This window comes from Salmo salar, unplaced genomic scaffold (assembly GCF_965601325.2).
Source record: "Salmo salar unplaced genomic scaffold, fSalSal1 ptg000613l, whole genome shotgun sequence".
Taxonomy (NCBI): Eukaryota; Metazoa; Chordata; class Actinopteri; order Salmoniformes; family Salmonidae; genus Salmo; species Salmo salar.
In genome coordinates, this window is record NW_027675440.1 from 181,202 (window position 1) to 253,290 (window position 72,089).

Genomic DNA, 72,089 nt, shown 5'->3' on the forward strand with positions numbered 1-72,089 from the left:
GATCAACCTCCTCCTTCACATCTGACTCCTGATGATCAACCTCCTCCTTCACATCTGACTCCTGATGATCAACCTCCTCCTTCACATCTGACTCCTGATGATCAACCTCCTCCTTCACATCTGACTCCTGATGATCAACCTCCTCCTTCACATCTGACTCCTGATGATCAACCTCCTCCTTCACATCTGACTCCTGATGATCAACCTCCTCCTTCACATCTGACTCCTGATGATCAACCTCCTCCTTCACATCTGACTCCTGATGATCAACCTCCTCCTTCACATCTGTCTCCTGATGATCAACCTCCTCCTTCACATCTGACTCCTGATGATCAACCTCCTCCTTCACATCTGACTCCTGATGATCAACCTCCTCCTTCACATCAGACTCCTGATGATCAACCTCCTCCTTCACATCTGACTCCTGATGATCAACCTCCTCCTTCACATCTGACTCCTGATGATCAACCTCCTCCTTCACATCTGACTCCTGATGATCAACCTCCTCCTTCACATCTGACTCCTGATGATCAACCTCCTCCTTCACATCTGACTCCTGATGATCAACCTCCTCCTTCACATCTGACTCCTGATGATCAACCTCCTCCTTCACATCTGACTCCTGATGATCAACCTCCTCCTTCACATCTGACTCCTGATGATCAACCTCCTCCTTCACATCAGACTCCTGATGATCAACCTCCTCCTTCACATCAGACCAGCTATCTATTTATCACTGTAAAAAAACAAACTCCAAATGTAGAACAGCCATGGAGGAGGGTGAAAGGATAGCAGCCCCAACTGTCAGTGAGAGAGGAGGCTATTCTGGATAGGGCAGGTACTTTTGTGTAGTTCCTGTCCCTAGAAGTGAGGATGGAGATAATAGTAACATAATATTCAGTGTGGTGTAATTTGACTATAATGAAGTCTGTTTCTTGTGAGGTTTTCTGTCCTCAGATAAAGAGCTCTATGAAAGCCAGTCTACATATGAAGAGGTCTCAATGAAGAGCAGTGGTTCTCAGTCCTGGGGACTCAAAGAGGGGCATATTTTTGTTTTTGCCTTCACACTGCAAAGCTGATTCAAATGATCAACTCATCATCAAGCTTCAAGTGGTATTTATGTATTCATTTGTGATGCCATCCTTGATATGATTCTGTCATTGTCACATGCTACACATGTACATATGTGTGCCCATGCATCTATCAATCCAATGTTATCATGATTTGTTATCAGGGACATTATACTTTAGTAATCCACAATGACCTGGTGATGTAACAGTCTAATAATTACATTGTCTTCCATATTCCTACAGATACCTTGTAACTGGAGATTCCTTCATAACGGTTGCCTACAGTTACCGTGTAGGGCACTGCAAGGTTGGGTGACCAGGGCCATCTGGGACTGCCTCCTGGAGGAATTCAGGTGTGTGAAGGCTACCTGTGTCCTGCGTAACTTCATGAGGATGGACACGAGGACCAGGAGGGGATCTGCAGCTCGCCGCCGTGTGCCAGAGGAGGAGTCTGCTGCTCTGCAGGATGTTTCAAGGATGGGGTCCAACAACGCAGCAAGAGAGGCAATCCGTGTGCAGGAGATCTTCACCTCCTACTTCATCAAAGAGGGTGCTGTTCCCTGGCAACACCATAGACGTCACTATGCACAACCAAAGGCTCTTTTAAGAGCCATTCACATTGCAATAAGAGTATTCTTCCATTTACTGAGCTATGTCAACTGCAGTTATTCAATTCACAGTTTCTCTCCCTTTGATTTCTACTTCTCAGGTGAGGGTGCTGTTTAGGTAAGGGTGTGATGTCTGTACAAAAACAAAACAGGCTATTTTAAATCACCCATATTGAAAAAATGTAGAACAATTAGACACCCTATAACCCACACCTACACACACATGTATCAATCTGATTGATGGATTGTGTTGTGCAGTAAACAGGTTCAGGTGTATAACTGTGGCTCCTTCCACCTTCAAAGAATAGGCAAGAGGGCCAACCATGGAGAATAGTAAGACACTTCATTATTTCTATAACTACACTATATTGTTTATCCTTGTGTGTCCATTCATGTTTTTCAGCATAAAGTACTCTGCAGCCACTTAGTGTGGTGTGGACACCAGGTGAGGCCACACACAGATTCCTGTTGAACACTGTCGCTTTAACGACGTTATTTTCTCAATAACAGTCTCTCTCCTTCACTTCATCCCTCTCTCCTCTTCTCCCTAAATCCTCTACGTTATATCAGCTGTGTCGGTGAACCCCTCCTGCATCTGAACTGGCTACATAGAGGGCACAGCATGATCAGAGGTGAGAGGTCACTTGGTCAGGTCAACAGGAAGTATTATTAAAGAGATGCTTTACATTGAAATACAGATAGAGATGCAGTAGTGCCAGAGTTAATGATCCAAGGTCAGTTTATATTAAACAGGAAGTATTATTAAAGATGCTTTACATTGAAATACAGACAGAGATGCAGTAGTCCCAGAGTTAATGATCCAAGGTCAGTTTTACATTTCACCTCCTGATTGATGACTAACAATGTTAGAATAAAAAATAAAAACACAAGGTTTAAACATGCTCTCTCTCTCTCCATCTGTCTCTCGTCTGCAGGTATGTTTTGATGTGAGAGAATGCCAACCCCCAGTCCCATCATCACCACCTCACCTGCTTTTAAGAACCTTTGGGTCGACGAGAGACACTATTATGTAATTGTGATGAACTGAGAGAATATTTATGTAGCACTGTGATTCATTAATCATGTGCTGCCTTCCCTGCTCCTATGTGCTTACCTCTTTCCCTTTCTGTCTTTTACATCTCTCAACTGTACATGTTTCTGCATGATTCGTTATGACGTTATAATCCCTTACATTTGCTTCCATCCTAGTATTTCTGTCCGCCATCTTTGATCCAGTTCAGTTCTGTGTAGGGGTACCCCTCTCTCCTAGTATTTCTGTCCTCCATCTTTGATCCAGTTCAGTTCTGTGTAGGGGTACCCCTCTCTCCTAGTGTTTCTGTCCTCCATCTTTGATCCAGTTCAGTTCTGTGTAGGGGTACCCCTCTCTCCTAGTATTTCTGTCCACCATCTTTGACCCAGTTCAGTTCTGTGTAGGGGTACCCCTCTCTCCTAGTATTTCTGTCCGCCATCTTTGATCCAGATCAGTTCTGTGTAGGGGTACCCCTCTCTCCTAGTATTTCTGTCCACCATCTTTGATCCAGTTCAGTTCTGTGTAGGGGTACCCCTCTCTCCTAGTATTTCTGTCTGCCATCTTTGATCCAGTTCAGTTCTGTGTAGGGGTACCACTCTCTCCTAGTATTTCTGAAGAAAGTCTAACAGTCACTAGTGCAGCAGCAGCCTCCCCTGGTCCTTGTGCGGCCCAGTAAGAAGTTTAAGATGCGATGGAACAAAATATAAATCACAGAAAAAATATATTGACTGATATTGATTTATTTAAGGGGGGCTAATGAATATTTAGGCTAATGAATATTTTAGGACCAGCGATGTCCCTTATTCCTACCCTTTAACTTTTTGTCTGACAAAATAAACATTTTACTCAACTGCGTTACCCACTCCAGTCAGCAGATGGCGGTCTGGGAATTTAACGCAATGCTGTTGGTGTGACGTATAATCTCGTGGACGGAACTCTTCTTTCAACAGCAGCAACAGTTAGTCGGACACCACGGTAGCTTGCTAGACAAAATAGCCGAACCAATAAAGCTCTTTAGACGCGTTAGTGTATATTAGCCACTGTGTTTTAAACCCACTTCTGTCGTCTAGTTAGTTATCCGATTTAATTTCATATTTACGGTGTTGTTGTTATTATTCAGCTAGCGGGCTGGTTAAGTTAGCATTAGCCTAGCTAGCTAACATCCCCGACCATGCGTTCACTGAGCTACTCTCCTGCTAATGAAGAGGAGGACATCACAGTAAAACAAGAAGTAGAGGGTGAGGCCGTTACTGTGAAAGAAGAAAAATACGCGTTCAGAGTGAAAGAGGAGGAGGATGTTACAGTAAAAGAAGAGGAGGATGCAGTTTATGGAGTGAAAGAGGAAGCGGGGGAGATGACTGTTACATCGATAGAGGAGGAAACTGGACATCTGGGCCCGGTTTCCCAAACGCATCTTAAGGCGTCCAATGGTTCTAACGGTGAACTTAGCCATAAGATGGTTTTGAGAAACCGTTCCCTGATTAACACTAGTAAGTACTGTCTTAAAAACAGAGGCACAAACTCTGCAGTTGTTGAACTGATGTGTGGTGTTAAAGCGGAATTAAGCAATAGCTACATCCATATTGTGACTTTTAAATTATTAATTTATAGCCATTGATTGTTGAAGAATATAACACATGCCTCATGAGCTTAGTTCACCAGTTTACCCAATCAGATCCCCAAATAAGCTTTTTTTACTCCAATGTCTAGAAACAATGTAAATCAACACTGTATAGCCTCAACATAGTTAAAACTATAATGTTTATCATGGATGGTCAGTCCTTGCATCCATAGGTCTGTCTATGAATTTGAAAGTAGTTACATTTCTCCAACCCCATAATCATCTTATAACCAAAACAGTGGTGGAATTACAGTTTTGTTGTTGTATGAACGGCAGATTGCTGGGTTGTGTGGGTTTTTTAAACAGAAACAAAATGGCTGCCCAGAGGCTTGGTTTGGTAAACAGCTGAGGGATGGGGGAAGGAGGAGTGTAACCACTCAAATTTATTCATCCAGGATGTCATAATTATAGTTTAACCAGGTTTCTAGGATATATAGTATATTCTAGAATTCATCCATGATGTCATAATGATAGTTTAACCAGGTTTCTAGGCTATATAGTATATTCTAGAATTCATCCATGATGTCATAATGATAGTTTAACCAGGTTTCTAGGCTATATAGTATATTCTAGAATTCATCCATGATGTCATAATGATAGTTTAACCAGGTTTCTGGGCTATATAGTATATTCTAGAATTGCCAGTGTAGATTTCCTGTGGAGGCAAATTATTAGAGCTGTTGATAAGTCATTGTATAGTATTCAGCCAATTGTTTTTCATGCCATTACATTAAAGGCAAGACATACCTAGATTAAATTACATTCATGAATTGGTTTGAAACCTTTGTTTTAAACCCGTCTCAAAATTGGTGCCTTGCCGGATTTGTAAAAAATGGTTTGTCATGAAACTCTATTTTTTAAATGTATTTAAATGTAACCTTTATTTAACTAGGCAAGTCAGTTAAGAACAAATTCTTATTTACAATGCCTGCCTACCCCGGACAACGCTGGGCCAATTGTGCGCCGCCCTATGGGACTCCAAATCACGGCCGGTTGTGATACAGCCTGGATTTGAACCAGGGTGTCTGTAGTGAAGCCTCAAGCACTGAGATGCAGTGTCCGCTGTGCCACTCGGGAGCCCCAAAATCATGTTCTAGTGCTGTCCCCAACTAAAATACATCTTGGTCAACCAAGAGTCATCTGTTCTTTCTACCAATCACCCCATGTGTTTTTATAAAATCTGTATGTACTGAACTTGTCTGATGCTTTAAGCACGCTGTTTGATTAAATAAATAAGACACACAAATGACGAGGGAGCCAGTCGTCAACATGACCTGACTGGAGGGAGCCAGTCGTCAACATGACCTGACTGGAGGGAGCCAGTCGTCAACATGACCTGACTGGAGGGAGCCAGTCGTCAACATGACCTGACTGGAGGGAGCCAGTCGTCAACATGACCTGACTGGAGGGAGCCAGTCTTCAACATGACCTGACTGGAGGGAGCCAGTCTTCAACATGACCTGACTGGAGGGAGCCGACCAGTTCTGAAAGCCTTTTGCCGTACCCTCATCCTACTCCTCTGGTGATGTAGACGTTATCCCAGGCGCTCTCATTTGTTGACTTCTGTAACCGTAAAAGCCTTGGTTTCATGCATGTTAACATCAGAAGCCTCCTCCCTAAGTTTGTTTTACTCACTGCTTTAGCACACTCCGCCAACCTTGATGTCCTTGCCGTGTCTGAATCCTGGCTTTGGAAGGCCATCAAAAATTCAGAAATTTCCATACCCAACTACAATATTTTCCGTCAAGATAGAACTGCCAAAGGGGGAGGAGTTGCAATCTACTGCAGAGATAGCTTGCAAAGTTCTGTCATACTTTCCAGGTCTATGCCCAAACAGTTCGAGCTTCTAATTAAAAAAATGAATCTCTCCAGAAATAAGTCTCTCACTGTTGCCGCCTGTTACAGACCCCCCTCAGCTCCCAGCTGTGCCCTGGACACCATATGTGAATTGATTGGCCCCCATCTATCTTCAGAGTTTGTTCTGTTAGGTGACCTAAACTGGGATATGCTTAACCTCTCTAGGGGGTGTGGGACGCTACCGTCCCACATGGCCAACATCCAGTGAAATTGCAGAGCACCAAATTCAAAAACAGAAATACTCATTATAAGAATTCATAAAACATTCAAGTGTTATACATCGGTTTAAAGATTAACTTCTTGTTAATCAAACCACGGTGTCAGATTTCAAAAAGGCTTTACCGTGAAAGCATACCATGCGATTATCTGAGAACAGCGCCCAGCAGACAAATCATTAGTAACAGTTACCAGCCAAGTAGAGGAGTTACACAAGTCAGAAATAGCGATAAAATGAATCACTTACTTTTGATGATCTTCATATCGTTGCAACTCACAAGACTCCCATTTACTCAATAAATGTTTGTTTTGTTCGATAAAGTCTCTCTTTATATCCAAAAACCTCCGTTTTGTTCATGCGTTTTGTTCAGTAATCCACAGGCTCAAAGGCAGTCACTACAGCCAGACGAAAAATCCGAAAAGTATCAGTAAAGTTCGTAGAAACATGTCAAACGATGTTTATAATCAATCCTCAGGTTGTTTTTAGCCTAAATAATATATAACATTTCAACCGGACAATAACGTCGTCAATATAAAAGGTAAACAAGAAAGGTGCGCTCTCGGTCTCGCGCATGAAAAATCTCTGAGATACTGAATGGTCCACTCATTCAGAGTGGTCTTACACTCTCATTTTTCAGGATGCAAGCCTGAAACTATTTCTAAAGACTGTTGACATCTAGTGGAAGCCCTAGGAAGTGCAATTTGAGACCTAAGTCAATGGAATCTGTATAGGCAGTCAATGGAAAACTACAACAACAACAAATCCCACTTCCTGGATGTATTTTTCTCAGGTTTTCGCCTGTCATATCAGTTCTGTTATACTCACAGACATTGTTTTGGAAACTTTAGAGTGTTTTCTATCCAAATCTACCAAGTTTACTTTGGCACGCTTTTCATCCGGAGGTGAAAACAGTGCCCCCTACCCTAGTGAGGTTAACACCCCGGCCGTCCTACAATTCAAGCTAGATGCCCTCAATCTCACACAAATTATCAAGGAACCCACCAGGTACAACCCCTAAATCTGTAAACATGGGCACCCTCATAGATATTATCCTGACCAACTTGCCCTCCAAATACACCTCTGCTGTTTTCAATCAGGATCTCAGCGATCACTGCCTCATCGCCTGCATCCGTTATGGGTTTGCGGTCAAACGGCCACCCCTCATCACTGTCACATGCTCCCTAGAACACTTCTGCGAGCAGGCCTTTCTAATCGACCTGGTATACATATTCGTCGCCAAACCCACTGGCTCCAGGTCATCTATAAGTCTTTGCTAGGCCGACTTCACTCAGCTCACTGGTCACCATAGCAACACCCACCCATAGCACGCGCTCCAGGAGGTATATCTCACTGGTCATCCCCAAAGCCAACACCTCCTTTGGCCGCCTTTCCTTCCAGTTCTCTGCTGCCAATGACTGCAACGAATTGCAAAAATCGCTGAAGTTGGAGACATATATCTCCCTCACTAACTTTAAGCATCAGCTATCTGAGCAGCTTACCGATCGCTGCAGCTGTACACAGCCCATCTGTAAATAGCCCATCCAACTGCCTACCTCATCCCCATGTTTTTATTTACGTTTTTTTGCTCTTTTGCACACCAGTATTTCTACTTGAACATCTATCACTCCAGTGTTAAATTGTAATTACTTCACTACTATGGCCTATTTATTGCCTTACCTCCGTACTCCATTTGCACACACTATATATAGATTTTTCTATTGTGTTATTGACTGTTCGTTTGTTTATCCAACGTGTAACTCTGTTGTTTTTGTCGCACTGCTTTGCTTTATCTTGGCCAGGTTGCAGTTGTAAATGAGAACTTGTTCTCAACTAGCCTACCTGGTTAAATAAAGGTGAAATACATTTTTTTTTTTTTTTAATCTTAGCTTTATTGACAACACTCAAATGGATACTGTCATTAACGCAGTTCTTCAATAATTACACATAATACTTAATACTGTAGATGTTTAGTTACAGTCACATGATCAACTATCAGAAGATCCAGGAAATACTTTTCTGAATGCCAGTCACATGACAAACATCACGACATGCAACAACAACCAAAGTGCTTCTTCATTCATTACTCTGGTAAAGACAGTTATGCCGTGCTCCACGTTGGATCCAACATCCCTAACAAATTGATGTTTATAATGTGTTATTGTCTGCTTGATTTACTGTAGGGTCTCGTTAGTCCGTTTGGAAACGGAGATACTTAGCTCATAATGTGTAGAGAACTGTTCCTTGATGGATAGGCTATTGTTCAACACACAGAGCTATTTTCCTATATTTGTTGTTAGGTGTAGTTATGGGTCCTACAGTAGGTCTATGTTATTGTTAGGTGAAGTTATGGGTCCTACAGTAGGTCTATGTTGTTGTTAGGTGAAGTTATGGGCCAATTTGGCAAACAGTGTACAAACCCTCATTGTCAGGCTGATGGAAAAGCCAAAGAGCATTTTACTGGTTGAAGTGTTTTTTAAGTACAAAGCGGTTGATTTGCGATGACGACACAAACATTATATTAAGCAGGAGATTCAAGCGAGCCTGACAATTATAATCCAAAGTAGTGTGAAATGAACTCATTAGCAACCTGGTAATGGAGGTTACTCCCCTGAGCAAACATCTTTTCTCACCAGCAAACATAGAAAAGGGCCTCCAATCTTAGATGTTACTACTAATGTGAAAACAAGACAAAATATGACTATTGTTGCTCATTTTAAGACAAATGTCAAGTAATCATTACATTCATTACAGATGTCAATTGTTGTTCAACATCATGGCTACGCTGTTGGCATGACCTTTTACAGTGGATTTCTGCTGTTGTGGGCCTTTAACCATCTGTATGACTTTGTCATTCACACAGGAGAGAGACGGGACTATCGTGGATCCTCTGGGGAGCCTCAACAACCTCATGATGCTGATGAGGCAGAGAAGAGTCTCTCCAGATCAGAACTCCTCAAGAAACACCAGCAGAGATCCACAGGGAAGATAACTCACTGCTGCTCTGACTGTGGGAAGAGATTCACCTCATCAGGCATTAAAATTCATCGGAGAAGCCACACAGTAGAGAAAGCTTATTGCTGTACTCAATGTGGGAAGAGTTTTGATACATCTAGCCATCTTATTGTACACCAAAGAACACGCACAGGAGAGAAAACTTATAGCTGTGATGAATGTGGGAAGAGTTTTACTCATCGAAGCAGCCTGATATCACACCAGAGAATACACACAGGAGAGAAACTTTCTAGCTGTGATGAATGTGGGAAGAGTTTTACTCGTTCAACCAGCCTGAAATTACACCAGAGAACACACACAGGAGAGAAATCTTTTAGCTGTGATCAATGTGGGAAGAGTTTTACTCAACTAGGCAACCTGATAACACACCAGAGAACACACACAGGAGAGAAACCATATAGCTGTGATGAATGTGGGAAGAGTTTTACTCAATCAACCAGCCTGAAATTCCACCAGAGAAAACACACAGGAGAGAAACCTTTTAGCTGTGATCAATGTGGGAAGAGTTTTACTCATCGAAGCAGCCTGATATCACACCAGAGAATACACACAGGAGAGAAACTTTCTAGCTGTGATGAATGTGGGAAGAGTTTTACTCGTTCAACCAGCCTGAAATTACACCAGAGAACACACACAGGAGAGAAACCTTTTAGCTGTGATCAATGTGGGAAGAGTTTTACTCAGCTAATCAACCTGATAACACACCAGAGAACACACACAGGAGAGAAACCATACAGCTGTGATGAATGTGGGAAGAGTTTTACTCATTCAACCAGCCTGAAATTACACCAGAGAACACGCACAGGAGAGAAACCTTTTAGCTGTGATCAATGTGGGAAGTGTTTTACTCATCGAAGCAGCCTGATATCACACCAGAGAATACACACAGGAGAGAAACCGTATATCTGTGATGAGTGTGGGAAGAGTTTTACTTGCTTGCGCAATCTGACTCTTCACCAGAGAACACACACAGGAGAGAAACCCTATAGCTGTACTCGATGTGGGAAGTTTTTTTTAAAATCTAACCATCTGACGATACACCAAAGAAGACACACAGGAGAGAAACCCTATAGCTGTACTCAATGTGGGAAGAGTTTTGTTCAATCTGGAGAACTGAAGATGCACCAGAGAAGACACACAGGAGAGAAACCCTATAGCTGTACTCGATGTGGCAAGAGTTTTGTTCAATCTGGCAAACTGAAGATACACCAAAGAACACACACGGGAGAAAAACCTTATAGCTGTGGTCAATGTGGGAAGAGGTTTGCTGCATCTAGCACTCTGACTCAACACCAGAGAACACACACAGGAGAGAAACCTTATAGCTGTGATCAATGTGGGAAGAGTTTTACTACATCTAGCACTCTGACTCTACACCAGAGAACACACACAGGAGAGAAACCTTATAGCTGTGATCAATGTGGGAAGAGATACTCTGATAAAAGACATCTGATCAAACATCAGAAAATACATGAAGGAGTTGTTTCATGATATCAATGATATGTCACAATGTAGAATGTTTAAACATTGTAGTAGGAGTATTTTAATGATGTCACAATGTAGAACCCTAAACGTTTGTCCCCTGTTCTATTGATTTCAACATGATATGGATATTAGCCTCAGGGGGAAAATCCAGGCTCTGAAATGGAAGAGTTACTATTTATGTGATTTAACAAAAAGTGACTAACAAAAAAAGAGTTGGTGACCATGTTGGTGACCCACTGGAATCAAAATGCAACACTTCAAAATGTAGCTATCTGTTTTCTACAAATTGTCCTCTAACCAGGGATGTACACATTACTCCCATATTCCATGTGGATTTTGAGCTGTTAGTTTAACAGGACGTGCAACCTCATCTCCCTCCTCTCACACAATTGATTTCAACATGATATCGATGAGTGATGACATAAATGTTGTGTTCCTTTGTTTAGCGACCCCTACATTTAAATGTTTCACTCCAAAATGTAGCTGACTGTCTTCTGCTGGTTGTCCTCTAATCAGTGAGGTAAAATATATCTCCCATTTCCATGTGTTTTTTTAGTTGTGCTAGTTTCAACATCACGTACAACCTGATTTCACCCTTAATCGATATCAGTGATTTATTGCTACTTGTCAAAACAACAGTGTTTCTGGTGCTTGTGCAGTTTATAAGGAGCTTGTTTTTAAAAAGTAATATGATTATTGTGGCAGATGTTTGTGTATGTAGCACATGTTATGTTTAGGTTTTCAATTTATCACAAACTGTTTCTGCATATTGGTTATTGATTTGTACATGTTAAAACTGTGTTTTGACATTGGGGATATCCCACCTAGAAAAATGTCATTGAAAATACCTTGAAAAAAGGACTATGCAACCAAATATTTATTTATGCAACCAACTGACAATTTTTGGTACAATTATATTGACATTGTTGCCCTGCTATTAGAATATCAGGGTTCATTCTCAGATGTGCCAACCCAAATGTACTAGAGCATGACATTGGGGACTGGGCCCCGATCCAACAACATGCCTATTTAGTGAACCCTGAGAAGAGAGAGAAGCTCGAAATGAGACATGTCCCTGGTAAGGACAACTTGGTTGCTGATTGTGGGCAGTTAATAAGTTTTGCGTTAGCCAGTGCCATTGATTACAATTTATTTTGACTGGTTTTTTGGCGATGAGTTTTATCTCTTATTCTTTTCCGTATTTTTCGTTCCAAGGGGACCAGAGTTCTAGAAGCTAGTGGGGAAAAAAAATATAAAAAATGTGTTCCAGAAGCGTTTTAGGGTTTTTTTCTTGTTGTTTTTAATAGTTGACAGCCAGTAGACACCATGTTTATATTGGTGAAGGTGAAGCATTGTAGTTGATTATAATGTGAAATGGAAGTTGTTTTCTGTTGGTGGTAAGCATTCTATTAAGGTGTTAGTCTTTGGTTTTTCCATTTTGTTTTGAGGTTGGACTTTAGCACGTCTAGCTCGTTAGCACGTCTAGCTCGTTAGCACGTCTAGCTCGTTAGCACGTCTAGCTCGTTAGCCCGTCTAGCTCGTTAGCATGTATAGCTCGTTAGCCCGTCTAGCTCGTTAGCATGTATAGCTCGTTAGCACGTCTAGCTCGTTAGCCCGTCTAGCTCGTTAGCACGTCTAGCTCGTTAGCACGTCTAGCTCGTTAGCACGTAGGACGCACTGATTGGTGTCACCTCGTTAGTCAGTATGTGTTACACCTGTGCTGGCTTGTCCATCTCGTTAGTGGGAAGGTGTTTCACCTGAGCTGGTCCAGGTTCTATTTAAGAGTGTCTGGCCCAGTGCTCCAGTTGTCTTGATACATGTGGAGAGTCAACACCTTTAGTTGCTCCACCTTTTTGGTTTACTTCCTGTCTTTAAGTTTGGTGTGGGTTTTTCTTTTGTTTTCCTCTTCTTGGGCAGATTTAGTGGGTCTCATGGTGGGTGTCTTTTAGGTCCCAGTTGTTGTTACTAGTCAACTTTCAGTGGACACTGAGAGAGCAAAACTGCAACTTTGTTATAATACTTTTATTGCATCAAATGGTTGTTTTATGCAACTGAATAGAGGGTTCTTAGAACTATTGTGTCTGTGTGTTCTACTGAGGATGGGCCTCTGGGAGAAACACTGACAGGAGATTTACAATGTCTTTTGGGTGATAAAACCTAAAGAGACTGCATTCCAGAACATGAGTTAATGTTTCTGTTCTATATGGTACCAGGGAGAGATGACCTCAGGGCCAGACCCTGGTCTCTACACAAAGAGTAGTGTTTTTACAGCAGATACTGTCTGCTGAGAATTATAAGTATCTTTCATACAAATCTTAACCTTGTGACCCGTTCTATACATCTGTTGTTGGTCATGTAGGTTGAAAGGGGTGTATCTTGGCAGTAAAAGACCTTTGTACTTTTGTCTCGGGGCTCTCAACGAATCATCTGGGGGTGATTCATCTCTCAACGAATCATCTGGGGGTGATTCATCTCTCAACGAATCATCTGGGGGTGATTCATCTCTCAACGAATCATCTGGGGGTGATTTGTCGACCAGCCATCATTTTCGTAGAACACTCAATTGATTCACTTTATATGTGTCTGTTGTATTGACCTGCTCCTGTATTAATATGTGAATAAAGATTTAGTTTCAGAATAACTCTGACTTGTGTGACAAGTTTGTCTCTTCATTTGATATGAAAGAAATTAACCACATTTGGGGATGTTAAAACCGCTCCTGATGACCTGGGTAAATGGTGCACCAGGGATCCCTCTAACTTGGGATCTCAGGGAGACCACACTGCGGGAACAGAGCAGATGGACCCACCTTTGATCTGAGAGGCAGCGAGCCGAGTGGATACCATCAGTACAGTATATATAGTGGATACCATCAGTATAGTATATATAGTGGATACCATCAGTATAGTATATATAGTGGATACCATCAGTATAGTATATATAGTGGATACCATCAGTATAGTGTATATATAGTGGATACCATCAGTATAGTATATATAGTGGATACCATCAGTATAGTATATATAGTGGATACCATCAGTATAGTATATATAGTGGATACCATCAGTATAGTATATATAGTGGATACCATCAGTATAGTATATATAGTGGATACCATCAGTATAGTATATATAGTGGATACCATCAGTATAGTATATATAGTGGATACCATCAGTATAGTATATATAGTGGATACCATCAGTATAGTATATATAGTGGATACCATCAGTATAGTGTATATAGTGGATACCATCAGTATAGTATATATAGTGGATACCATCAGTATAGTATATATAGTGGATACCACATCTCAAACCTAGTTAAAAAAAAAAAGAGGTGAGTGAAACACGCAAAGTGGAGTTTTTAGAAAAGCCTCGTAGGCTCTGAGTGTGTATTGCTGTGTGGAGGTGTAAACAGGGCCCAGTCAGTAGGCTCTGAGTGTGTATTCCTGTGTGGAGGTGTAAACAGGGCCCAGTCAGTAGGCTCTGAGTGTGTTCCTGTGTGGAGGTGTAAACAGGGCCCAGTCAGGAGGCTCTGAGTGTGTATTCCTGTGTGGAGGTGTAAACAGGGCCCAGTCAGGAGGCTCTGAGTGTGTATTCCTGTGTGGAGGTGTAAACAGGGCCCAGTCAGGAGGCTCTGAGTGTGTATTCCTGTGTGGAGTTGTAAACAGGGCCCAGTCAGGAGGCTCTGAGTGTGTATTCCTGTGTGGAGGTGTAAACAGGGCCCAGTCAGGAGGCTCTGAGTGTGTATTCCTGTGTGGAGGTGTAAACAGGGCCCAGTCAGAAGGCTCTGAGGCTGAGTCAGCTATCTGTGTGAACTGGATGAAAACTAGAATCTGTGTTTACTAGTTAAGACCATTTGTGATATAGTATACGATGGTACGGTGCACCTGGAATTATTTTAAACCTGTACCCCATTTTAGAAGTATTGAAAGATGTAAATGTATGAGTTTCATTATCCTAGGAACTAACCATTAGATAAATGTGAAAATGTTCCTGCAGGTTAAAATATTGTTGAAAAACAACTAATTGATTAGGTATGTTTGGGAATAGCATTGTGTGAATGTGGTATGAGAGTTGTGACTGTGATATGAGAGTTGTGTGACTGTGATATGCGAGTTGTGTGACTGTGATATGAGAGTTGTGTGACTGTGATATGAGTCTTAATCTGTCGTCTGGATAGTAACATATAGAAATATGCTTAATCAGATGATTGAAATGTGGATAATAAGCGGGATGATATTTTAGAAAGCAGCAGAAGGTCTATAGTTCCTGGGAGGCTTGATTTTGCCGTGGTCTCTGGGAGGTTAGAGAACTGTTGAGGATCGCATGGTCATTGTCTGGGAAACTAAAGTTAATTTTTTGTTCTGCTGGGAGGATGTTTGGAGAGATGCTTCGTTGCTATGGAGAGTCCCTGAAAAAGCAAATGGAATGGTTGTCGTGACTACCTGAGAATTTCTTACGTTTTATATGGATTCTGTGAATATATGAAAATATGATGAATTATATGTGTGTATAATGATTACTAGAGATTTGATGAAGTAATACTGGGAATATAATTAGATACAATTTAAACAACCCATATGTAGACGAACGTAGGTTTTGAGTTGGTATCTTTAATGGATCATTTGATAAAGATGAGGTTTAAGCATTATTAAACTGTCTACAAAGTCTGGCCAGTTGTCTCAGAAACTGATGGGAGTGTGTCCACTTTAGGGTAAGTTACCCTAACAATGTAACTATAAAACGCTTATTGGATTTTCTCCGTCCGGGTACTACATTTCAAATACATGTAAATCTACATTTGAAATGGGGGGGGGTTCTTCCTGGTATGAGAGGAGTTGGGGGGGAGTTTAGTTAGTTAGTTAGTTAACGAAGCTAACGTTAGCTAGTTCATTATCACAAAAGTGAGAACTGCTCTAGATTGGAAACTTACGTTAATGAGTGTAAAGCCATGTTGGCTTTATGGAAACGATATACAATATATGGGAAAGAATATAGTTGAGGAAATAATCCAAACCTAGTTGTGCCTAGTTAGGACATAACGTTAGCTAGCTAGCTAACGGTACTGTACTGTAGCTCATACAACGCCGACGGTCAAACCCGGCTTTCTAATATTTACGTTCATTAACTATAGTAACGTTATGGAAGATATTCACAGAAAACCATCATTGTCATTCATTATTAGTATGTTATATTATTATAATAAATGATTTCGAGACATATTCAGAGCCAAACATCAACACAACTTAACCTTTTTAACTGTTGTCGCATCCAAACTTGTCACCATCGTTTTCAGTTGTAATTGCGAAGTTCCCGGAAGAAGTCCAGCAACAACGGAGGTTCCTCGATGAACCCACCTTCTAACAAGTTCTTTGAAGAACCTTTTGGGGCTGTTTTTCATTGACCAAGAACCCTACGGTTCTTAGGGGATCTGAGAACAACTCCAGTTGAACCCTTCATTTTTAGAGTTGTAGTCGGCTCTATTTACTCTCAGATTCAAACATGATGATTAGCATCAACGATCAAGTCAGCTGCTGCTGCTCCAATACAGTATGAGGTGAGGCGGTGAACTGATGTTGAACTGGGCAGTCAGCTGCTGCTGCTCCAATACAGTATGAGGTGAGACAGTGAACTGATGTTGAACCGGGCAGTCAGCTTCTGCTGCTCCAATACAGTATGAGGTGAGACGGTGAACTGATGTTGAACCGGGCAGTCAGCTGCTGCTGCTCCAATACAGTATGAGGTGAGACGGTGAACTGATGTTGAACCGGGCAGTCAGCTGCTGCTGCTCCAATACAGTATGAGGTGAGACGGTGAACTGATGTTGAACCGGGCAGTCAGCTGCTGCTGCTCCAATACAGTATGAGGTGAGACGGTGAACTGATGTTGAACCGGGCAGTCAGCTGCTGCTGCTCCAATACAGTATGAGGTGAGACGGTGAACTGATGTTGAACCGGGCAGTCAGCTGCTGCTGCTCCAATACAGTATGAGGTGAGGCGGTGAACTGATGTTGAACTGGGCAGTCAGCTGCTGCTGCTCCAGTACAGTATGAGGTGAGATGGTGAACTGATGTTGAATCATAATGATTAAGTTAATTAAAATGAATTAGTGAAACTATTAAAAAATAGTATTTGTCATATTAAATATATTACTCTATTGTTATCAGATAGAAACATGATGGAATATTGTACATCATATTAGCATCAACATACATTATTGTTTCATACAATTTCACATAATAAGGATATTTAATATTTTCAAGTTCAGAACTCATCACCTGCTATGTAAAAGAGACAGAATAATGCACAATGGTCAATGCTATCTGGGATCCTTGGGACATCCCTACCCTAAACCCTAACCTTAACCCCTACCTTAACCATTTTAAATGTCAACTTCAACGGGCTAGGACGTCCCAAGGATGTATCTATACCTGAAAATACATGGTCTAAGTGATTGATAGTTGGTATTCAGCAGTCATAAAGCCTTATTTACTTTAATGAACTACTAAAATAGTGATTTTGTCAGACAGCATAGACAGCAGCTCTACACTTTATTGAGTGACTGATCCATTCATCCTTCCATCCCTCCTCAGCCTTCCTCTCCTCTGAAGACCCAGTGAGGGTGGAGCTCAGTCAGAGAGCTGTTGAGGGACTGGTTAGGAAGAACACTTCTACAGCCAGAGAGGTGAGAGGTCACACATGGTTTAGATGGTAAATATTTATGTCCCCTTAGTGGTTCATCACGTCAGCAAAAGGGAATATGTTCCATCATCTATGTTTATTTACATTAATGCAAATTGTCCACTGATATTGGTGTAATTTCTCACCCCTTTTGGCTGTATGAAAGTTCATTTCCCCTCAGACACACACATTTGTTCTTTGTTATTACCCGAGCCACTGCCTGTTCAGCCTGCTATCATCCAGAAGGCGAGGTCAGTACAGGTGCATCAAAGCTGGGACTGAAAGACTGAAAAACAGCTTCTATCTCAAGGCCATCAGACTGTTAAACAGCTTCTATCTCCAGGCCATCAGAGTGTTAAACAGCTTCTATCTACAGGCCATCAGACTGTTAAACAGCTTCTATCTCCAGACCATCAGACTGTTAAACAGCTTCTATCTCCAGGCCATCAGACTGTTAAACAGCTTCTATCTCCAGACCATCAGACTGTTAAACAGCTTCTATCTCCAGGCCATCAGACTGTTAAACAGCTTCTATCTCCAGACCATCAGACTGATAAACAGCTTCTATCTCCAGGCCATCAGACTGATAAACAGCTTCTATCTCCAGACCATCAGACTGATAAACAGCTTCTATCTCCAGACCATCAGACTGTTAAACAGCTTCTATCTCCAGGCCATCAGACTGTTAAACAGCTTCTATCTCCAGGCCATCAGACTGTTAAACAGCTTCTATCTCCAGGCCGTCAGACTGTTAAACAGCTTCTATCTCCAGGCCATCAGACTGTTAAACAGCTTCTATCTCCAGACCATCAGACTGTTAAACAGCTTCTATCTCCAGGCCATCAGACTGTTAAACAGCTTCTATCTCCAGGCCATCAGACTGTTAAACAGCTTCTATCTCCAGGCCATCAGACTGTTAAACAGCTTCTCTCTCCAGACCATCAGACTGATAAACAGCTTCTATCTCCAGGCCATCAGACTGTTAAACAGCTTCTATCTCCAGACCATCAGACTGTTAAACAGCCTCTATCTCCAGACCATCAGACTGATAAACAGCTTCTATCTCCAGGCCGTCAGACTGTTAAACAGCTTCTATCTCCAGGCCATCAGACTGATAAACAGCTTCTATCTCCAGGCCATCAGACTGATAAACAGCTTCTATCTCCAGGCCATCAGACTGTTAAACAGCTTCTATCTCCAGACCATCAGACTGTTAAACAGCTTCTATCTCCAGACCATCAGACTGTTAAACAGCTTCTATCTCCAGACCATCAGACTGATAAACAGCTTCTATCTCCAGGACATCAGACTGGTAAACAGCTTCTATCTCAAGGCCATCAGACTGTTAAACAGCTTCTATCTCCAGGCCATCAGACTGTTAAACAGCTTCTATCTCCAGACCATCAGACTGTTAAACAGCTTCTATCTCCAGGCCATCAGACTGTTAAACAGCTTCTATCTCCAGGCCATCAGACTGTTAAACAGCTTCTATCTCCAGGCCATCAGACTGTTAAACAGCTTCTCTCTCCAGACCATCAGACTGATAAACAGCTTCTATCTCCAGGCCATCAGACTGTTAAACAGCTTCTATCTCCAGACCATCAGACTGTTAAACAGCCTCTATCTCCAGACCATCAGACTGATAAACAGCTTCTATCTCCAGGCCGTCAGACTGTTAAACAGCTTCTATCTCCAGGCCATCAGACTGATAAACAGCTTCTATCTCCAGGCCATCAGACTGATAAACAGCTTCTATCTCCAGGCCATCAGACTGTTAAACAGCTTCTATCTCCAGACCATCAGACTGTTAAACAGCTTCTATCTCCAGACCATCAGACTGTTAAACAGCTTCTATCTCCAGACCATCAGACTGATAAACAGCTTCTATCTCCAGGACATCAGACTGTTAAACAGCTTCTATCTCCAGGCCATCAGACTGTTAAACAGCTTCTATCTCCAGACCATCAGACTGTTAAACAGGCATCATGAAATCATTGGCCCTTTAATAATGTTTGCATATCATTTCTCATCTCATATGTATAAACTGTATCTCAGTCTATGCTGCTCTGACATTGTTTATCCATATATTTATATATTCCTAAATCCATTCCTTTACTTAGATTTGTGTGTATTAGGTATTTGTTGTGAAATTGTTAGATATTACTTGTTAGATATTACTGCACTGTGGGAACTAGAAGGACAAGCATTTCACTACACCTGCAATAACATCTGCTGAACACCTGTATGTGACCAACAACATTTGATTTATTACGAAGGTAATTTGTGTCAAATGTACTTTTCCCCTCATTCACCCCACCTCTTTACATTGCTTATGCATATTCAGTGGCCTGACTGTGTCCAGACTATGTCAAAGGCCCATCCTGGTAGATCTGAACCTAATGCAGCTTGGAGTGATCAGATGACAGAAGTCACATTTAGGTGCCAGGTGTAACTGAGGCCATAGATGCTCCATATCCATTACTTTGAGTGTTTTATATAATATGACTAAATGCATTTCTTTCTGTGTTACAGGGGCAGTCAATAAATGGAACAGCAAGGCCACAGAACATGACATAAGCAGAGCTGTGGGAGACCACCTCAAGCCCCTGGTAGAGCCGGGGGTGGTGTTTACCACTCCACCACACCTTCAGCAGGCTGGAAAAGTGGGATTGATCTGGTTGATCCATTTGTTTGTGTCTGTTTCCAGTAGTTGAATCCTTTGACGTATTGTTGAATTAAACATTTATCTTCAACAAATGCACTGGGTTGGTTGAAAAGTGATACTAAACGTACATACCAGCACTATTTTGACATAGTGGGAGATATACTGAATTTATACTGTTTTTCATACTAAGATGGATAAAGATGCGTATTGGTTTTGCAAGAGTCTGTTGATTGTCAGTCATTGGGTTCATTAGTTTTGCAATATGTTCAAATCAAATCAAGCTTTATTTATACAGCACATTTCAGACATGGATGCTTCACAGGAAAAAAATAAAACAATGAAAATAAACAGAAATATTTACCACAACAAACATAAGATTAACAACTGAAAGACGAATTAGCATTCTAAGGAAAATCCATTGATTAAAATATTAATTGGATGCAACATCCAACCCAAAATATAAGCATGTTTTTAGGAGGGGCTCTGAAAGACACTATGGGGGTGTCCACTGGAAGTTGACTAGTAACAACAACTGGGACCTAAAAGACACCCACCATGAGACCCACTAAATCTGCCCAAGAAGAGGCAAACAAAATAAAAACCCACATCGAACTTAAAGACAGGAAGTAAACCAAAAAGGTGGAGCAACTAAAGGTGTTGACTCTCCACATGTATCAAGACAACTGGAGCACTGGGCCAGACACTCTTAAATAGAACCTGGACCAGCTCAGGTGAAACACCTTCCCATATATTCCTTCCCTATATACACAAACATCTCCCACAATAATCATATTACTTGTAATTTTTTTAACAAGCTCCTTAAACTGCACAAGCAGCAATAAATCACTGATATCGATTAGGGGGAAATCAGGTTGTTCGTGCTGTTGAAACTAACACAACTAAAAAAACACATGGAAATGGAGATATATTTTACCTCACTGATTAGAGGACAACCTGCAGAAGACAGTCAGCTACATTTTGGAGTGATGCATTTAAATGTAGGGGTCACTAAACAAAGGAACACAACATTTATGTCATCACTCATCGATATCATGTTGAAATCAATTGTGTGAGAGGAGGGAGATGAGATTGCACGTCCTGTTAAAACTAACAGCTCAAAAACCACACGGAATCTGGGAGTAATGTGTACATCCCTGGTTAGAGGACAATTTGTAGAAAACAGCTCGCTACATTTTGAAGTGTTACATTTTGATTCAAGTGCGTCACCAACATGGTAAGTGTAACACAACTCTTTTTTTGTTAGTCACTTTTTATTAAATCTCATAAATAGTACTCTTCCATTTCAGAGCCTGGATTTTCCCCCTGAGGCTAATATCCATATCATGTTGAAATCAATAGAACAGGGGACAAACGTTTAGGGTTCTACATTGTGACATCATTAAAATACTCCTACTACAATGTTAAAACATTCTACATTGTGACATTATTTCATTGATATCATGAAACAACTCCTTAATGTATTTTCTGATGTTTGATCAGAGATCTTTTATCAGAGTATCTCGTCACATTGACCACAGCTATAAGGTTTCTCTCCTGTGTGTGTTCTCTTGTGTTGAGTCAGATCTCCAGATTGACCAAAACTCTTCCAACATTTACCACAGCTATAAGGTTTCTCTACTGTGTGTATTCTCTGGTGTACTGTCAGATTATCAGATGTAGTAAAACTCTTCCCACATTGATCACAGCTAAAAGTTTCTCTCCTGTGTGTATTCTCTGGTGTAAAGTCAGTTCTCCAGATTGACCAAAACTCTTCCCACATTGACCACAGCTATAAGGTTTCTCTCCTGTGTGTCTTCTCTGGTGTACAGTCAGAATGCTTGATGTAGTGAAACTCTTCCCACATTGATCACAGCTATAAGATTTCTCTCCTGTGTGTATTCTCTGGTGTACTGTCAGATGATCAGATGTAGTAAAACTCTTCCCACATTGATCACAGCTAAAAGGTTTCTCTCCAGTGTGTATTCTCTGGTGTAAAGTCAGTTCTCCAGATTGACCAAAACTCTTCCCACATTGACCACATATATAAGGTTTCTCTCCTGTGTGTCTTCTCTGGTGTACAGTCAGAATGCAGAGGTCTCGAGGTCAACTATTTTTGATGTGTTTTCGCGTATCATTTTCTCCAGACCGTCGGCTCTTTCGTTTATCTTTGCATAGACAGCATCGATTATGTTGACCTGTAATTCGCGCAAAGACAATTCTTTCTGTGTCTTTTTGGGTGCAGGACTATTGACTGCATTTTCAGAATCAACCGAATGTCCAGAATCCTCCATTTCTTCTCCTGAGGAGTCAGGTGGCGGTTTTTCTCCAACGTATGAGTGCTCAGCTAGCAACTGCCTTCTCCTCCCTTTGCTCTTTCGCACATTTTTTCCTTCCATTTCTCAAAGTTATGAATCAAATTATCGGTCAACTAAGTGTTGTTCTCTATTGTGTTTACTATAAGCCAAGTTCCGTTACATTTAAGTAAGTTTGAGAGGGATAAAAGTTAAGGTTACTCGGAGCAAGCTGAAATCTCGTCTACACTCGCCGCCATCTTCCAGCGCCAGGAGAGAGGGGTACCCCTACACAGAACTGAACTGGATCAAAGATGGCGGACAGAAATACTAGGAGAGAGGGGTACCCCTACACAGAACTGATCTGGATCAAAGATGGAGGACAGAAATACTAGGAGAGAGGGGTACCCCTACACAGAACTGAACTGGATCAAAGATGGCGGACAGAAATACTAGGAGAGAGGGGTACCCCTACACAGAACTGAACTGGATCAAAGATGGCGGACAGAAACACTAGGAGAGAGGGATACCCCTACACAGAACTGAACTGGATCAAAGATGGCGGACAGAAATACTAGGAGAGAGGGGTACCCCTACACAGAACTGAACTGGATCAAAGATGGAGGACAGAAATACTAGGATGGAAGCAAATGTAAGGGATTATAACGTCATAACGAATCATGCAGAAACATGTACAGTTGACAGGAATGTTAGTTAATGTAGAGACAAACGATTACGCTTTTTTTATCGTAAAGTTCATTTACGAAAATCGAGATTTAGCCAGCTAGCTGACTAGCTAACATTAGCCAGCTAGCTGACTAGCTAACATTAGCCAGCTAGCTGACTAGCTAACATTAGCCAGCTAGCTGACTAGCTAACATTAGCCAGCTAGCTGACTAGCTAACATTAGCCAACTAGCTGACTAGCTAACATTAGCCAGCTAGCTGACTAGCTAACATTAGCCAGCTATCTAACTAGCTAACATTAGCCAGCTAGCTGACTAGCTAACATTAGCCAGCTAGCTGACTAGCTAACAATAACCAGCTAGCTGACTAGCTAACATTAGCCAGCTAGCTGACTAGCTAACAATAACCAGCTAGCTGACTAGCTAACATTAACCAGCTAGCTGACTAGCTAACATTAGCCAGCTAGCTGACTAGCTTTATGGCTGTTGTGACATGAGTATGTAATTGTAATACTGGTTGTTTTAGGGACTCCTGAAATAACCAGCAAACCAGGCGGTCGTTTTGTGAAACAGTGGATGTATAGAATCTAGCTAGCTGAAGAATTTACTCCAAATTGAATGTACAATTGTGTAAGCTTGCCTTGCTGATATTTGCCATGCAGATAGATGAAATAACGTAGCTAGCTATGTTCTTGCTTATTGTGCAGTGGATGATTAAAATACCTGTATGCCTATGGATGTGTAGCTAGCTATCTAGCCGATCTGTGTATGGACCCAAACGTTTGGTATACATATTAGTTCAGAACCTACCTATGAACCTCAGCTATCATAGCCAGTTGTATCAACTTCAAAACAGCCTGAATGACATTAATGAAGCCTATGGATTGAGTAGAATATAATATCATGTTGTGCCAAGGATGCAAGTCGTATATACATGTAGTTATTACCATGCATAAGATCCCCACATTGTAGCCTGTACATTTAATATATTCACTGATCATGTACTCTACCTTGGCAAATAAAGGTGCAGTTTAGGTATGAATGTCTTCGAGATTATTTTTCAGTCATATCCAATACCAGGAGTATCAAATTCCAGTCTTTGAATGACGCTGTGTCTGCATGTATGTATTACAATTATACACTTCAACAGTGTTTACCAATCTTGGTCCTGGGACATCAATGGTTACACATTGTAACTAATAGACTAGAAACAGGATTTAACTAGTTAATTCATATATACAGAAATATAATGTTAAAAAACAGTACACTACACTTCCTATGCATCATGTAAATACTCTAACACTGGTTCATCTCAACATCTAATGCCCTTCATCTGCATTGATCTGATAAACACAGGATAGGTGGAGTATTTCATCACATTACACTTCATTTCAACCAGTAGAGAATGTGAAATGCTTTATTGAAAAGCTCATTATCCAAGTGTTATAAATACAAGTTTAATCTGTACTTCAATGCACATCTGTTGCGCATTATAAAAACAGAGGAAGAAAGAGGAGGTGGTGAGAGAGGTGTAAAAGACAGAAAGGGAAAGAGGTAAGCACATAGGAGCAGGGAAGGCAGCACATGATTAATGAATCACAGTGCTACATAAATATTCTCTCAGTTCATCACAATTACATAATAGTGTCTCTAGTCGGCCCAAAGGTTCTTAAAAGCAGGTGAGGTGGCGATGATGGGACTGGGGGTTGGCATCCTCTCACATCAAAACATATCTGCAGACGAGAGACAGATGGAGAGAGAGAGAGCATGTTTAAACCTTGTGTTTTTATTTTTTATTCTAACATTGTTAGTCATCAATCAGGAGGTGAAATAAAAAACTGACCTGGGATCATTAATTCTGGGACGACTGCATCTCTATCTGTATTTCAATGTAAAGCATCTCTTTAATAATACTTCCTGTATAATATAAACTGACCTGGGATCATTAACTCTGGGACTACTGCATCTCTATCTGTAATTCAATGTAAAGCATCTCTTTAATAATACTTCCTGTTGACCTGACCAAGTGACCTCTCACCTCTGATCATGCTGTGCCCTCTATGTAGCCAGTTCAGATGCAGGAGGGGTTCACCGACACAGCTGATATAACCTAGAGGATTTAGGGAGAAGAGGAGAGAGGGATGAAGTGAAGGAGAGAGACTGTTATTGAGAAAATAAGGTAGTTAAAGCGACAGTGTTCAACAGGAATCTGTGTGTGGCCTCACCTGGTGTCCACACCAAACTAAGTGACTGCAGAGTACTTTATGCTGAAAAACATGAACGGACACACGAGGACAAACAATACAGCGTAGTTATAGAAATAATTAAGTGTCTTACTATTCTCCATGGTTGGCCCTCTTGCCTATTCTTTGAAGGTGGAAGGAGCCACAGTTATATACGCCTGAACCTGCTTACTGCACAACACAATCCATCAATCCGATTGATACATGAGTGTGTAGGTGTGGGTTATAGGGTGTCTAATTGTTCTACATTTTTTCAATATGGGTGATTTAAAATAGCCTGTTTTGTTTTTGCACAGACATCACACCCTTACCTAAACAGCACCCTCACCTGAGAAGTAGAAATCAAAGGGAGAGAAACTGTGAATTGAATAACTGCAGTTGACATAGCTCAGTAAATGGAAGAATACTCTTATTGCAATGTGAATGGCTCTTAAAAGAGCTTTTGGTTGTGCATAGTGTAGTCTATGGTGTTGCCAGGGAACAGCACCCTCTTTGAAGAAGTAGGAGGTGAAGATCTCCTGCACACGGATTGCCTCTCTTGCTGCGTTGTTGGACCCCATCCTTGAAACATCCTGCAGAGCAGCAGACTCCTCCTCTGGCACACGGCGGCGAGCTGCAGATCCCCTCCTGGTCCTCGTGTCCATCCTCATGAAGTTACGCAGGACACAGGTAGCCTTCACACACCTGAATTCCTCCAGGAGGCAGTCCCAGATGACCCTGGTCACCCAACCTTGCAGTGCCCTACACGGTAACTGTAGGCAATCGTTTTGAAGGGATCTCCAGTTACAAGGTATCTGTAGGAATATGGAAGACAATGTAATTATTAGACTGTTACATCACCAGGTCATTGTGGATTACTAAAGTATAATATCCCTGATAACAAATCATGATAACATTGGATTGATAGATGCATGGGCACACATATGTACATGTGTAGCATGTGACAATAACAGGATCATATCAAGGATGGCATCACAAATGAAAACATAAATACCACTTGAAGCTTGATGATGAGTTTGAATCATTTGAATCAGCTGTGCAGTGTGAAGGCAAAAACAAAAATGTGCCCCTCTGAGTCCCCAGGACTGAGAACCACTGCTCTTCATTGGGACCTCTTCATATGTAGACTGGCTTTCATAGAGCTCTTTATCTGAGGACAGAAAACCTCACAAGAAACAGACTTCATTATAGTCAAATTACACCACACTGAATATTATGTTACTATTATCTCCGTCCTCACTTCTAGGGACAGGAACTACACAAAAGTACCTGCCCTATCCAGAATAGCCTCCTCTCTCACTGACAGTTGGGGCTGCTATCCTTTCACCCTCCTCCATGGCTGTTAGCTAGCTACCTACAAATGCATTTGGAGTTTGTTTTTTACAGTGATAAATACATCAAGATAGCTAGCTAATATGTAGTTAGGTAGATGGTGATATTTCATTCACTTAGCTATCTATCTATACAGTATGTGTAGTTGTCTAGATAGATAGCTAGCTCATTTAGCAGCTCATCTGAGTTAGCCTGCACTGTAGCTAGTTAGCTAATAATACATTGTTGTTTTTTTTACATTTTCATAATCTATTTACTTACTTACTTGAATAGGTTCTCCCAGCCATGTGGACAATTGGAAACAGGGCAGCAAAGTTTGTTTGTCATCAGATAGTTTTAGAGGATATTACTATTGAACTACAGAAAAACAACTGTCTTTTGTGGCTCTCTCCAGGTAACCAGGACAATAAATCAGAGGAGTGACTGGGGGAGAGGTCTCCACACTCACACAATCCCCCACAGGTCTACTGTGAAACCTCACACCTTCACAATAGTGTTTGAGTCTATTACTCCAGAAAGTACACATGATTGGTCGCCCCCAGGTCCAGACAGTACCACCTGGAAAACTATCCATGTCCAATTTGAATACATGTGAGGCAGCTCCCAATGGGACCAATCAGATTATACTCAGTCCTATAGCGTGTATCCACCTATAACCTACACTGATAAACTACAATTGCATAGCTGTTACTGTGTAACTGCAATGTTGTTTTGACAGCTAAGCTAAAGTTATGTAATAACATAGTAACAAATGTACACTAAATGTAAAATGTTAACATTATGACTTTATATTCTCAAAATAAATATATTACATTTTGTAAAAGGAGGAATGTAATCGTAAAGCCACATAGCACTATTGGAGTGTACTCCACCTCCTGTTTTATAGATGTCATGCTGGCCTGACGAGGTACACATTGTGACACCTGATTGAAGGAGGAAAAATATTAGGACTGATTGAGCTATAGTTTTCAGAAGTGTTTCAATAGTTCTCAATAGCAAATTGCCAACTATTAAAACAAACACAAAAACATTTGCATATTTTTTTCACAAGAAGTATCAGAATAGAATAGCCAGTTTCATTTAGATAAGAGGACGTTAGATTTATAATTACCCATTTGTCTATGTCAGCCCTGGCCAATAAAATCTTTTTGAGATTGCATCTCTAGTTTTTTGCTTGCATGGAACACAACAAAGATGTTGTTGGCCTCCTCAGCAGCACAGACGACCTTTGTCCAGAAGGCACGGGAGGTGTCTTTGTACCTGCTGTACTATAGCTGTAACGGGTCCTATGTGTAGCTGGTGTAGAGAGTCAGGCGCAGGACAGCAGATATGAGTAATCAATGTACTTTTACTCAAAATGTCAAAAATACAAAGTAAAAAATACACGCACACCATGACAGACCGAAAATACAATAAACAATCACTCACAAAAACCCCATGGGGAAACAGAGGGTTAAATAATGAACCAGTAATTGTGGGAGAGAAATCAGGTGTGTAAAACAAAGACAAAACAAATGGAAAATGAAAAGTGGATCGACGGTGGCTAGACGGCCGGTGACGTCTGTATATATTTTGATAAAGGTTAGATTCTATGAAACTATGACATTTAGATAAATCTCTCAGCCGTTTGGATTTGATAGTCAGCTATTTAGTCATATGCACAGGTGAGCGTAAACGATGCGTTATTAATCCCAATGTTAAATTAAATGATGTTTTAGGTTGAACACTAGTAGATCTGACGTCACAAAAACGTTTTGCCAACTACAAATTAACACAACAACATCGAATTGACACGAGATTTGCTATTAAAAGGCTGATCTCTGAGGAAGATTGGGTGTAAACGACTCAACTCGGCCTTGTGTCATAACAGTTTCAAATTGCTATAAGACGATATAATAAATATTATAGTCATGGCGGTAGATAAGACAACGGGTTGATAGTTTTAGACCAATTAATAATGGAACAATCCACAGATAAAGTGGACTTGTAAATCTCGCCTTCAACAACAAAATCAATGGCCTTTTTCAGAAAAAAATGTTTTTTTCCCCTCCTTGGTCAAGCCCACGGGACAGCCACCATTGCTTTTGTAATTGACAAAGTTACTATCGGTTGCAGGATCCATTCTTCTGAAAACATCCGTTTTCCAAATGAAATCAATCAACTGTGTTGTAATAATCTGCAACGTTGTGACATTTCTGCCAGTTGTGTAATTTGGATAACCTTGCCTAATGTCAGTCATCAATGAAGCTTCTTGTTGTTGCTTTACTGAAAGGTCAAATGAGAAGTATGGCGTAGTGTAGGTAGGCCTGACGTCTTCCATGATATGTTGTGACACTTCAAAAAATAAAAATACTCTACAGTATAAACGCCATTAACAGTAAAACGAAGCACTCTTTCACAAAAAAGAGGCTTCAGCAACCCACAGAAAGACGCCCACGTTTATATATTGTTTTGGAAAACACATGGTGACGTGTAAATACAAACTTATCATTACAATCTTTATCATCTGTGATGCTGATAATATACAGTGTGTTTTCCATAGCAGTGGAGCCATATCACCTTATAGTCAGAAGAACAATGAGTGTGTCTGGATGTGGAATACGTTGGATCTTGGACTAGCCACAGTGATGGAAAATAAATCACTTCATTCTGTCTTTATTGTATATCATGATATCTGTGAGGCAAGACAATACCATATGTTATGATTAAAAAGACAAACCAAACCTGTTGTGTCATTTGAGGTTAACTAAATGTAGAAATAAGGACAGGGGAGAATAAAGAGGATCAGGGGAGAATAAAGAGGATCAGGGGAGAATAAAGAGGATCAGGGGAGAATAAAGAGGATCAGGGGAGAATAAAGAGGATCAGGGGAGAATAAAGAGGACAGGGGAGAATAAAGAGGACAGGGGAGAATAAAGAGGACAGGGGAGAATAAAGAGGATCAGGGGAGAATAAAGAGGATCAGGGGAGAATAAAGAGGATCAGGGGAGAATAAAGAGGATCAGGGGAGAATAAAGAGGATCAGGGGAGAATAAAGAGGATCAGGGGAGAATAAAGAGGATCAGGGGAGAATAAAGAGGATCAGGGGAGAATAAAGAGGACCAGGGGAGAATAAAGAGGACCAGGGGAGAATAAAGAGGATCAGGGGAGAATAAAGAGGATCAGGGGAGAATAAAGAGGATCAGGGGAGAATAAAGAGGATCAGGGGAGAATAGAGGATCAGGGGAGAATAAAGAGGACAGGGGAGAATAAAGAGGGTCAGGGGAGAATAAAGAGGACAGGGGAGAATAAAGAGGATCAGGGGAGAATAAAGAGGATCAGGGGAGAATAAAGAGGATCAGGGGAGAATAAAGAGGATCAGGGGAGAATAAAGAGGACAGTGATTATGGATATGCACTCATGTTGACTTATATATTTGAACGTTCTTTTTCGCCCAGAGTACACATTTTAGATGTATTATTGTTATTATTATTGTTATTATTACTACTGTACCTACATTCTTAAAAACTAAGACAGAAAAAGTGTACTTTTTGTTGTCGTAGGAAGAGCCATAAGAGGGAAAAGCAGGATGGGATGGGGGTTTGGGGGATGGGTAGAGAGAACAATAGAGGGCTCTGAAACTATTATTTCTGAAATAACCACTTCCTAATGTGACTAGAGTCTAATACTTCCTGTGGCACATCAGAGGGCATGATAGCTCACCAAAAATGATTCTGAAGTGTGCCAGGCCTTGCAGTCCCAAGATAGAATTCCAACAGGCCCTTCCCTGTGGCTCAGTTGGTAGAGCATGGTGTTTGCTACGCCAGCATGGTGTGTGCAACGCCAGGGTTGTGGGTTCGATTCCCACGGGGGGCCAGTACGAAAAAAATAAAATTACAATTTTTTTTGGAAATGTATGCATTCACTACTGTAAGTCGCTCTGGATAAGAGTGTCTGCTAAATGACTAAAATGTAAAATAGCCTTGCTGAAATCCTCCCCCCCCCCCCCCCCTTTTAATTTTGTGGCTAGAGTCAAATACTTTCTATAGCACAAACTTCACATCAGGATAGGCAACCGAAATGAATCATTAATAGACTAATACACTTGAAACACATAGCCAAACCGAAAACTGCAGACATTACTAGTGCCTCCCCACGATCAAACCGTCATGAAAAATAAAATGAAACGCAGCCTGATGTGATCAGAAACTTCAACTAGCAAGTCGCAGCAATGAAGAATTCGGCACAACACCGAAGCCAAAATAAAAAATACATTTTACTCAACTGCGTTACCCACTCCAGTCAGCAGATGGCGGAAGAAGAATTGAGTGCGTGCGCGTTCACGCGAAGGGGGGCCAAAAAGGCTTCTCAACAGCTTTTACCCCCAAGCCATAAGTCTCCCGAACAGGTAATCAAATAGCTACCCGGAGTATTTGCATTGTGCCGCCCCCCCCCCCCCCCAACCCCTCTTTTACGCTGCTGCTACTCTCTGTTTATCATATATGTATGTCACTTTAACTACACATTCATGTATATACTACCTCAATTAGCCCGACTAACCGGTGCCTGTATATAGCCTCCCTACTGTTATAGCCTCGCTACTGTTATAGCCTCTCTACTGTTTATAGCCTCTCTACTGTTATAGCCTCTCTACTGTATATAGCCTCTCTACTGTTATAGCCTCTCTACTGTTTATAGCCTCTCTACTGTTTATAGCCTCTCTACTGTTATAGCCTCTCTACTGTTATAGCCTCTCTACTGTTATAGTCTCTCTACTGTATACAGCCTCTCTACTGTATACAACCTCTCTACTGTTATAGCCTCTCTACTGTATATAGCCTCTCTACTGTATATAGCCTCTCTACTGTATATAGCCTCTCTACTGTTTATAGCCTCTCTACTGTATACAACCTCTCTACTGTATACAGCCTCTCTACTGTATATAGCCTCTCTACTGTTTATAGCCTCGCTACTGTATATAGCCTCTCTACTGTATATAGCCTCTTTACTGTTATAGCCTCTCTACTGTTATAGCCTCTCTACTGTTATAGTCTCTCGACTGTATATAGCCTCTCTACTGTATATAGCCTCTCTACTGTTATTTTTCACTGTCTTTTTACTGTTGTTTTTATTTCTTTACTTATCTATTGTTCACCTAATAGCTATTTTTTACTTAAAAAATTGCACTGTTGGTTAGAGCCTGTAAGTAAGCATTTCACTGTAAGGTCTACACCTGTTGTATTCGGCTCACGTGACAAATAAACTTTGATTTGATTGTATTAGACAATGTAAACACACTAATAGACCAGGAGGAATAATACCCATTTTATGCAGGAATTTAACAACATAATTACATCGGCATAAAAACTCGGTAGTACAGAGTAGATACTTCATATAACTTGCGAAATATTGCATTGTGGGTAGTTTAGGAGGTATCCCAAAATAAATGAATAAATTGTTAATAACACAAAAACATAACTGTTTGTACTTATAGGTAACCAGATCGTGAATACGACTAGCTTACTAAGTCTTTAACGACACTTTATTGTTACACTGGTGAGTAAAAACTCATGCTTCCTAGACTTTAACTTGTCTGACAATAAAATATACATTTTACTCAACTGCGTTACCCACTCCAGTCAGCAGATGGCGGTCTGGGAATTTAAGGCGATGCTGTTGGTGTGACGTATAATGTAGTGGACGGAACGCTTCTTTCAACAGTAGCAACAGTTAGTCAGACACCACGGTAGTTTGCTAGACAAAATAGCCGAACAATAAAGCTCTTTAGACGCTTTAGTGTGTATTAGGCACTGTGTTTTAAACCCTCTTCTGTGGTCTAGTTAGTTATCCGATTTAATTTCATATTTACGGTGTTGTTGTTATTATTCAGCTAGCGGGCTGGTTAAGTTAGCATTAGCCTAGCTAGCTAACATCTCCGACCATGCGGTCACTGAGCTACTCTCCTGCTAATGAAGAGGACATCACAGTAAAACAAGAAGTAGAGGGTGAGGCCGTTACTGTGAAAGAAGAAAAAGACGCGTTCAGAGTGAAAGAGGAGGAGGATGTTACAGTAAAAGAAGAGGAGGATGCAGTTTATGGAGTGAAAGAGGAAGAGGGGGAGATGACTGTTACGATAGAGGAGGAAACTGGACATCTGGGCCCGGTTTCCCAAACGCATCTTAAGGCGTCCAATGGTTCTAACGGTGAACTTAGCCATAAGATGGTTTTGAGAAACCGTTCCCTGATTAACACTAGTAAGTACTGTCTTAAAAACAGAGGCACAAACTCTGCAGTTGTTGAACTGATGTGTGGTGTTAAAGCGGAATTAAGCAATAGCTACATCCATATTGTGACTTTTAAATTATTAATTTATAGCCATTGATTGTTGAAGAATATAACACATGCCTCATGAGCTTAGTTCACCAGTTTACCCAATCAGATCCCCAAATAAGCTTTTTTTACTCCAATGTCTAGAAACAATGTAAATCAACACTGTATAGCCTCAACATAGTTTAAACTATAATGTTGATATCATGGATGGTCAGTCCTTGCATCCATAGGTCTGTCTATGAATTTGAAAGTAGTTACATTTCTCCAACCCCCTAATCATCTTATTACCAAAACTGGTGGAATGACAGCTTTGTTATTGTATGAACTGCAGATTGCTGGGTTGTGTGAGTTTTTTCAACAGTAACAAAATGGCTGCCCAGAGGCTTGGTTTGGTAAACAGCTGAGGGATGGGGGAAGGAGGAGTGTAACCACTCAAATTTATTCATCCAGGATGTCATAATGATAGTTTAACCAGGTTTCTAGGCTATATAGTATATTCTAGAATTCATCCATGATGTCATAATGATAGTTTAACCAGGTTTCTAGGCTATATAGTATATTCTAGAATTCATCCATGATGTCATAATGATAGTTTAACCAGGTTTCTAGGCTATATAGTATATTCTAGAATCCATCCATGATGTCATAATGATAGTTTAACCAGGTTTCTAGGCTATATAGTATATTCTAGAATTCATCCATGATGTCATAATGATAGTTTAACCAGGTTTCTAGGATATATAGTATATTCTAGAATTCATCCATGATGTCATAATGATAGTTTAACCAGGTTTCTAGGCTATATAGTATATTCTAGAATTCATCCATGATGTCATAATGATAGTTTAACCAGGTTTCTAGGCTATATAGTATATTCTAGAATTCATCCAGGATGTCATAATGATAGTTTAACCAGGTTTCTGGGCTATATAGTATATTCTAGAATTGCCAGTGTAGATTTCCTGTGGAGGCAAATTATTAGAGCTGTTGATAAGTCATTGTATAATATTCAGCCAATTGTTTTTCATGCCATTACATTAAAGGCAAGACATACCTAGATTCAATTACATTCATGAATTGGTTTGAAACCTTTGTTTTAAACCCTTCTCAAAATTGGTGCCTTGCCGGATTTGTAAAAAATGGTTTGTCATGAAACTCTATTTTTTAAATGTATTTAAATGTAACCTTTATTTAACTAGACAAGTCAGTTAAGAACAAATTCTTATTTACAATGACTTCCTACCCCGGACAACGCTGGGCCAATTGTGCGCCGCCCTATGGAACTCCCAATCACGGCCGGTTGTGATACAGCCTGGATTTGAACCAGGGTGTCTGTAGTGAAGCCTCAAGCACTGAGATGCAGTGTCTTAGACCGCTGTGCCACTCGGGAGCCCCAACATCATGTTCTAGTGCTGTCCCCAACTAAAATACATCTTGGTCAACCAAGAGTCATCTGTTCTTTCTACCAATCACCCCATGTGTTTTTATAAAATCAACTATATGTACTGAACTTGTCTGATGCTTTAAGCACGCTGTTTGATTAAATAATTTAAACACAAATGACTGGAGGGAGCCAGTCATCACTATAACCTGACTAGAGGGAGGGAGCCAGTCATCACTATAACCTGACTAGAGGGAGGGAGCCAGTCATCAATATAACCTGACTAGAGGGAGGGAGCCAGTCATCACTATAACCTGACTAGAGGGAGGGAGCCAGTCATCACTATAACCTGACTAGAGGGAGGGAGCCAGTCATCACTATAACCTGACCAGAGGGAGCCAGTCATCACTATAACCTGACTAGAGGGAGGGAGCCAGTCATCACTATAACCTGACTAGAGGGAGGGAGCCAGTCATCACTATAACCTGACTAGAGGGAGGGAGCCAGTCATCACTATAACCTGACTAGAGGGAGGGCTTTTTTTTTTTTAATAGTATCTCAAAATCATTGTCTGTGATTAACCTATATTCTATCTAAATGAAAGTTATACAAATCTACAAGTAACTATTATTGTCAACTATGTAAAAATAGCCTACATAAAGCCAACAAATAAAAACATTGCATTCTGCAGGCAGAAAATATCCTGATAAAAATAAATATCCTAGAAATCACTTTGGCTGCACATGGCCTGTCTACAACAAAATGGAAACATTATATCAACTATCAACTGGGTCAGTGAAACTCGGATAGCAAGCTTGCAACATTGTATAAAATATTCTACACCCTCAGTTTCCTGCTCCAGTGAGTTCTGGACAGACACAGCTGTAGGCTATTTGTGCAAAGGCTAAGAAGTAATCGGGTATTTTATGACATTTCCACAGGATCAGAGAATTACATTTTTCCCTTTTTATGCTGAGTGGTTATCGAAAGGGTGAGAGCTGGAAATATTTTACGAAAATACTTTGAGGAACTATTGTCATTCGCAAATGATTTTGATTAGACTTTGTGTTGTTTGGAAATGAAGAAAAAATTACTTTGAGAAGCTCCAACTCATTAGTGGTGGTGCGTTAAGACAATCAGAAATACTATCTGACATCACCAAATGGGCACATTTATAGACCTACATTTGCACACAGGCCAGGTAGACTAGTCCTACTTCTATATGTGTAACCAGGTAGACTAGTCCTACTTCTATATGGGTAACCAGGTAGACTAGTCCTACTTCTATATGTGTAACCAGGTAGACTAGTCCTACTTCTATATGTGTAACCAGGTAGACTAGTCCTACTTCTATATGTGTAACCAGGTAGACTAGTCCTACTTCTATATGTGTAACCAGGTAGACTAGTCCTACTTCTATATGTGTAACCAGGTAGACTAGTCCTACTTCTATATGTGTAACCAGGTAGACTAGTCCTACTTCTATATGGGTAACCAGGTAGACTAGTCCTACTTCTATATGGGTAACCAGGTAGACTAGTCCTACTTCTATATGTGTAACCAGGTAGACTAGTCCTACTTCTATATGGGTAACCAGGTAGACTAGTCCTACTTCTATATGGGTAACCAGGTAGACTAGTCCTACTTCTATATGGGTAACCAGGTAGACTAGTCCTACTTCTATATGGGTAACCAGGTAGACTAGTCCTACTTCTATATGTGTAACCAGGTAGACTAGTCCTACTTCTATATGGGTAACCAGGTAGACTAGTCCTACTTCTATATGGGTAACCAGGTAGACTAATCCTACTTCTATATGTGTAACCAGGTAGACTAGTCCTACTTCTATATGGGTATTCAGGTGTGTGTCCTTACTCAACATTGACAGGAGTGTTTCAAACAAAAGACAATTAATAAATTGACAACTGACGCATCTTGCAGGGTCAGGTCTGGGTGGTCTGCCAGGGGCCCTTTCATTTAGTATCCGTTTGGGTCAGTTGGGGAATGATTGTATTTCCCCATAGTATGTTGTACCGAAGTTGACCGACTGAAAGGGAGTGTAACTTTGATTATAATTACACTTCCCTGAAGGAGGGAAACGAGGTACAACACCTGTTTGGTCCCGCCCTTTCCTGGGTCGGTGAAGAGCGGTATTAAATTTAAGGAATAAATCCAAGCCTCACTCTCATCACCTGTGGAAGGCGGGGCTTCCAGCGAGGCGTGGAATTGATTGTATGTTGTACCTAGTTTCCCTCCTTCAGGGAACAGTAGTTATAGTCATAACGTGTGGATTTAATAGTATGTTGTACCTAGTTTCCCTCCTTCAGGGAACAGTAGTTATAGTTATAACGTTACCCTTGTCATGTGATGAACTTCAACTTAAATACGGGATCTTGCTGTTGGCCAGTTTTTTTGTATTCTGAAATGCAGTCGAACTATGTATCATTTAGTGGCTCCTTATGTTACACTGGGGAAACAGTTTTCGTTGTCACAGATATACTAAATAATTTCAGAGTTTGCTAAATCCTATGGTTTTTAACTGAGAGTCATCTTGTTATCCAAGATGGCGTAGCAGTAAGACGTGTTTATTGAAAATGTTATGTTTTTTTTGTATATATTGCAATATATTTCAATCTTTTTTTCAATTTTTCAATTAAATATACCTTCCGGCAACATACCTCACCCAATGTAATACGGATCTGCTATTTTTTTAGACCTTATAGCTAGAACCCTCCATCAGAAGCTAGCCATCAGAAGCTAACCAGCTAATTAGCTACTAGCTATTTAGTCATTGTTAGCCACTGCTAGCGGTCTTTATGTTTTTAGCTCAGACACCAGCCGCTTTTAGCCTGGATAATACCTGCCAGTCTGCACAGCACGATATCAACCCTGAGCATATTGGACTGTTTTTCTCCACTACATCACCATATTCCTGCCATAAGCTCTGGACCATTACACCGGATAATCGCAGCTAGCTAGCTGCCACCGAGTGGCCCAGCCCCGAAGCTAGCCTTGAGCCAGGCGCATCTCCCGGCCTGCTCAGTGGACCCTATGATCACTCAGCTACACAGCTGATGCCTCCCAGATTCTTCACTAAGACGACTAGAAGCCACTACATCACCGGATTCCTGCCGTAAGCTCTGGACCTTTGCACCGGAGTGGCTATAGTGGCTAATGCCCTTGTCCCGAAGCTAGCACCAGTTAGCCTCAAGCCAGGCGCATCTCCCGGCTAGCGTAGTAACGACTTCCTAATGGTTTCCCTGTTTCATATATTGCTGTTCACTGAACCCTATGATCACTTGGCTACATAGCTGATGCCTGCTGGACTGTTCATTAATCACGGTACTCCATTTTGTTTGTTTTGTTTATCTGTCGGCCACAGCCTCGAACTCAGGCCCCGTATGTAGTTAACTGACCCTCTCTGCCCATTCATCGACATTTTACCAGTTATTATCTTAGCTGATTAACTGTTGTCTTACCCGTTGTTGTCTTAGCTAGCTCTCCCAATCAACACCTGTGATTGCTTTATGCCTCGCTTTATGTCTCTCTAATGTCAATATGCCTTGTATACTGTTGTTTAGGGTAGTTATCCTTGTTTTATTTTACTGCAGAGCCCCTAGTCCTACTCAACATGGCTCAGAGAGCTCTTTTGTCCCAACTCCCACACATGCGGTGACCTCACCTAGCATAACTGGTGCCTCCAGAGGAGAAACCTCTCTTATCGTCACTCAACACCTAGGTTTACCTCCACTGTACCCGCACCCTACCATACCCCTGTCTGTACATTATGCCTTGAATCTATCCTACCACACCCAGAAATCTGCTCCTTTTATTCTCTGTTCCCAACACACTATTCGACCAATTCTGATAGCCTTTAGCCGTACCCTCATCCTACTCCTCTGTTCCTCGGGTGATGTAGAGGTTAACCCAGGCCCTGTGTGATGTCCTGGCCGTGTCTGAATCCTGGCTTAGGAAGGCAACCAACAATTCTGAAATTTCCATCCCCAACCACAACATTTTCAGTCAAGATAGAATTGTCAAAAAGAGAGGAGTTGCAATCTACTGCAGAGATGTCCTGCAAAGTTCTGTCATACTTCCCAAGTCCATACCCAAACAGTTCGAGCTTCTAATTTTAAAAATGAATCTCTCCAGAAATAAGTCTCTCACTGTTGCCGCCTGTTATAGACCCCCCCTCAGCTCCCAGCTGTGCCCTGGAAACCATGTGTGAATTGATTGCCCCCTATCTATCTTCAGATTTGGTTATATTAGGTGACCTAACCTGGGATATGCTTAACACCCCGGCCGTCCTACAATCCAAGCTAGATGCCCTCAATCTCACACAAATTATCAAGGAAACCACCAGGTACAACCCTAAATCCCTAAACATGGGCACCCTCATAGATATTATCCTGACCAACTTGCCCTCTAAATACACCTCTGCTGTTTTCAATCAGGATCTCAGCGATCGTTGCCTGCATCCGCTATGGGTCCGCGGTCAAACGACCACCCCTCATCACTGTCAAACGCTCCCTAAAACACTTCTGCAAGCAGGCCTTTCTAATCGACCTGGCCCGGGTATCCTGGAAGGATTTTTACCTCATCCAGTCAGTAGAGGATGCCTGGTTGTTCTTTAAAAGTAATTTCCTCACCACCTTAAATAAGCATGCCCCTTTCAAAAAATGTAGAACTAAGGACAGATATAGCCCTTGGTTCACTCCAGACCTGACTGCCCTTGACCAGCACAAAAACATCCTATGGCGTACTGCACTAGCATCGAATAGTCCCCGCGATATGCAACTTTTCAGAGAAGTCAGGAACCAATACACACAGTCAGTTAGGAAAGCAAAGGCTAGCTTTTTCAAACAGAAATTTGCATCCCGTAGCTCTAACTCCAAAAAGTTTTGGGACACTGTAAAGTCCATGGAGACTAAGAGCACCTCATCCCAGCTGCCCACTGCACTGAGGCTAGGAAACACTGTCACCACCGATAACTCCACGATAATCGAGAATTTCAATTAGCATTTCTCTACGGCTGGCCATGCTTTCCTCCTGGCTACCCCAACCCCGGCCAACAGCTCCCCACAGCTACTTCCCTAAGCCTCCCCATCTTCTCCTTCAACCAAATCCAGATAGCTGATGTTCTGAAAGAGTTGCAAAACCTGGACCCGTACAAATCAGCTGGTCTTGACAATCTGGACCCTCTCTTTCTATAATTATCCGCCGCCATTGTGGCAACCCCTATTACTAGTCTGTTCAACCTCTTTCATATCGTCTGAGATTCCTAAAGATTGGAACGCTTCCGTGGTCATCCCCCTCTTCAAAGGAGGTGACACTCTAGACCCAAACTGTTACAGACCTATATCCATCCTGCCCTGCCATTCTAAAGTCTTCGAAAGTCAAGTTAACAAACAGATCACTGATCATTTTGAATCCCACCGTACCTTCTCCGCTGTGCAATCCGGTTTCCGAGCTGGTCACAGGTGCACCTCAGCCACGCTCAAGGTACTAAACGATATCATAACCGCCATCGATAAGAGACAGTACTGTGCAGCCGTCTTCATCGACCTGGCCAAGGCTTTCGACTCTGTCAATCACCGTATTCTTATTGGCAGACTCAAGAACAACCGATCAATCAACAACCGATCGCTGCCTACACCCGCCCGACTAGCATCACTACTCTGGATGGTTCTGACTTAGAATATGTGGACAGCTACAATACCTAGGTGTCTGGTTAGACTATAAACTCTCCTTCCAGACTAATATTAAAATATTAAGCATCTCCAATCCAAAATTAAATCTAGAACCGGCTTCCTATTTCACAAAACAAAGCCTCCTTCACTCACGCTGCCAAACATACCCTCGTAAAACTGACTATCCTACCGATCCTTAACTTCGGCGATGTCATTTACAAAATAGCCTCCAACACTCTACTCAGCAAACTGGATGCAGTCTATCACAGTGCCATCCGTTTTGTCACCAAAGCCCCATATACCACCCACCACTGCGACCTGTATGCTCTTGTCGGCTGGCCCTCGCTACATATTCGTCGCCAAACCCACTGGCTCCAGGTCATCTATAAGTCTTTGCTTGGTAAAGCTCTGCCTTAACTCAGCTCACTAGTCACCATAGCAACACCCACCCATAGCACGCGCTCCAGGAGGTATATCTCACTGGTCATCCCCAAAGCCAACACCCCCTTTGGCCGCCTTTCCCTCCAGTTGTCTGCTGCCAATGACTGGAACGAATTGCAAAAATTGCTGAAGTTGGAGACATATATCTCCCTCACTAACTTTAAGCATCAGCTATCTGATCAGCTTACCGATCGCTGCAGCTGTACACAGCCCATCTGTACACAGCCCATCTGTAAATAGCCCATCCAACTGCCTACCTCATCCCCATGTTTTTATTTACTTTTTCTGCTCTTTTGCACACCAGTATTTCTACTTGAACATCTATCACTCCAGTGTTAAATTGTAATTACTTCACTACTATGGCCTATTTATTGCCTTACCTCCGTACTCCATTTGCACACACTATATATAGATTTTTCTATTGTGTTATTGACTGTTCGTTTGTTTATCCAACGTGTAACTCTGTTGTTTTTGTCGCACTGCTTTGCTTTATCTTGGCCAGGTTGCAGTTGTAAATGAGAACTTGTTCTCAACTAGCCTACCTGGTTAAATAAAGGTGAAATACATTTTTTTTTTTTTAATCTTAGCTTTATTGACAACACTCAAATGGATACTGTCATTAACGCAGTTCTTCAATAATTACACATAATACTTAATACTGTAGATGTTTAGTTACAGTCACATGATCAACTATCAGAAGATCCAGGAAATACTTTTCTGAATGACAGTCACATGACAAACATCACGACATGCAACAACAACCAAAGTGCTTCTTCATTCATTACTCTGGTAAAGACAATTATGCCGTGCTCCACGTTGGATCCAACATCCCTAACAAATTGATGTTTATAATGTGTTATTGTCTGCTTGATTTACTGTAGGGTCTCGTTAGTCCGTTTGGAAACGGAGATACTTAGCTCATAATGTGTAGAGAACTGTTCCTTGATGGATAGGCTATTGTTCAACACACAGAGCTATTTTCCTATATTTGTTGTTAGGTGTAGTTATGGGTCCTACAGTAGGTCTATGTTATTGTTAGGTGAAGTTATGGGTCCTACAGTAGGTCTATGTTATTGTTAGGTGAAGTTATGGGTCCTACAGTAGGTCTATGTTGTTGTTAGGTGAAGTTATGGATCCTACAGTAGGTCTATGTTATTGTTAGGTGAAGTTATGGGTCCTACAGTAGGTCTATGTTATTGTTAGGTGAAGTTATGGGTCCTACAGTAGGTCTATGTTGTTGTTAGGTGAAGTTATGGGCCAATTTGGCAAACAGTGTACAAACCCTCATTGTCAGGCTGATGGAAAAGCCAAAGAGCATTTTACTGGTTGAAGTGTTTTTTAAGTACAAAGCGGTTGATTTGCGATGACGACACAAACATTATATTAAGCAGGAGATTCAAGCGAGCCTGACAATTATAATCCAAAGTAGTGTGAAATGAACTCATAAGCAACCTGGTAATGGAGGTTACTCCCCTGAGCAAACATCTTTTCTCACCAGCAAACATAGAAAAGGGCCTCCAATCTTAGATGTTACTACTAATGTGAAAACAAGACAAAATATGACTATTGTTGCTCATTTTAAGACAAATGTCAAGTAATCATTACATTCATTACAGATGTCAATTGTTGTTCAACATCATGGCTACGCTGTTGGCATGACCTTTTACAGTGGATTTCTGCTGTTGTGGGCCTTTAACCATCTGTATGACTTTGTCATTCACACAGGAGAGAGACGGGACTATCGTGGATCCTCTGGGGAGCCTCAACAACCTCATGATGCTGATGAGGCAGAGAAGAGTCTCTCCAGATCAGAACTCCTCAAGAAACACCAGCAGAGACCCACAGGGAAGATAATTAACCTCTCTGACTGTGGGAAGAGATTCACCTCATCAGGCATTAAAATTCATCGGAGAAGCCACACAGTAGAGAAAGCTTATTGCTGTACTCAATGTGGGAAGAGTTTTGATACATCTAGCCATCTTATTGTACACCAAAGAACACGCACAGGAGAGAAATCTTATAGCTGTGATGAATGTGGGAAGAGTTTTACTCATCGAAGCAGCCTGATATCACACCAGAGAATACACACAGGAGAGAAACTTTCTAGCTGTGATGAATGTGGGAAGAGTTTTACTCGTTCAACCAGCCTGAAATTACACCAGAGAACACACACAGGAGAGAAACCATATAGCTGTGATCAATGTGGGAAGAGTTTTACTCATCGAAGCAGCCTGATATCACACCAGAGAATACACACAGGAGAGAAACCGTATATCTGTGATGAGTGTGGGAAGAGTTTTACTTGCTTGCGCAATCTGACTCTTCACCAGAGAACACACACAGGAGAGAAACCCTATAGCTGTACTCGATGTGGGAAGTTTTTTTTAAAATCTAACCATCTGACGATACACCAAAGAAGACACACAGGAGAGAAACCCTATAGCTGTACTCAATGTGGGAAGAGTTTTGTTCAATCTGGAGAACTGAAGATGCACCAGAGAAGACACACAGGAGAGAAACCCTATAGCTGTACTCGATGTGGCAAGAGTTTTGTTCAATCTGGCAAACTGAAGATACACCAAAGAACACACACGGGAGAAAAACCTTATAGCTGTGGTCAATGTGGGAAGAGGTTTGCTGCATCTAGCACTCTGACTCAACACCAGAGAACACACACAGGAGAGAAATCTTATAGCTGTGATCAATGTGGGAAGAGTTTTACTACATCTAGCACTCTGACTCTACACCAGAGAACACACACAGGAGAGAAACCTTATAGCTGTGATCAATGTAACAAGAGATACTCTGATAAAAGACATCTGATCAAACATCAGAAAATACATGAAGGAGTTGTTTCATGATATCAATGATATGTCACAATGTAGAATGTTTTAACATTGTAGAAGGAGTATTTTAATGATGTCACAATGTAGAACCCTAAACGTTTGTCCCCTGTTCTATTGATTTCAACATGATATGGATATTAGCCTCAGGGGGGAAATCCAGGCTCTGAAATGGAAGAGTTACTATTTATGAGATTTAACAAAAAGTGACAAACACAAAAATAGTTTTACATTTACCATGTTGGTGACCCACTGGAATCAAAATGCAACACTTCAAAATGTAGCTAGCTGTTTTCTACAAATTGTCCTCTAACCAGGGATGTACACATTACTCCCAGATTCCATGTGGATTTTGAGCTGTTAGTTTAACAGGACGTGCAACCTCATCTCCCTCCTCTCACAAAATTGATTTCAACATGATATCGATGAGTGATGACATAAATGTTGTGTTCCTTTGTTTAGCGACCCCTAAATTTAAATGTATCACTCCAAAATGTAGCTGACTGTCTTCTGCAGGTTGTCCTCTAATCTGTGAGGTAAAATATATCTCCCATTTCCATGTGTTTTGTTTAGTTGTTAGTTTCAACATCACGTACAACCTGATTTCCCCCCTAATCGATATCAGTGATTTATTGCTACTTGTCAAAACAACAGCATTTTTGGTGCTTGTACAGTTTTATAAGGAGCTTGTTTAAAAAATACAAGTAATATGATTATTGTGGCAGATGTTTGTGTATATAGCACATTTTATGTTTAGGTTTTCAATTTATCACAAACTGTTTCTGCATATTGGTTATTGATTTGGACACGTTAAAACTGTGTTTTGACATTGGGGATATCCCATCTAGCAACATGTCATTGAAAAGACGTTGAAAATATGACTATGCAACCAAATATTTCATATTTACATTTCATGATCAGATTTAGTAATCGATTTATTGATGATATTTATTCATGCAACCAACTGACAATTTTTGGTACAATTATATTCACATTGTTGCCCTGCTTTTAAAATATCAGGGTTCATTCTCAGATGTGCCAACCCAAATGTACTAGAGCATGACATTGGGGACTGGGCCCCGATCCAACAACATGCCTATCTAGTGAACCCTGAAAAGAGAGAGAAGCTCTGCAGTGAGGTGGAAAGTTACTATGGATATTGCAGTAGTTTCCTCTTGAAATCAGACATGTCAGTGGTGAGGACAACTTGGTTTCTGATTGTCTCAAGGGTGGGCAGTTAAAAAGTTTTGTGTTTAGACAGTGCGTTGCCATGGATCACAATGTATTTTGACTGCACGTTTTTCTGTATTGGAGATGAGTTTTGTTTGGGCTCATTCCAAGGGGACGAGTGTTCTAGAAGCTAGTGAGTTTTAGGAAGAAGTGAGTTCTAGAAGCCAGTGAGTTTTAGGAAGACGAGAGTTCTAGAAGCTAGTGGGTTTTAGGAAGACGAGTGTTCTAGAAGCTAGTGAGTTTTAGGAAGAGGAGAGTTCTAGAATCTAGTGAGTTTTAGGAAGAGGAGAGTTCTAGAAGCTAGTGAGTTTAGGATTCTATAGAAAGAAAAAGGAGAAACAAATAATCCTATTGTATATTATTATTTAGAAATACGTGTTTTTTTCTTGTTTTTAATTGTTGACAGCCAGTAGACATCATGTTTATATTGGTGAAGGTGAAGCATTTTAGTTGATTATAATGTGAAATGGAAGTTGTTTTCTGTTGGTGGTGAGCAAACTATAGGATATATTTGTTGTCTTAAAGGGGAAGTTGTTACAGGCTTTGGTTTTGAGGTTTTTCCATTTATGTTTTGAGGTTGGACGTTAGCACGTCTAGCTCGTTAGCACGTCTAGCTCGTTAGCACGTCTAGCTCGTTAGCACGTCAAGCTCGTTAGCACGTCAAGCTCGTTAGCACGTCTAGCTCGTTAGCACGTCAAGCTCGTTAGCACGTCAAGCTCGTTAGCACGTCAAGCTCGTTAGCCCGTCTAGCTCGTTAGCCCGTCTAGCTCGTTAGCACGTCTAGCTCGTTAGCACGTCTAGCTCGTTAGCACGTCAAGCTCGTTAGCACGTCTAGCTCGTTAGCACGTCAAGCTCGTTAGCACGTCAAGCTCGTTAGCCCGTATAGCCCGTTAGCTCGTCTAGCCCGTCTAGCTCGTTAGCACGTAGGACGCACTGATTGGTGTCACCTCGTTAGTCAGTATGTGTTACACCTGTGCTGGCTTGTCCATCTCGTTAGTGGGAAGGTGTTTCACCTGAGCTGGTCCAGGTTCTATTTAAGAGTGTCTGGCCCAGTGCTCCAGTTGTCTTGATACATGTGGAGAGTCAACACCTTTAGTTGCTCCACCTTTTTGGTTTGCTTCCTGTCTTTAAGTTTGGTGTGGGTTTTTCTTTTGTTTTCCTCTTCTTGGGCAGATTTAGTGGGTCTCATGGTGGGTGTCTTTTAGGTCCCAGTTGTTGTTACTAGTCAACTTCCAGTGGACACCCCCATAGTGTCTTTCAGAGCCCCTCCTAAAAAACAAGTTATATTTTGGGTTGGATGTTGCATCATATTGTTGATATTTTAATCAATGGCGTTTCCTTACAATGCTCATTAGTCTTTCAGTTGTTATTATTGTTTTTTATCCTCATATTTGTGTACTAAATATTTCTGATTATTTTCATAGTTTTTTCCTGTGAAGCCATTGTGTTGCATCCATGTCTGACATGTGCTGTATAAATAAAGCTTGATTTGATTTGAACATATTGTAAAACAAATGAACCCAATGACTGACCAATCAACAGACTCTTGGTCCACCTTAGTATGAAAAACAGTATCAATCCCACTTTTCCAGCCTGCTGAAGGCGTGGTGGAGTGGTAAACACCACCCCCGGCTCTACCAGGGGCTTGAGGTGGTCTCCCACAGCTCTGCTTATGTCATGTTCTGTGGCCTTGCTGTTCCATTTATTGACTGTCCCTGCAACACAGAAATAAACACATTTAGTCATATTATATAAAACACTCAAAGTAATGGATATGGAGCATCTAGGGCCTCAGTTACACCTGGCACCTAAATGTGACTTCTGATCACTCCAAGCTGCATTAGGTTCAGATCTACCAGGATGGGCTTTTGACATAGTCTGGATGCAGTCCGGCCATTGAATATGCATAAGCAATGTAAAGATATGCTGGGAAAAGTACATTTTACACAAATGACCTTCATAAATCAAATGTTGTTGGTCACATACAGGTGTTCAGCAGATGTTATTGCGGGTGTAGCGAAATGCTTGTCCACAACAAATACCTAATACACACAAATCTAAGTAAAGGAATGGAATTAGGAATATATAAATATATGGATAAACAATGTCAGAGCAGCATAGACTGAGATACAGTTTATACATAGAGATGAGAAATGGAAGATATGTAAACATTATTAAAGGGACATAATTAAAGTGACTAGTGTTCCATTTATTAAAGTGGCCAATGATGTCAAGTCTATATGTAGGCTGCAGCCTCTCTGTGCTGTTTAACAGTCTGATGGCCTTGAGATAGAAGCTGTTTTTCAGTCTTTCGGTCCCAGCTTTGATGCACCTGTACTGATATCGCTTTCTGAATGATAGCGGGTGAACAGGCAGTGGCTCAGGTGGCTCGGGTAATAACAAGAAACATGTATGTATGCCTAAGGGGAAATTCACTTTCATACAGCTTAAAGGGGTGAGAAATTACACCGATATCAGTGGACAATTTGCACTAATGTAAATAAATATAGATGATGGAACATATTCCCTTTTGCTGACGTGATGAACCGCTAAGGGGACATAAATATTGACCATCTAAACCATGTGTGACCTCTCACCTCTCTGGCTGTAGAAGTGTTCTTCCTAACCAGTCCCTCAACAGCTCTCTGACTGAGCTCCACCCTCACTGGGTCTTCAGAGGAGAGGAAGGCTGAGGAGGGATGGAAGGATGAATGGATCAGTCAGTCAATAAAGTGTAGAGCTGCTGTCTGACAAAATCACTATTTTAGTAGTTCATTAAAGTAAATAAGGCTTTATGACTGCTGAATACCAACTATCAATCACTTAGATCATGTATTTTCAGGTAGAGATACATCCTTGGGATGTCCCTAGCCCGTTGAAGTTGACATTTAAAAGGGTTAAGGTTAGGGTTAAGGTTAGGGTTTAGGGTAGGGATGTCCCAAGGATCCCAGATAGCATTGACCATCGTGCATTATTCTGTCTCTTTTACATAGCAGGTGTAAAATAAACACAGACAAGACAAGTAGGCACGCAGTGCATTATGGTCATTGTAGTTTAAAAAATAGCATCTAATTATGTAGGGTGACCATACGTCCTCTTTTTCCCGGACATGTCCTCTTTTTGGACCCAAAAAAATGCGTCCGGCCGGGATTTCTAAATCGCCTAAAATGTCCGGGATTCGGCTTTTGCTTCCTACAGTCGCCATTCATTGTGTGCGTTTTGGGGGTTTTGCATTGCTTTGACCGCTTTCAAGCGCTCGTACTAAGACCGAAGCAATTGTTAACGCTGTGATAGCACCACATTCTGTCGACATAGCTCAGAAAGCACTAGAAGACATACCTTACTGTGGTGTTTCTACTGATGGGAGCAATCACGGTGCTGTGGAAATATTCCCTCTGCTTATTCAGTATTTTGATTGGAAGAATGGTGGCGTGCAAAGTAAATTAGTCGAAGTTAAAAACACTCCAAATGAGACAGCTGATACGATCGCGCAATACATCAAAGAAACACTGGAAAATAATGGGATTTTTTCCAAATATATTGCATTTACAGTAGGGTGACCATACGTCCTCTTTTTCCCGGACATGTCCTCTTTTTGGAAAACTAAAATTTGGTCACCCTAAATTATGCCAATCTGTATGTGGGGTTGTTAGAGAAGAATGTGATTGTCAGCCCTAACAATCCATTCTAGCAGCTCATCAGGCTCTGAAAAAGTCTTCATTGATGACGTGTTCCATCTATTCCAGGGGACAGCAGAGAAACTTCATCGATTCCACTCCTTCATCAATACAAGCAGTGAACATCTGAAATTCACCCTCACCTTTGATACGCATGAAACAAGCGCACCCGATGGTTGGACAATACTTTTCTCGTTAATCATCTTAAATACTTAAACTGGAAATCAACCAATCCTCTATTGTTAACGCAGTGGAAAGGTCAAATGCTTTATTATCTACACATGTAAAGTGAGTGAGACGGAGAGAAATAAAATGGTTAGGTTATGGTAAAGTTTATAAAAGATCAAATTAAATATTTTTCCCAAAAATTGTTTTAAGTCCCAATGCAAAGTTACACCTCACTGTTCTATTTTTGGAGTTATTACATAAAACCAATAAGAATTCAGAAGAATGATAAAGGCAGGTGTGATGTAATATGGAAGACCGGTCTATTCCCTGTGATGTAAACAACAACAGAAAGAACTTCAAATTAAACCAATCGTTTAAACCAACGTTTTGGAAATACATAACGCTATCTAACCAAATATCAAAGAATGTTAGCTATATGCAGTTATCTTAGCCAGCCAGCTAACATTAGCTATTTAGCCAACTAGTTATGGTCAGCGAGCTGGAGCCCAACTACAAGAGACCAGTTAGAACCCGATTAACAAAACCCAACTAAAACATAACTGCAGATCAAAAGAGCAGAGACATACAGAATGATGGCTGGGAAAATCCTCAACATCCAAAATAGATAGATTCCAGAAGTCAGTCAGCTAGTGCGCTAGCAGTAAGCCAAGGTGGAAAAAGTGACAAAACTCCCGTAGTCGACTTCACAGAGAACATGCTGGAAAGTAGTGATGGGGAAACAAAGCTTCCTGAAGCATTGACGCTTTTCAGCCTGTTGTGTCAACAAAAAAACAAAAAAAACGAGCAAGCAGGTTGATATCCCACGGCAAGAGGCACCAGAGCTACTGTGCTAACGGGTTCCCTCTAGATAACACAACCACACAGTTCATGAAAAGCATGAGGTGTGACTAACGTTTGCAAGCTTGAGCTAGATATCAACCTAGTGTGACCTTCCTGGTCCCGTCTCTCAAGTCAGTGAGTCAACACAGGAAGGAGCAATGGATGGATAGTTCATTTATTTCCAAAGCTGAAATGATGGGACACACACAGTATGGATGAATGATCAGTAGTGACGGGATATAAATAGCACTCCCACAGCAATTCTCCATAAATCTGCCCTATAATATACTAACAAAAAACTATCAAGATGTCTGTCAAAGTTATTATGATCATATAGTGGATTTAACAATTCCTAATAATTCCTAATTTACTATAATAAAATAAATACATTGTTTCCATGTGTAATCTCATATTCACAACATCAGAATAAACTATCATCCATTTTAGTATCAAAATATATCAAATTAACCTGAAATATTACTCAATGTCCCCCTCTGGTGGTGAAGAAGTATAATCCACCTAAACTAACAGAACCGGGCTGATAAACTGGCTGGTGTTCATGAGTTTATAAAACACATACTTTATACATGTCATAAATTACCTGCATTGATGAGACACACAGTGTGGATGAATGATCAGTAGTCGACAGGATATAAATAGCACTCCTAAAGAAGATGCAGTGTGGATGAATGATCAGGATATAAATAGCACTCCTAAAGAAGATGCAGTGTGGATGAATGATCAGGATATAAATAGCACTCCTATAGAAGATGCAGTGTGGATGAATGATCAGGATATAAATAGCACTCCTAAAGAAGATGCAGTGTGGATGAATGATCAGGATATAAATAGCACTCCTAAAGAAGATGCAGTGAGGATGAATGATCAGGATATAAATAGCACTCCTATAGAAGATGCAGTGTGGATGAATGATCAGGATATAAATAGCACTCCTAAAGAAGATGCAGTGTGGATGAATGATCAGTAGTGACAGGATATAAATAGCACTCCTAAAGAAGATGCAGTGTGGATGAATGATCAGGATATAAATAGCACTCCTAAAGAAGATGCATTTTCCAGTTTGCTACCAACTTGATAGAGGGAACTTTAGCATAAAACCCACATGGAAAACTGAGATTCGGCAAATAACATATAAAGAGAGGCCAAACCAACAACATAAGTTACTAAAACATAAATTGCTAATTTATGATGTAAAAGGTGGATTTTATGATGTAATGTCAACTTTATACATTTGTATCCCAGGACCACTCAATTTCCAATTTCTCCAGAAATCTGCTGTGGGTTACCCAGAATCACATCCTTTATCACTGACTGTAATGTAAACACACGAACAGCGATTTAAGGTACTGCATCTCAGTGCTAGAGGCGTCACTACAGACCCTGGTTCAAAACTAGGCTATATCATAACAGGCCGGATTGGGAGTCCCATAGGGCAGCGCACAGTGGCCCAGCATCATCTGGGTTAGGGTTTGGCAGGGGTAGGTCGGTCATTGTAAATAATAATTTGTTCTCAGCTGGCTTGCCTGGTTAAATACATTTTTTAAATGTAACTTCATTACACCGTTACACTGGCATACAAACTCGGTAGCATAGAGTTGATAATACATATGACGTTGGGAAATAGTGCATTGTGGGTAGTTTAGAAGATTTCCCGAAATAAGTTAATACATTTGTAATAATGCAAAAACATAGCTGTTTGTACTTATAGGTAACCATATCGTGACTACAACTAGCTTACTAGGTCTTTAACCACACTGTGTTGTTACGCTGGTGAGTAAAAACTCATGCTTCCTACACTTTAACTTTTTGTCTGACAATAAAATAATAATTTTACTCAACTGCGTTACCCACTCCAGTCAGCAGATGGCGGTCTGGGAATTTAAGGTAATGCTGTTGGTGTGACGTATAATGTAGTGGACGGAACTCTTCTTTCAACAGCAAAAACAGTTACTCAGCCACCTCGGTAGCTTGTTAGACAAAATAGCCGAACAATAAAGCTCTTTAGATGCTTTAGTGTATATTAGCCACTGTGTTTTAAACCCACTTCTGTCGTCTAGTTAGTTATCCGTTTTAATTTCATATTTACGGTGTTGTTGTTATTGATCAGCTAGCGGGCTGGTTAAGTTAGCATTAGCCTAGCTAGCTAACATCTCCGACCATGCGGTCACTGAGCTACTCTCCTCCTGCTAAAGAAGAGGTCTGCTGGACGGAGAAAGAAGCTCTCGTCAAAGAGGAGGAGGAAGAGGAGGCTGTTTCAATACAACAAGAAGTAGAGGGTGAGGCTGTTACCGTGAAAGATGAAGAGAAAGACGTTTCAGTTAAACAAGAGGAAGAAGAGGATGATGCTGTTTTTGGAGTGAAGAAGGAAGGAGAGATTACTGTCACATTGAAAGATGAAGAGGAGGAGATAGGAGATCTGAGTAACACCAGTAAGTACCGCCTTCAATTAGTTTTTAACTTTGGATATTCGGAGTTGGCTCGTCAATACCTCTTCAACGGAGGGTCCTGGGATGATGACTGATATGTCTAGAATCAGACGACGTAGAGACAAGCTACCCCTTGTTTTCTCCGTTCCGTTTCCAAAAAGTGACTTGACATATATATTTGAGGAGGGTCTATCTGCTGACCGCAGACTGGGGGGCCACGGCATGTAGTGATTTTAATGTAGTGATGTTTTACTACACACCGTGACCCCCAATAGAGCCATGTGAGAGTTGGGTTGGCTACACCAAAGATTATGGATATACTGACAAGATGTCTCTCCGTCCTAACAAGGGGAGTCGTTGTCCACAAAGCTGCACTGTGGGTTGTCTATCTCCCACCTATCCTGTCTTTGGATTGGTGGATACATCTTATTATTGTAATCTATTGTTTATATTCTATGAGGGTTGTTGTCGTCAACCGCCTGTATTCAATGGAGAGAGATGCTAAGCTACTAGCATGAATATGCATAGCGATCTGGAGACAACTCCTATAATGTTTTTATCAAAGTTGTCGGTATGTCACGTGTCCACATAACAACTTAATCATTACTTAACTTCTGTTAGATCAAGTAAACCTCACGTAGCAAATAAGCCATTCATTTTGTTGTTGACCACATTCAACACTTTCCACATTGGGTTGATAATTGTTTCCACTTGGATACAACCAACTGTAACCTACTGGCATGACCTAGAGAGATACAACCTACTGTAACCTACTGGCATGACCTAGAGAGATACAACCTACTGTAGCCTACTGCCATGACCTAGAGAGATACAACCTACTGTAATCTACTGGCATGACCTACAGAGATACAACCTACTGTAACCTACTGGCATGACCTAGAGAGATACAACCTACTGTAACCTACTGGCATGACCTAGAGAGATACAACCTACTGTAGCCTACTGGCATGACCTACAGAGATACAACCTACTGTAGCCTACTGGCATGACCTAGAGAGATACAACCTACTGTAACCTACTGGCATGACCTAGAGAGTTACAACCTACTGTAGCCTACTGGCATGACCTACAGAGATACAACCTACTGTAGCCTACTGGCATGACCTAGAGAGATACAACCTACTGTAACCTACTGGCATGACCTAGAGAGTTACAACCTACTGTAACCTACTGGCATGACCTAGAGAGTTACAACCTACTGTAGCCTACTGGCATGACCTAGAGAGATACAACCTACTGTAACCTACTGGCATGACCTAGAGTTACAACCTACTGTAACCTACTGGCATGACCTAGAGAGTTACAACCTACTGTAACCTACTGGCATGACCTAGAAAGTTACAACCTACTGTAACCTACTGGCATGACCTAGAGAGTTACAACCTACTGTAACCTACTGGCATGACCTAGAGTTACAACCTGCTGTAACCTACTGGCATGACCTAGAGAGTTACAACCTACTGTAACCTACTGGCATGACCGAGAGTTACAACCTACTGTAACCTACTGGCATGACCTAGAGAGATACAACCTACTGTAACCTACTGGCATGACCTAGAGAGTTACAACCTACTGTAGCCTACTGGCATGACCTAGAGAGTTAGAACCTGCTGTAACCTACTGGCATGACCTAGAGAGATACAACCTACTGTAACCTACTGGCATGACCTAGAGAGATACAACCTACTGTAACCTACTGGCATGACCTAGAGAGATACAACCTACTGTAACCTACTGGCATGACCTAGAGAGTTACAACCTACTGTAGCCTACTGGCATGACCTAGAGAGTTACAACCTACTGTAACCTACTGGCATGACCTAGAGAGTTACAACCTACTGTAGCCTACTGGCATGACCTAGAGAGATACAACCTACTGGCATGACCTAGAGAGTTACAACCTACTGTAACCTACTGGCATGACCTAGAGAGTTACAACCTACTGTAGTCTACTGGCATGACCTAGAGAGTTACAACCTACTGTAACCTACTGGCATGACCTAGAGAGATACAACCTACTGTAACCTACTGGCATGCCCTAGAGAGATACAACCTACTGGCATGACCTAGAGAGATACAACCTACTGTAACCTACTGGCATGACCTAGAGAGTTACAACCTACTGTAACCTACTGGCATGACCTAGAGACACAATCTACTGTAGCCTACTGGGATGATCTAGAGAGATACAACCTACTGTAGCCTACTGGCATGACCTAGAGAGATACAACCTACTGTAACCTACTGGCATGACCTAGAGAGATACAACCTACTGTAGCCTACTGGCATGACCTAGAGAGATACAACCTACTGTAACCTACTGGCATGACCTAGAGTTACAACCTACTGTAACCTACTGCCATGACCTAGAGTTACAACCTACTGTAACCTACTGCCATGACCTAGAGAGTTACAACCTACTGTAACCTACTGGCATGACCTAGAAAGTTACAACCTACTGTAACCTACTGGCATGACCTAGAGTTACAACCTACTGTAACCTACTGGCATGACCCTGAGAGATACAACCTACTGTAACCTACGGGCATGACCTAGAGAGTTAGAACCTGCTGTAACCTACTGGCATGACCTAGAGAGATACAACCTTCTGTAACCTACTGGCATGACCTAGAGAGATACAACCTACTGTAACCTACTGGCATGACCTAGAGAGTTACGACCTACTGTAGCCTACTGGCATGACCTAGAGTTACAACCTACTGTAAGCTACTGGCATGACCTAGAGAGTTACAACCTACTGTAACCTACTGGCATGACCTAGAGAGTTACAACCTACTGTAACCTACTGGCATGACCTAGAGAGTTACAACCTACTGTAACCTACTGGCATGACCTAGAGAGTTACAACCTACTGTAACCTACTGGCATGACCTAGAGAGTTACAACCTACTGTAGCCTACTGGCATGACCTAGAGAGATACAACCTACTGGCATGACCTAGAGAGTTACAACCTACTGTAGCCTACTGGCATGACCTAGAGAGATACAACCTACTGGCATGACCTAGAAAGATACAACCTACTGTAACCTACTGGCATGATCTAGAGAGATACAACCTACTGTAACCTACTGGCATGACCTAGAGAGTTACAACCTACTGTAACCTACTGGCATGACCTAGAGAGTTACAACCTACTGTAGTCTACTGGCATGACCTAGAGAGATACAACCTACTGTAGCCTACTGGCATGACCTAGAGAGATACAACCTACTGTAGCCTACTGGCATGACCTAGAGAGATACAACCTACTGTAAGCTACTGGCATGACCTAGAGAGTTACAACCTACTGTAACCTACTGGCATGACCTAGAGAGTTACAACCTACTGTAACCTACTGGCATGACCTAGAGAGTTACAACCTACTGGCATGACCTAGAGAGTTACAACCTACTGTAGCCTACTGGCATGACCTAGAGAGATACAACCTACTGGCATGACCTAGAGAGTTACAACCTACTGTAGCCTACTGGCATGACCTAGAGAGATACAACCTACTGGCATGACCTAGAGAGTTACAACCTACTGGCATGACCTAGAGAGTTACAACCTACTGGCATGACCTAGAGAGTTACAACCTACTGTAGTCTACTGGCATGACCTAGAGAGTTACAACCTACTGTAACCTACTGGCATGACCTAGAGAGTTACAACCTACTGTAACCTACTGGCATGACCTAGAGAGTTACAACCTACTGTAACCTACTGGCATGACCTAGAGTTACAACCTACTGTAACCTACTGGCATGACCTAGAGAGATACAACCTACTGTAACCTACTGGCATGACCTAGAGATACAACCTACTGGCATGACCTAGAGAGTTACAACCTACTGTAACCTACTGGCATGACCTAGAGTTACAACCTGCTGTAACCTACTGGCATGACCTAGAGAGATACAACCTTCTGTAACCTACTGGCATGACCTAGAGAGATACAACCTACTGTAACCTACTGGCATGACCTAGAGAGTTACAACCTACTGTAACCTACTGGCATGACCTAGAGTTACAACCTACTGTAGCCTACTGGCATGACCTAGAGTTACAACCTACTGTAACCTACTGGCATGACCTAGAGAGATACAACCTACTGTAACCTACTGGCATGACCTAGAGAGTTACAACCTACTGTAGCCTACTGGCATGACCTAGAGTTTCAACCTGCTGTAACCTACTGGCATGACCTAGCGAGATACAACCTACTGTAACCTACTGGCATGACCTAGAGAGTTACAACCTACTGTAACCTACTGGCATGACCTAGAGTTACAACCTACTGTAGCCTACTGGCATGACCTAGAGAGATACAACCTACTGTAACCTACTGGCATGACCTAGAGAGTTACAACCTACTGTAGCCTACTGGCATGACCTAGAGTTTCAACCTGCTGTAACCTACTGGCATGACCTAGAGAGATACAACCTACTGTAACCTACTGGCATGACCTAGAGAGTTCCAACCTGCTGTAACCTACTGGCATGACCTAGAGAGATACAACCTTCTGTAACCTACTGGCATGACCTAGATATATATATCTAGGTCATCTAAGCATTTCTAAACTTTTTTTCTCACTTTTATGGGGTATTGTGATGTCTTTATGAGGTATTGTCTGAAAATTGATAATTGAAAAAAAAAAATATATATATATATAATAACCAAATGTGTAAAAAGGGAAGGGGTCTGAATGCATGTATGTTGTATGTTCTAGGGCAGATTTTTTTTTTTATATAGTATTTTCTTTCTACCAATTGATTGGTTGAAATGTTATGACGTGTATTTGTTCATATAGACACACCCCGTGTGTTTAATAAAATCAACTGTATGTGCAGAACTTGAATTGAACTGATGCTTCAAGCGTTTGATTAAATAATTAACACACACAAATGACTTGAGGAAGCCAGAGGTCAATATAACCAGAAGAAAATAACCAATTCCCCACCTGCTGCTGGCCTTCGTTAATTCTGACATTATGCTCCTGATGTTTCCGGTAAAATAGGCAAACTTTTTCCATTTCCGTTTGAAGTGCCAATTTATCTTACCATTTCTACCGATCTGCGTGCCAGTTATGAACGAGTTACAACACCTGTTTGGCTCCTCCACTTCCTGGGTCGGTGAAGTGAGGTATTACATTTAAGGATTAAATCATTTAAGGAATATATACAAGTCTCACGCTCATCACCTGTGGAATGCGGGGCTTCCAGCGAGGTGTGGATTTAACCTGTTAGGGCTAGGGGGCAGTATTTACACGGCCGGATAAAAAACGTACCCGATTTAATCTGGTTACTAATCCTACCCAGTAACTAGAATATGCATATACTTATTATATATGGATAGAAAACACCCTAAAGTTTCTAAAACTGTTTGAATGGTGTCTGTGAGTATAACAGAACTCATATGGCAGGCAAAAACCTGAGAAGATTCCTTTACAGGGAGTGGCCTGTCTGACCATTTATTGGCTTTCTTTGACATCTCTTCCCAAAACAAAGGATCTCTGCGGTAACGTGACACTTCCTACGGCTCCAATGGGCTCTCAGAGCCCGGGAAAAACCTGAATGACGTAATTCAAAGCCCTGGCTGAAACACACGAGCGCTTTTGCTAAGTGGTCTATCAGAGGACAAAGGGCTTAGGCTCGTGCACTGGCCTCCCCCGTCTTTCTGTTTTTCCCTCTATTTACCGAAACGTAGATTCCCGGTCGGAATATTATCGCTTTTTTACGAGATAAATTGTATAAAAATTGATTTTAAACAGCGGTTGACATGCTTCGAAGTACGGTAATGAAATATTTAGAATTTTTTTGTCACGAAATGCGCCATGCGCGCGACCCTTATTTACCATTTCGGATAGTGTCTAGAACGCACGAACAAAACGCCGCTGTTTGGATATAACGAAGGATTATTTGGGACCAAACCTACATTTGTTATTGAAGTAGAAGTCCTGGGAGTGCATTCTGACGAAGAACAGGAAAGGTAATAACATTTTTGTTATAGTAAATCTGATTTTGGTGAAGGCTAAACTTGCCGGGTGTCTAAATAGCTAGCCCGTGATGGCTGGGCTATGTACTTAGAATATTGCAAAATGTGCTTTCACCAAAAAGCTATTTTAAAATCGGACATATCGAGTGCATAGAGGAGTTCTGTATCTATAATTCTTAAAATAATTGTTATGCTTTTTGTGAACGTTTATCGTGAGTAATTTAGTAAATTGTTAGTAAATTCCCCGGAAGTTTGCGGGGGGTATGCTAGTTCTGAACGTCACATGCTAATGTAAAAAGCTGTTTTTTGATATAAATATGAACTTGATTGAACAAAACATGCATGTATTGTATAACATAATGTCCTAGGTGTGTCATCTGATGAAGATCATCAAAGGTTAGTGCTGCATTTAGCTGTCTTCTGGGTTTTTGTGACATTATATGCTAGCTTGAAAAATGGGTGTCTGATTATTTCTGGCTGGGTACTCTGCTGACATAATCTAATGTTTTGCTTTCGTTGTAAAGACTTTTTGAAATCGGACAGTGTGGTTAGATTAACGAGAGTCTTGTCTTTAAAATGCTGTAAAATAGTCATATTTGAGAAATTGAAGTAATAGCATTTCTAAGGTATTTGAAAATCGCGCCACAGGATTCAACTGGCTGTTACGTAGGTGGGACGATTTGGTGCCACCTAGCCCAGAGAGGTTAATAGTATGTTGTACCTAGTTTCCCTCCTTCAGGGAACAGTAGTTATAGTCATAACGTGTGGATTTAATAGTATGTTGTACCTAGTTTCCCTCCTTCAGGGAACAGTAGTTATAGTCATAACGTTAAGCTTGTCATATGATGAACTTTAACTTAAATACTGGATCTTGCTGTCGGACAGTTTTTTTTGTATTCAGATCGCTGAAATGCTCTCTACCTACGTAACATTTAGTGTCTCCTTATGTTACGCTGGGAAAACAGTTTTCATGGGCACAGAAATCCTAAATCATTTCAGTTTACTAAATCCAATGGTTCTAACCGAGAGTCACCTTAACTTTATTGACAACTCCCAAATGGATACTGTCATTAATGCGGTTCTTAAATAATTATGCATAATACTGTAGCTGTTTAGTTACAGTCACATGTTCAACTATCATCAGCTGATCCAGGAAATCATTTTCTGCATGCCAGTCAAATGTAGTTCTTCATTCATTACACCGGTAAAGACAGTTATGCCGTGCTCCACGTTGGATCCAACATCCCAAACAAATCGATATTTATAATGTGTTGTCTACTTGATTTACAGTAGGGTCTCGTTAGTCCGTTTGGAAACGGAGATACTTAGCTCATAATGTGTAGAGATCTGTTCCTTGATGGATAGGCTATTGTACAACACACAGAGCTATTTTCCTTTATTCAGGACATTTAGAATGACAACACATTACAGAGTAGCCTAGTGGGATTATTCACAAAATTATCTGGTGATCAGGTTATGAATTGTCATGACAAAGACATTTTAGTCTCCTTGTTTCACCTGAAATATTAAATATATAGTCCTAGGTCTATGTTATTGTTAGGTGAAGTTATGGGTCCTACAGTAGGTGTATGTTATTGTTAGGTGAACTTATGGGTCCTACAGTAGGTCTATGTTGTTGTTAGGTGAACTTATGGGTCCTACAGTAGGTCTATGTTGTTGTTAGGTGAAGTTATGGGTCCTACAGTAGGTCTATGTTATTGTTAGGTGATGTTATGGGCAAATTTGGCAAATACTTAGTGTACAACCCTCTGTCAGGCTGATGGCAAAGCTAGCCAAAGAGCATTTTACAGGTTTAAGTGTTTATGTATAAAGCAGTTGATTTGCTACAACAACACAAACAGGACATTCAAACAAGCGTTACAATTATAATCCAAAAGTAATGTGAAATGCACTCATAAACAACCTGTAAATGGAGGCTATTTTTGAAGTCAGCCTATGAGAACTCCCCTGAGTTTTCACCCACGGTGGTGAATTAGTGAATAGACACAGAGCTTAATGTGAGTTTCCTTCAGTAGCACACCTGATAGTGCGCTGTAATATTCCGAATGCCTTGTGAAAAACTAAAATTGTCGCTCACCATTTTTTCTCCAGGCAGAGAGAAAAAACTACATCCATAACTAGTAGTTTCCTCATTACCAGATATTCTACATCCATAACTAGTGGTTTCCTCATTACCAGATATACTACATCCATAACTAGTGGTTTCCTCATTACCAGATATACTACATCCATAACTAGTGGTTTCCTCATTACCAGATATACTACATCCATAACTAGCGGTTTCCTCATTAGCAGATATACTACATCCATAACTAGTGGTTTCCTCATTACCAGATATACTACATCCATAACTAGTGGTTTCCTCATTACCAGATATACTACATCCATAACTAGTGGTTTCCTCATTACCAGATATACTACATCCATAACTAGTGGTTTCCTCGTTACCAGATATACTACATCCATAACTAGTGGTTTCCTCATTAGCAGATATACTACATCCATAACAAGTGGTTTCCTCATTAGCAGGGAGGTGTTTCTGCAATCAAATTGTGTGTGCTTTGCCCTCGTGCCGCAATTTTAGCAAACACAGAAAGGGGCCAAAATTTGACACCAAAAGTCGTCTGGCACACTGCTTAGGATTTCAACAACTTTAATAACTTATTTCTAGCCTACAAACATCATGTTACTACTAATGTGAAAACAAGACAAAAAAATATGACTATTCTTGCTCATTTTAGGACAATTGTCAAATAATTGTAACATTCATTACTGACTTAAATTGTTTACAACATCATGGCAACGCTGTTGGCATCACCTTTTACAGTGGATTTCCGCTTTTGTGGGCCTTTAATCATCTGTCTGACTTTGTTGTTCACACAGGAGAGAGACGTGACTATCGTGGATCCTCTGGGGAGCCTCAACAACCTCATGATGCTGAAGAGGCAGAGAAGAGTCTCTCCACATCAGAACACCTCAAGAAACACCTGCAGAGACGAAGATCTCTCACATGGAAATCTTACTGCAAATCTTCATCGGAACTTAAAATACACCAGCGAGTACACACAGGAGAGAAATCTCACCACTGTTTTGATTGTGGGAAGAGTTACTTAAGATCAAAATCGGCCAAACCCTCCCCTAACCCGGACAACGGTGGACCAATTGTGTGTCGCCCCATGGGCCTCCCGGTTTCGGCCGGCTGCAACAGAGCTTGGACTCGAACCCAGAATCTCTAATGGCACAGCTTAGGCCACTTGCTCACCATTTTTGCTCCAGGCAGATATACTACATCCATAACTAGCGGTTTCTGCATTAGCAGGGAGGTGTTTCTGCAATCAAATTGTGTGTGCATCGCCCTTGTCGCAATTTTAGCAAACACAGAAAAAGGTGCTTATATTTGAGAACAAAAGTGGCCTGGCACACTGCTTAGGAGTTCAACACCTTTTACTTATTTCTAGTTACTACTAATGTGAAAACAAGACTAAATATGACTATTGTTGCTCACTTGACTGTCTTAAGACAATTGTCAAGTAATTTTAACATTCATTACAGACGTCAATTGTTGTACAGTATCATGGCTACGCTGTTGGCATCACCTTTTTCAGTGGATTACCGCTGTTGTGAGCCTTTAACCATCTGTCTGACTTGTTCACACAGGAGAGAGACGTGACTATCATGGATCCTCTGGGGAGCCTCAACATCATGATGCTAACGAGTCAGAGAAGAGCCTGTCCAGATTCTGTCACCTCAAGAAACACCAGCAGAGACCGACAGGGAAGAAATCTATCTGCTGCTCTGACTGTGGAAAACATTGCAATTCTTCATCAGAACTTAAAATACACCAGCGAACACACACAGGAGCGAAATCTCACCACTGTTTTGATTGTGGGAAGAGTTACTTAAGATTAAAAGCACAAAATGTACACCTGAGAATTCACACTGGAGAGAAACCTTACAGCTGTGATCAATGTGGGAGGAGTTTTACTACATCTTTCTCTCTGACTCTACACCAGAGAATACACACAGGAGAGAAATCGTACAGCTGTACTCAATGTGGGAAGAGTTTTACTCAGTCAAGCAACCTGTTATCACACCAGAGGATACACACAGGAGAGAAATCTTTTAGTTGTAATCAATGTGTGAAAAGTTTTATTTCATCTAGTTACCTGACTGTACACCAGAGAACACACACAGGAGAGAAACCTTATAGCTGTGATCAATGTGGGAAGACTTATATTTCATCTTGCCATCTGACTAGACACCAGCGAATACACACAGGAGAGAAACCTTATAGCTGTAATCAATGTGGGAAGAGTTTTACTCGGTCAGACAACCTGATATTACACCAGAGAACACACACAGGAGAGAAACCTTATAGCTGTGATCAATGTGGGAAGAGTTTTACTACATCTGGCTCTCTGACTCTACACCAGAGAACACACACAGGAGAGAAATCATAGCTGTGATCAGTGTGACAAGAGATTCTCCGATAAGACATCTGATCAAACATCAGAAAATACATGAAGGAGTTGTTTCATGATATCAATGATATGTCACAATGTAGAATGTTTTAACATTGTAGTAGGAGTATTTTAATAATGTCACAATGTAGAACCCTAAACGTTTGTCCCCTGTTCTATTGATTTCAACATGATATGGATATTAGCCTCAGGGGGGAAATCCAGGCTCTGAAATGGAAGAGTTACTATTTATGAGATTTAATAAAAAGTGACTAACAAAAAAAGAGTTGTGTTACACTTACCATGTTGGTGACCCACTGGAATCAAAATGTATCTGGCTGTTTTCTACAAATTGTCCTCTAACCAGTGATGTACACATTATTCCCAGATTCTGTGTGGTTTTTGAGCTGTTCGTTTTAACAGGACATGCAACCTCATCTCCCTCCTCTCGGTACAATTGATTTCAACATGATATCGATGAGTTATGACAAATAAGTGTTGTGTTCCTTTGTTTACCGACCCCTAAATTTAACTGCATCACTTCAAAATGTAGCTGACTGTCTTCTGCAGGTTGTCCTCTAACCAGTGAGGTGAAAGATATCTCCATTTCCAAGTGTTTTTTTTTTTTGTTGTGTTAGTTTCAGGAGCAGATTCAACCTGATTTCCCCCCAAATGGATATTAGATTTGTGTTTAGCTAGTGCGTTGCTATGGATCTTTATTTATTTTGACTGCACGTTTTTCCGTATTGGAGATACATTTTGTTTGGGCTCGTTCCAAGGGGACAAGAGTTCTAGAAGCTAGTGAGTTTTAGGAAGACGAGAGTTCTAGAAGCTAGTGAGTTTTAGGAAGACGAGAGTTCTAGAAGCTAGTGAGTTTTAGGAAGAGGAGAGTTCTAGAAGCTAGTGAGTTTTAGGAAGATGAGTGTTCTAGAAGCTAGTGAGTTTTAGGAAGAGGAGAGTTCTAGAAGCTAGTGAGTTTTAGGAAGATGAGTGTTCTAGAAGCTAGTGGGATTTAGGATTCTATAGAAAGAAAAAGGAGAAAAATAATACTATTGTATATTTTTATTTAGAAATACGTGTTTTTTTCTTGTTTTTAATTGTTGACAGCCAGTGATTATATTGTAGAAGGTGAAGCATTGTAGTTGATTATAATGTGAAATGGAAGTTGTTTTCTGTTGGTGGTGAGCAAACTTTTCCAACAAAAATATAGGATATATTTGTTGTCTTAAGGGGGAAGGTGTTACAGGCTTTGGTTTTTCCATTTATGTTTTGAGGTTGGACTTTAGCACGTCTCGCTCGTTAGCACGTATAGCTCGTTAGCCCGTCTCGCTCGTTAGCACGTCTAGCTCGTTAGCACGTCTAGCTCGTTAGCACGTCTAGCTCCGTCAGCACGTCTAGCTCGTTAGCCCGTCTAGCTCGTTAGCACGTCTAGCTCCGTCAGCCCGTCTAGCTCGTTAGCCCGTCTCGCTCGTTAGCACGTCTAGCTCGTCAGCACGTCTAGCTCGTTAGCACGTCTAGCTCGTTAGCACGTAGGACGCACTGATTGGTGTCACCTCGTTAGTCAGTATGTGTTACACCTGTGCTGGCTTGTCCATCTCGTTAGTGGGAAGGTGTTTCACCTGAGCTGGTCCAGGTTCTATTTAAGAGTGTCTGGCCCAGTGCTCCAGTTGTCTTGATACATGTGGAGAGTCAACACCTTTAGTTGCTCCACCTTTTTGGTTTACTTCCTGTCTTTAAGTTTGGTGTGGGTTTTTCTTTTGTTTTCCTCTTCTTGGGCAGATTTAGTGGGTCTCATGGTGGGTGTCTTTTAGGTCCCAGTTGTTGTTACTAGTCAACTTTCAGTGTCCCAAGCTTATATTTTGGGTTGGATATTGCATCCAATTAACATTTTAATCATTAGTTTTTCAGTTTAGTCTTCTGTTTTTTATCCTCTTATGTTTGTTGTGTACTAAATATTTCTGTTTATTTTCAATGTTTTTAAAAATATTTTTCCTGTGAAGCCATTTTGTTGCATCCATGTCTGAAATGTGCTGTATGAATCAAGCTTGATTTGATTTGACCATATAATAAAACAAATGAACCCAGTGACTGACCAATCAACAGACTGCTGAAGAGGTAAACACCACCCCCGGCTCTACCAGGGGCTTGAGGTGGTCTCCCACAGCTCTGCTTATGTCATGTTCTGTGGCCTTGCTGTTCCATTTCTTGACTGCACCTGCAACACAGAAACACATTTAGTCATATTATATAAACCACTCAAAGTAAAGGATATGGAGCATCTATGGCCTCAGTTACACCTGGCACCTAAATGTGACTTCTGTCATCTGATCACTCCAAGCTGCATTAGGTTCAGATCTACCAGGATGGGCCTTTGACATCATCTGGATGCAGTCAGGCCACTGAATATGCATCAGCAATGTAAAGAGATGTTGGGGAAAAGTACATTATACACAAATGACCTTCGTAATATCAAAGAACAAATGTGTGTGCCTGAGGGGAAATTAACTTCATACAGCCAAGAGGGGTGAGAAATTACACCAATATCAGTGGACAATTTGCACTAATGTAAATAAATATAGATGATGGAACATATTCCCTTTAGCTGACGTGATGAACCGCTAAGGGGACATAAATATTTACCATCTAAACCATGTGTGACCTCTCACCTCTATGGCTGTAGAAGTGTTCTTCCTAACCAGTCCCTCAACAGCTCTCTGACTGAGCTTCACCCTCACTGGGTCTTCAGAGGAGAGGAAGGCTGAGGAGGGATGGAAGGATGAATGGATCAGTCACTCAATAATGTGTAGAGCTACTGTCTATGCTGTCTGACTAAATCACTATTTTAGTAGTTCATTAAAGTAAATAAGGCTTTATGACTGCTGAATACCAACGATCAATCACTTAGATCATGTATTTTCAGGTAGAGATACATCCTTGGGACGTCCCTAGCCCGTTGAAGTTGACATTTAAAATGGTTAAGGTAGGGGATAAGGTTAGGGTTTAGGGTAGGGATGTCCCAAGGATCCCAGATAGCATTGACCATTGTGCATTCTTCTGTCTCTTTTACATAGGTTGGGTTCTGACTTCTGAACTTGAAAATATTAAATATCCTTATTATGTGAAATTGAATGAAACAATAATGTTGATGGTCATATAATGTACAATATTCCATGATGTTTCTATATGATAACAATAGAGTAATATATTTAATATGATGTACAATATTCCATGATGTTTCTATATGATAACAATAGAGTAATATATTTAATATGATGTACAATATTCCATGATGTTTCTATATGATAACAATAGAGTAATATATTTAATATGATGTACAATATTCCATGATGTTTCTATATGATAACAATACAGTAATATATTTAATATGTCATATTTTTTAACAATTTCACTAATTCATTTTAATGAACTTAATCATTATGACACACCCCTCACTATTGTCATTGGTTGCACTAATTGCACTGTTTGTCTACATAACCTGGTTCAAGTATTGATGACATCACCCTGAAGAAGGCACAGTGATGCTGAAACGTTGGTAAATACCCATTCAATTGCTGGGAGTTTATACATGGAGTGTGCGACTTTATTTATTTTGATAGTTTATAGTTTATTCGCCGTTAGTCAGCACCTCCTCACAAACTATTTTTCTGGGTGTGCGCCAGCTCATGTTTTTTAACCTGTTAGGGGTAGGGGGCAGTATTTACACGGCCGGATAAAAAACGCCCCTGATTTAATCTGGTTATTACTGCTGCCCAGAAACTAGAATATGCATATAATTGGCTTTGGATAGAAAACACCCTAAAGTTTCTAAAACTGTTTGAATGGTGTCTGTGAGTATAACAGAACTCATATGGCAGGCAAAAACCTGAGAAGATTCTGTACAGGAAGTGCCCTCTCTGACCATTCCTAGGGCTTCTTGACTCTCTTTATTGAAAACTTAGGATCTTTGCTGTAACGTGACACTTCCTACGGCTCCCATAGGCTCTCAGAACTCGGGAAAAAGCTGAATGATGTCTTTGCAGCCCCTGGCTGAAAAACATTAGCGCCTTTGGTAAGTGGTCTATCAGAGGACAATGAGACTGAGGCGCATGCACGAGGCGACCCCATGTTTTTATTTTCTCTGTCTTTGAACTAAACACGCTTTCCCGGTCGGAATATTATCGCTTTTTTATGAGAAAAATGGCATCAAAATTGATTTTAAACAGCGGTTGACATGCTTCGAAGTACGGTAATGGAATATTTAGAAATGTTTTGTCACGAAACGCGTCGGGCGCGTCACCCTTATTTACCCTTCGGATAGTGTCTTGAACGCACGAACAAAACAGAGGATATTTGAACATAACTATGGATTATTTTGAACCAAACCAACATTTGTTATTGAAGTAGAAGTCCTGGGAGTGTATTCTGACGAAGAACAGCAAAGGTAATAACATTTTTCGTATAGTAAATCTGACTTTGGTGAGGGCTAAACTTGGTGGGTGTCTAAATAGCTAGCCCTGTGATGCTGGGCTATCTACTCAAAATATTGCAAAATGTGCTTTCACCGAAAAGCTATTTTAAAATCGGACATAGCGAGTGCATAAAGGAATTCTGTATCTATAATTCTTCAAATAATTGTTATGTTTTTTGTGAACGTTTATCGTGAGTAATTTAGTAAATTCACCGGAAGTGTTCGGTGGGAATGCTAGTTCCGAACGTCACATGCTAATGTAAAAAGCTGGTTTTTGATATAAATATGAACTTGATTGAACAAAACATGCATGTATTGTATAACATAATGTCCTAGGATTGTCATCTGATGAAGATCATCAAAGGTTAGTGCTGCATTTAGCTGTGGTTTGGGTTTATGTGACATTATATGCTAGCTTGAAAAATGGGTGTCTGATTATTTCTGGCTGGGTACTCCGCTGACATAATCTAATGTTTTGCTTTCGTTGTAAAGCCTTTTTGAAATCGGACAGTGTGGTTAGATTAACGAGAGTCTTGTCTTTAAAATGGTGTAAAATAGTCATATGTTTGAGAAATTGAAGTAATAGCATTTCTAAGGTATTTGAATATCCCGCCACGGGATTACACTGGCTGTTGCGTAGCCCAGAGAGGTTTTTTAAGGGTAGGTAACAACACACCCGCCACGCTGATCCTCAACACAGGGGCCCCTCAGGGGTGCGTGCTCAGCCCCCTCCTGTACTCCCTGTTCACTCATGACTGCACAGCCAGGCACGACTCCAACACCATTATTAAGTTTGCCGATGCCACAACAGTGGTAGGCCTGCTCACCAACAACGACGAGACAGCCTATAGGGAGGTCAGAGACCTGGCCGTGTGGTGCAAGAAAAACAACCTCTCCCTCAACGTGATCAAGACAAAGGAGATGATTGTGGACTACAGGAAAAGGAAGACAGAGCACGCCCCCATTCTTATTGACGGGGCTGTAGTGGAGCAGGTTGAGAGCTTCAGGGTCCTTGGTGTCCACATCACTAACAAACTATCATGGTCCAAGCACACCAAGAAAATCGTGAAGAGGGCACGAGAAAACCTATTCCTCCTCAGGAGACTGAAAAGATTTAGCATGGGTCCTCAGATCCTCAAAAGGTTCTACAGCTGCACCATCGAGAGCATCCTGACTGGTTGCATCCCTGGCAGCTGCTCTGCCTCCGACCACAAGGCACTACAGGGGGTAATGCGTACAGCCCAGTACATCACTGGAGACAAGCTTCCTGCCATCCAGGACCTCTATACTAGGCGGTGTCAGAGGAAGCCCCCCCCCCCCCACACTCTCTGTTATCATCTATGCATAGTCACTTTAATAACTCTACCTACATGTACATATTACCTCAATTACCTCGACTAACCGGTGCCCCCACACATTGACTCTGTACCGGTACCCCCTGTATATAGTCTAGCTATTGTTATTCAACTTCTGCTTGTTCCTTTTATTTAGTATTCTTATTTGTGCTTTTTAAAACTGCATTGTTGGTTAGGGGCTTGTAAGTAAGCATTTCACTGTAAGGTAAAATTCAATTTGATTTGATAGACTCATAGTACAGAATGAAAGACTGACTGTATTGGAGCAGCAGCAGCTGACTGCCCAGTTCAACATCAGTTCACCGTCTCACCTCATACTGTATTGGAGCAGCAGCAGCTGACTGCCCAGTTCAACATCAGTTCACCGTCTCACCTCATACTGTATTGGAGCAGCAGCAGCTGACTGCCCAGTTCAACATCAGTTCACCGTCTCACCTCATACTGTATTGGAGCAGCAGCAGCTGACTTGATCGTTGATGCTAATCATCATGTTTGAATCTGAGAGTAAATAGAGCCGACTACACTCTAAAAATGAAGGGTTCAACTGGAGTTGTTCTCAGATCCCCTAAGAACCGTAGGGTTCTTGGTCAATGAAAAACAGCCCCAAAAGGTTCTTCAAAGAACTTGTTAGAAGGTGGGTTCATCGAGGAACCTCCGTTGTTGCTGGACTTCTTCCGGGAACTTCGCAATTACAACTGAAAACGATGGTGACAAGTTTGGATGCGACAACAGTTAAAAAGGTTAAGTTGGGTTGATGTTTGGCTCTGAATATGTCTCGAAATAATGTATTATAATAATATAACATACTAATAATAGTTTTCTGTGAATATCTTCCATAACGTTACAAAAGTTAATGAACGTAAATATTAGAAAGCCGGGTTTGACCGTCGGCGTTGTATGAGCTACAGTACAGTACCGTTAGCTAGCTAGCTAACGTTATGTCCTAACTAGGCACAACTAGGTTTGGATTATTTCCTAAACTATATTCTTTCCCATATATTGTATATCGTTTCCATAAAGACAATATGGCTTTACACTCATTAACGTAAGTTTCCAATCTAGAGCAGTTCTCACTTTTGTGATAATGAACTAGCTAACGTTAGCTTCGTTAACTAACTAACTAACTAAGGACGGTGACCTGTCCAGACGAGATGTTACAACGAACTGAATCGTCAATGGAGGTCTTCCTCTTTATATAGCCTGCTACAGCATGCAATACTATTAACGCACAAGGGGGCATAACGTTACATGTACAATACTATCCCATTTTGGAAACGTTACATGTACAATACTATCCCATTTGGGAAACGTTACATGTACAATACTATCCCATTTTGGAAACGTTACATGTACAATACTATCCCATTTTGGAAATGTTACATGTACAATACTATCCCATTTTGGAAACATTACATGTACAATACTATCCCATTTTGGAAACGTTACATGTACAATACTACACACTCAGAGCCTACTGCCTCGGCCCTGTTTACGCCTCCAAGGTGCCCCCCCTCACACAGAAATACACACTCAGAGGATTTTCTAAAAACTGCACCATTTACCCAGGTCATCAGGAGCGGTCACCAAGTGAAGATTCACATCCCCATCGCCAAATGTGGTGGTTAATTTCTTTCATATCAAATGAGACAAACTTATCACACAAGTCAGAGTTATACTAAAACTAAATCTTTATTCACTTAATAATAAGGGAGCAGGTCAATACAACACACACATATAAAGTGAATCAATTGAGTGCTCTACGATAATGATGGCTGGTCGACGAATCACCCCCAGATGATTCGTTGAGAACCACGATACAAAAGTACAAAGGTATTTTAAAGCCAAGATACACCCCTTTCAACCTACATGACAAACAACCGATGAATAGAATGGGTCACAAGCTTAAGATTTGTATGCAAGATGCTTATAATTCTCAGCAGACAGTATCTGCTGTAAAAACAGTACTCTTTGTGTAGAGACCAGGGTCTGGCCCTGGGGTCATCTCTCCCTGGTACCATATAGAACAGAAACATTAACTCATGCTCTGGAATGCGGTCTCTTTAGGTTTTATCACCCAAAAGACATTGTAAATCTCCTGTCAGTGTTTTCTCCCAGAGGCCCATCCTCAGTAGAACACACAGACACAATAGTTATAAGAACCCTCTATTCTGTTGCATAAAACAACCATTTGATGCAATAAAAGTATTATAACATAATCTTGCAATTTTGCTCTCACAGTGTCCACTGGAAGTTGACTAGTAACAACAACTGGGACCTAAAAGACACCCACCATGAGACCCACTAAATCTGCCCAAGAAGAGGAAAACAAAAGAAAAACCCACACCAAACTTAAAGACAGGAAGTAAACCAAAAAGGTGGAGCAACTAAAGGTGTTGACTCTCCACATGTATCAAGACAACTGGAGCACTGGGCCAGACACTCTTAAATAGAACCTGGACCAGCTCAGGTGAAACACCTTCCCACTAACGAGATGGACAAGCCAGCACAGGTGTAACACATACTGACTAACGAGGTGACACCAATCAGTGCACCCAAGACACATTTCAGTTGAATGCATTCAGTTGTACAACTGACTTGGTATCCCCCTTTCCCACGTGCTAATGTCCAACCTCAAAACATAAATGGAAAAACCAAAGCCTGTAACACCTTCTCCCTTTAAGACAACAAATATATCCTATATTTTGTTGGACAAGTTTGCTCACCACCAAAAGAAAACAACTTCCATTTCACATTATAATCAACTACAATGCTTCACCTTCTACAATATAATCATGGTGTCTACTGGCTGTCAACAATTAAAAACAAGAAAAAACAGGTATTTCTAAATAATAATATACAATCGTACTATTTTTTTCTCCTTTTTCTGTCTATAGAATCCTAAAAGTCACTAGCTTCTAGAACTCTCGTCTTCCTAATACTCACTAGCTTCTAGAACTCTCGTCTTCCTAAAACTCACTAGCTTCTAGAACTCTCGTCTTCCTAAAACTCACTAGCTTCTAGAACACTCGTCTTCCTAAAACTCACTAGCTTCTAGAACTCTCGTCTTCCTAAAACTCACTAGCTTCTAGAACACTCGTCTTCCTAAAACTCACTAGCTTCTAGAACACTCGTCTTCCTAAAACTCACTAGCTTCTAGAACACTCGTCTTCCTAAAACCCACTAGCTTCTAGAACTCTCATGTTCCTAAAACTCACTAGCATCTAGAACTCTCGTCTTCCTAAAACCCACTAGCTTCTAGAACTCTCGTCTTCCTAAAACTCACTAGCTTCTAGAACTCTCGTCTTCCTAAAACTCACTAGCTTCTAGAACACTCGTCTTCCTAAAACTCACTAGCTTCTAGAACTCTCGTCTTCCTAAAACTCACTAGCTTCTAGAACACTCGTCTTCCTAAAACTCACTAGCTTCTAGAACTCTCGTCTTCCTAAAACTCACTAGCTTCTAGAACTCTCGTCTTCCTAAAACTCACTAGCTTCTAGAACTCTCGTCCCCTTGGAACGAGCCCAAACAAAAATCATCTCAAATACGGAAAAACATGCCGTATAACAAAACTCAAATCAAATTGTACTGCGCCGAATACAACAGACCTAACAGTGAAATGCTGACTTACGAGCCCCTAACCAACAGTGCAGTTTCAAAAACATACAGAAAAGAATAAGAGATAAAACTCATCTCCAACACGGAAAAACGTGTCAAAATAATATGTGATCCATGGTAACACACTGGTTAAACGCAAAACACAAATCTTTTTGACTGCCCACCCTTGAGACAATCAGCAACCAAGTTGTCCTTACCACGGACATGTCTGATTTCAAGAGGAAACTCCTGCAATATCCGTAGTAACTTTCCACCTCACTGCAGAGCTTCTCTCTCTTTTCAGGGTTCACTAGATAGGCATGTTGTTGGATCGGGGCCCAGTCCCCAAT

The 72,089-nt window shown here is 41.0% G+C and overlaps 2 protein-coding genes across 2 annotated transcripts; both read left to right on the forward strand.

Moving 5' to 3' along the window:
- Positions 1 to 9,193: 9,193 nt before the first annotated feature.
- On the forward strand, positions 9,194 to 10,906 carry LOC145876877 (uncharacterized). Its single transcript, XM_082972215.1, has one exon. It carries the CDS (start codon positions 9,194 to 9,196, stop codon positions 10,904 to 10,906), a length of 1,713 nt encoding a protein of 570 aa, XP_082828341.1.
- Positions 10,907 to 41,857: 30,951 nt separating this feature from the next.
- Positions 41,858 to 46,191, forward strand: LOC145876880 (uncharacterized). The gene has a single exon (XM_082972217.1). It carries the CDS (start codon positions 42,236 to 42,238, stop codon positions 43,478 to 43,480), a length of 1,245 nt encoding a protein of 414 aa, XP_082828343.1. The 5' UTR covers positions 41,858 to 42,235; the 3' UTR covers positions 43,481 to 46,191.
- Positions 46,192 to 72,089: the final 25,898 nt, after the last annotated feature.

Bases quoted from the DNA above. Each gene is read 5' to 3' on its own strand.
- LOC145876877 (XM_082972215.1), top strand. From the start codon at position 9,194: ATGACCTTTTACAGTGGATTTCTGCTGTTGTGGGCCTTTAACCATCTG.
- LOC145876880 (XM_082972217.1), top strand. From the start codon at position 42,236: ATGTCAATTGTTGTTCAACATCATGGCTACGCTGTTGGCATGACCTTT.